At 37.4% G+C, this 60578-nt stretch overlaps 2 protein-coding genes across 2 annotated transcripts; one reads left to right on the forward strand and one right to left on the reverse strand.

The window, feature by feature from the left end:
• Positions 1-1747: 1747 nt before the first annotated feature.
• Positions 1748-28414, reverse strand: SPATA48 (spermatogenesis associated 48). The gene is made up of 9 exons (XM_054193172.1): positions 27901-28414; positions 21347-21429; positions 19868-19941; positions 19090-19228; positions 18559-18626; positions 17396-17437; positions 16744-16851; positions 5483-5590; positions 1748-1871 (listed from the first exon to the last, which is right to left on the reverse strand). Exons 1-9 carry the CDS (start codon positions 28412-28414, stop codon positions 1748-1750), a joined length of 1260 nt encoding a protein of 419 aa, XP_054049147.1.
• Positions 28415-30635: 2221 nt separating this feature from the next.
• Positions 30636-60150, forward strand: ZPBP (zona pellucida binding protein). The gene is made up of 8 exons (XM_054190568.1): positions 30636-30693; positions 36744-36824; positions 39943-40068; positions 48499-48642; positions 50536-50754; positions 52529-52605; positions 54240-54417; positions 59940-60150. Exons 1-8 carry the CDS (start codon positions 30636-30638, stop codon positions 60029-60031), a joined length of 975 nt encoding a protein of 324 aa, XP_054046543.1. The 3' UTR covers positions 60032-60150.
• Positions 60151-60578: the final 428 nt, after the last annotated feature.

A 60578-nucleotide genomic window follows, 5' to 3' on the forward strand; every position in this document is an offset into this window, starting at 1 on the left:
CTTACCCAAAGTCAGATCACTCTCTCTGCACTGCAGAGTTGGGGCTCTGAAAAATTTAATTGGAATCCTTCTCAAGCATATAAAAACAAAGCCTTTGTAACCAGTAACAAATTTGCAATTTTTTTTATGTGGTACATAATAATTCAATAGGACATAAGAAGCCAAATTTGCAAAAGAGATTATGTTTTCACCTAAAATAGTCACTGACTTCTATACACGTGCAGGTCCAAAATGGACACGCAAAGGCAGGTTGCATCCGTCCTGTACCTTTAATTTTGCGCATGTACAGGTAAGTTCTAATTCAATGCGTACAGAGAAACCGATTAGATGAGAGCATCTCTCTTTTAAAAAATCAGGTATCGGTGTTTTGTGCATGATGAAAATACAGAGAGCTAAAGGCAATATAATTTCTGTTTTAGTTCAGACATTTCAAGAACTGGAGTGTTTCTGCTCCACTTTAGGATAAACAATCTGCTACAGTCTTATTAGGTGAAATGGTATACCCTGGTGTCAGTGCTTGTCTTGCTCAGCTGTCATCTCACATTCCCTAGGGGCTTGTATATCCTCTGAGACTGAGATTTGCACAGCAACGTCAGGGATTTGGATGCTCAGTTCCCATTATTGTTGCTGAGGATCGAACCCCTTTGTTGGGGGATGTTAGTTCTTTCTGTGGATTTGCTATCTTCTGGCTCCTTGGCTTATATTCCCTGCCTTTCAGTACTTCTAGTGAGTCTTCAGCCTGCTCTTTGAAAGGCCTTTTGCCACTGGTGCATTTTATAACCCTTCACAGAAAGCCCCGAACAGGCAATGGGAAAGCTATTTCTTATAAACGTGTTACACATATATGTGCCTCAAAAGCCTACTGGAGAAAAGCAAGCAGGAGAGGTAAGAGCAGCAATATAGATGATTTGGGTAAAACAACACACCAGAGAACTCAAGACAGAAACTTCTGAGCATGCTGCCAGGCTGTCCAAATTAGAATAAACCATTTGGACTATTTTGGTCCCTGGAGCACAGTAGAATGCCCTGAATTACAAATTTCTGTTTAGTCTTCTCTTTCTCAGGGATGCAACTTCCTCGTGATGTCTACACCAACACCAGAAAATAAAACAGTGCTGAGACAAAGGCTTAAGTACTGGCCCTCTATCTTCCCTATTTAACTGTTTTCAGTTTAAGCATAAAAGAATTTAAGCATGGGTGAAAGCCACACAGTCTTAATTAGCCTCCAGACCACAAAACCTAACCTGGTCCCCTTTATTCGCTACACACAGAGCCAGCACAGGCAAAGATTAAAATCTCCCTCTGTGACATTTAACCACCTTTGCAAGGCACACTTAGGACAGCTGGTGAGAAGAGATGCTGCTCTGTAATGATTTCTTAGTTAATAATACATTTACATATGTGTGTCTGCATGTGTATGTATATATACACACAAAATGTTTATGCCAATGGATGGAACAGCTACAGCATAATTTTCTACCTTAGTTAATGAGGCAATCCAGTACAGAGAGCAAGTTTCAAGCCTTTGACTTACGACTCCTGTTGTTTTTAATATGGTTTTAACTGTCAACGCTAGTAAGTCATAAATATGAGAATAATGTAATAAGGACTACCACAAACACCCATTTCTATGTTATTTTATTTTTGTTCCGTATTTAAAGTATCCACACATCTTCACACATTTCCTTCCTCCTCCCTGTCAGACGCTGAGGCTCTCAGTCATGCAGGTAAAAAGGATTGACACTTTCTAAACTGTAATGGTTTCTTGTTCTCTCTTGTTGAAAGAATTCTGAGGACTAACTGGAGTCACCACTTGAGATAAAGGTCCCTGGTGATTATACTGAGATGAGCTTCCGTGTTTTGCTACGTATCTGCAGTCAGAAAAAAACAGAGAAAAAAAAGACTTTTAAAAGGTGTTCTTATATTGCTAAACATGCCCTCTTCTTCCCTCCCACTGCGTTCTTCATAAACAGTTATGCCCATCAGCCTCAGCGAATATTAAGAATTTGCAATATTCCATAGTATTAAAATCAGCCCCCTTATGAACAACGGTGGCAAATCTTCCTAAGAGTTTTACATCTTACTTTCTGGATATATGCAATGGACATACAGATACATATGGATCTTTCAGCATCTGTGCTGAAAGACAGATCCCTCCAGCAGCTGTAAGAAAGGCATGTTATGCCTGTTGCCTCTTTTCAGCCTTTCTTGGCCACACACCGTTGCTTCACAACTAACCTGCGCACTGTGGAGAAGTGCCATGAGCATACTGAATGCGTTCAAGCGCATAAGGCTCTGTGGTGCCTGGAGGGCTAACACTGGTGATGCTGGAGGTTTGCCTTTCAAGCCTAGGAAAAATGCTTTGCTGGCACCATGACATGCCTGCTTTACATGCCCAGTCCTAGTGGTACAGAATACTGGGACGGGACTTAGAAAATACGCTGGGGACTGTCTGGGAGAGAACAATTTGTGCTAGACTACTGATATTCTTCTAATCTTTTACGGGAAGAGGCACTATAAATAATCTTATACCTACAACCTAAGTTGGTGTAGCCCCTCTGCTGCAAAACACCTAATCAAAAGCAGGGCTGACACGGAACTGATCACAGAGTATTATGTTCACTCACTCTCCAAACAACAAATATTTCCTTCTGACCTAAAGATCCTTTTTGAAATCTCCAAAGCAACTTGCTGAAAAAGTGCAATCCGTCTCTCTAAAATCAAACTAAATCCAGCTCTGCCTTATATTAACTATGGCAAGGCAAACACATTTCCATACAACTCATGGTGCAAATGGATTTGTGTTTTCTGGGTAGCAATGGACAGTTCATTTAAACACAAAACAAAACACACAACAATACATAAAACATTTCTTCCTATGCAAAAGCTAAACAGTGCTGCCAGAATTTAACTGCACTAAAGGACTTTGAAATCTAATTTTCTGACTTCACCTTGGGATTACCTGGAAATAAAAATACAATAAAAATACACCAATAAAGCTTGACGTATAAAAATACTATTCATATTTGAAGATGAAGAAACAATATTTCTTCTGTTCTATATCCTATACAATCCTGTTGAGTTCATAATGCTTAAAACAGGTATAAAGGATTTTGCCCCACATACTGTGGAAGCTCCATGCAATAGAAATACAGCACAGAAGTGGTTGCATGCTGCCTGGTCTATCTGATACTGCTGATACTTCTGACAGGAACATTTATTAGACCATGTTAGCAGTAGACAAGAGACTCCCTCTGATACCCATAATTGTCTTCAGGAGACTGACCATATATTGTAGACATGTCAAATAAAGCAGCTATAAAAACATCCACCACATGCAATCACTTGCTACTTTCTGATAAATTATTACAGTCATGGCTTGAGAATGATCAAAGAGGGAAAAAAGGGGCCACCATTTTAAAACCAGTAAGAATGAGATCATGTCCTACATGAAAAGCATGTGGAGGTGAATTGGGGTAGTCTGTTCCCGTATTCCAGGAATAATCTCTCTTCTCTTCACTTCTCCACTACACTCTAGCTTGACCTGTGACCACTGAAATCAGCAGGACTTTTATCATTTATTTTACAAAGGGAAGGAATCAAATGTTAAACATCTCTCTTTTATGGGCATCACTAACAAATGTCGGGGGCAGATTTCCAGCATCCCTAATAGTTTTACACAGCCATTTCACAGAGGGCTACGATCCTCCATCTCAAGCCAGTGAACACTATCTTACTCCACAAGTAGCCCCACAGGAAGTAAAATAGGACTGCTACAATTTTGCAACCAGTGGTTCTACCCTCAGGGGAATGTACCACTCCGCTCAGAAAAAGTGTGGTAAAACGTGGTCTCTAATGTCTGGGTATGATGCGATGCTTGCTATCGGTTTCCTACACACCCTTCTTCAACAAAGTTGGGGATTCTGACCTGGTTCTGGAAAGTCACCATTAGCACAGAATAAGAGCTCCGTTCTTGCTATCCACTAAAAACTAAGAAAACTCATCCACTGTGAACTATACCCACAGTAACACCTGTAGAAAGTAAAAGGAAGTATCAGATGTGTTTTCCTTTCTTAGATCGCAGTGGTGCCTGACTTTCTGCTCTTGAAATCTGGTATCTATCTGAAGGCTGTCAATGATCTTTGCTAAGATGCATTTGCCTTTTTATTTGTCTGTGACATTTACAAGCAAGTTAGTCTTGCATCAAGCTGCTCAGAGTTCAGCTTTATTAGTTTATAGAGACTCAGGACTCTGTTGCGCATCTTCATTCCCTGTCAACAGCAAACTACAACTACAGGTGACTGCCCATTTTCTATGTATGACCACAAGCGAAAAAGAGCAGAGGTGAACAGGTGGAGGGCAGCAGAAATGGAAGTCAGTGCATTTTCCACAATGATGAAACACTTGACAAGGCGAGTTCTATAAAAGCCAGGCAGCTCTCTAAAGCTCCTCAAGCCTTTTCTGCATACTTTTCACTGACAGTGAAAAAGAAGTGTGACATGAACAGAATCTTAAGGCCAATTAAAATAGTTTAGTGGAGGAGAAATTCCTCAGGAAAACACAGAAACTTGGGATAGTGTCCTAGATCATTATGGATAACAAGAAATCAGAGTCTAAAGCACAAAATCATAAAGGAGGGGAAAGAAATAATTGTTAAGCTATTCTGAAGCTACTGGGAGAAAGGCTAGGTTGGTTCTTTGCCAATGTCAGAAGCCCTTTGTGCTAACAAAAGGAAAAGGATCTTTCAGCTGATCTGAAGTGTCCAGCTCTTTTGAAACCAACAAGTTGGACACCTAGATACTTAAAAAAATGTGGCTCATATTTTTAACAAGCCTTGTATGGAAAAGCAAGAGAGAATAAAGGCTATTAACTCACTTCATGAGGCAGTCACAATAGTGATGTGGGGCTATGATGATTTCATAGTCATAGGGTCCTGGGTTGCATCTGCGTGGGGCATGGCATGATTTTGCTTCGCACTGCCTTCTGAGTAAACACACCCATTTTTAACAACTATTTTTGTATAGCAAATACCCACTTAATAAGTCTGCCAACATCAGTTTGGAAACACACCACCACGCAGTTTTCTTTTGGGAATTTTTAGCTTTGACATTCATGGGCCTCTTTCAAAACACACACGTATCAATCAATTAAAAAAACCCCCTCACTTAAGCCATGACACCAAACGTAGCTAAAGAAAAAAATTCTCAGTGTACAAATAATCCACATTTAAAAATCATGATTTACATCAGTGTTAAAGTACCTTCCCAGTACATACATCATGATGGTCCAGAAAAATTCTAAAACCTCAAAAGGATTTCAGGTTAGCATGACAACGTGGTGGGATGCAACCCCAAATGTTCTGTATTTTTTAGGACAATGGAATGTCATGCTTAACATTTAATTGTTCTTTAACTAAATAAATGCAATTATGATTTTCCCTGTAATCTTTCTGAACAAGCTGAGAAATATACCTCATACCTACCCATGCAGTCGTGCAATTATTGATGGGGTTGTTGATGGAAGATTAGAATTTGCCGGGTGGGTTGCTGACCAATGAACCTTGCCAGTGTATCCAGGGATATTCGGAGTGCTAAAGGAAAAAGTTAAAGGGGGGATGGGGGATGGAGAAAGAGTAAATTAAATGACTATAGGGTTGAAATATGACTTATGGATCACTTCTAAAATAGCTACTGTATATCAAAGATGGATGGGGTAAAAACTCTTCATAATATAATGAGTAGTCCTTAGAATGTACAACCTGGCATAGCAAGATCAGCAAAACAACATGATGATCTAGCTGATGATCTGACCCAAAATCTTTGGTTAGACACGGCAAAAGTCAGTGCTTAGGTGACTTTTCCTTCCCCCCCTGCCCCCTCCCCCCCCCCCCCCCCCCGTTGTTTTGGTTAAAAATCTGTATGATATTCATGATTACAAGCAACATTTAATCTCAAATTAAGAATGGGGTCATGGGGTTTGCAAAGAGCACAAAAAGCAAGGAAATATTCTTTAAAAATGTGACACAGATTTAGCTCATACTTGGGTTCCAGCTTCAAACATGACATTTAGGTAGCAGGCATTAGCCAACAGGAGTAATTTTTCATGGCCTAAAACCAAATAATTTCCCAAATGATTCTAAAGTTCTCTAAATTTCCCCCACAATTTATTGAGAATGTATAAGATGTATATATAATATTATTAACACTGCTTAGACACATGAACTTATATTTTAGCTCAAGTACACCAGTGGAATGAGATGGTATGTGTCTAAAGCCTTTTGTTAATTCTGATACTAAGTTTTAATGTGAAATTCAAAAAGAAAGTTCCTTAAAGAGACGAAGGAAAGACTTCTACTTATCTGAGGTAGCACAACAGAAAATTTTGATAGCAATTGCTGCAAGATGAAGCAGAGGTGGACAAAATTAAAGAAAAAAAAAGCAGGAACTAATATGAATTCAGAGAGATAAACCATGAAGATTAAAAATAAAATACTCTATATGGCAGCTTTTTTTGCAGCACAAAGTTACTTAAAGTATCATCAGTACTGTTATATATTGACAGCTCAAAATAGGACACTGCTGAATTATACATATATCCAGACTGCCCATACACATGGATTTTAAGAGCTCATGACAAGCTGTTCCATCCACTAACTAAACTAAAAACTTGGGATTGTAAACCTTGCCTGCATTAGTCCTTTGTGGGTCTTCAGACCACATGAACGATAACAGTGCCTCCTTTAAAATTATCTCTGAGGTATTTTTTGGTTCCCCTGTACTCCGGGTAAAAATAAACAGTTCCTATAACTATAAACTGCATAGAGCTATTAGTTTCAGTACAGCTGATCAGCTCCTTCTCTGCAACTAGGTTCAGCACAAGATGCAAAGACATATGTGCGAGATGTGATTTATCAGAAAATTCTTTGACTTGTGTACTAGGAAACTTGGTTCTGAAATTCCTCATGAGAATAGCAGAGTTAATAACAAAATGCCGTATCTTCCTACCACAGTTGTAACAAAGGACTGTGGGTAAACTATACTTGCCACAGGAGCATTGGCGGTATATGCTGAAGTCTTTGTACCCATAGTTAGCAGAAAGAACATCTAGTTCTTTATTTTGGAGTAGCCTTACACTTATACATACATTCATATACTGCTATACTCCCTGTGCCATGCTCCAGTACATGACCATCCAGAGAAGATGGCTTTGTAGAATCGGTACAGCCGTTTTGCAGGGCTTGGGAAGCTGTTACCTACAGGGAATTGCCAAGCAGTTGGGCGAGCAAGTAACAAATCTGCTCTCTGTCTTGACAGCAGCCATGCAGAGGTAACAAGTAGGCCTGAAAATCTAGTATAACAGTGGAATGTATTTTCAGAATTGGCCAAAATGGCTTGCAGACAAATTTGCTTTTTTTCATGTCAAAGCAGACAATTGTTAGGTTACATGCAGATTAGGTAACTCTGTAGAAAATTTCATCTGCATATGCAAGGATCCCACTGAGGGACACAACGGTCATCGGGTGTGTGTGAGCATAAGCGCATCTAAACCTGAAAATGTGATAACACTTTGAAGGAATCAGTCAGACTGTGAACAGAGTTTTATTGCCCTGGTGACATGCTACATACCAAGATACATCTCTCATATGCAATAAAGACATTCCACTGACTTCCCTGAAATTGTATGAGTGTCAGAGAGGAAGGAGATCACAAGAAGCCCCATATTAACTTGCAACATTTTATAAGCCTATTTGGAGTTAACTCACATAATAACTATACAACTGTGGAGATATTAGAATACATTATGCACTGTTAGGCATCTGATTGATAAAATCTTCTGACCTTTAAAACTTGCGAAACTAGAATGAAAGAGAAAGCATCATAAATGGCTAAATGGGACTCAAAAATCAAGCCTGAGAGATTACCCAAGATGAAGACTTGTTCTGGACTGTTTGTTAGAAAGGATTGACAGAAGTTGGTATATTCATAACAGGTGGGAAGGATGTAGTTCTGAAAGAGAAGAGAGATGGGCAGAGAGAAGCTAAAAGTACCAGGATAGTAAAAGCTTACACTACAGTAAAGCAGCTGCTCTCCTGGGAACCTGCAAAGAAGACGCAAAAATGTGCTGCGGTTATGTATGTGATAAAGCAGAAGAAACTGAGGTTAAAAAAAAATACCCCTTTGGTTTTTTGTTTTTGGATTATACTGGTCTAGCTCTTGTGTGTTTTCTCTGATGAGCTGCTAAACCAGATTGTTGCTGCTAAAGAAAACAACCAAGTACCAGGCTACCACTGGGCAACATACAAAACTCCTCTGTGGTTATGCTGTCGTCATCAAGCTTGCTTTCTGTAACCATGACATCTCTCTTGTTCATACACTTCCTTGTTATCATGCTAGCAGCTCTTTGTCCCAACAGTAAGAAGAAACATACAGTGTTGACAGTTGAATCTGTGCAAGCTCTAATATTTTTCAAGTGGAATGTAGTGATTCTGAGTGCCTCTGCTTCGGTGTGCCTCTGTTTCGTATGTCCACCCTGGGTTGCCTTCGAAGATTCGAATCATAGAATCATAGAATGGTTTGGGTTGGAAGGGAGCTTTAAAGATCATCTAGTTCCAACCTCTCTGCCATGGGCAGGGACACCTCCCACTAGACCAGGTTGCTCAAAGCCCCATCCAGCCTGGCCTTGAACACTTCCAGGGATGGGGCATCCACAGCTTCCCTGGGCAACATGTTCCAGTTCCCCACCACCCTCACAGGAAAGAACTTCTTCCTAATATCTAATCTAAAGCTACGCTCTTTCACTTTAAAACCATTATCCCTCATCCTATCACTACACTCCCTGATAAAGAGTGCCTCCCCATCTTTTCTGTAGGCCCCCTTTAAGTACTGGAAGGCCACTGTAAGGTCTCCCCAGAGCCTTCTCCAGGCTGAACAACCTCAGCTCTCTCAGCCTGTCCTCATAGGAGAGGTTCTCCAGCCCTCTGATCATCTTTGTGGCTCTCCTCTGAACTCGCTCCAGCAGGTCCATGTGAGTTTACTTAATTTAGTTGGTCACCCATACTGGCATTTAGAGCTATTTGAGATGTCTTAAGGTATGTGAGAGAACACCCCATAGCACAGGACCCACAGAAGACCCATACTGTTCTGAAGCAGCAGCTGGGAGTGATGCTTTAGGGTGTCTCCAGGGCATGGAATGCCCAGGTTTGCCATGTAAATTCCATGTCAGCTGTTTTTATGGGAGCAAAATCAAAATTGCCCCAAAGAGCTTGTAATTCTTGAAAACCTTGTATCTAGCACTTCAGCTTCAATGACTAAGGTATCCAAGTTTTTTGTTCAAAAATTCTGTCTAGTGAAAGCAAACTGGTAGATTCTTACCTTCCACTTATGAACAAAGAATTCCTGTCAACTTACTCTTTCTTAGAAACACTGTTGTATAATCTCATAGAATTAAATCACAAGATCAAGCCATTAATGAGCTCTTCTGGTTATTGCAATTATAAAACAGGCCTCTCAGGTCTCACTCACAGTACATAAGACTCACAACTGGCTTCCACCTCAAATTCCCATCCAGGAAGACTGGTATGTCAGGCCCTTCTTTTACTCCACAATCCTATTGGCCAAGCAGAATAACCTGTGGTAAAAATGCTTCAAACATGATCCTATGTCAGAAAACTCAATGTATACAGCCTCTTGTGTTGGGAAAGAATATACCTGAGAGAATTTGTGCAATGAAAACAAGGTGCTCCATGCAGAGCAAAGCATGGGACTGGCAGGATTTTTGAACAGAGCATTCTCGGTTGCATTTCATAACCTCCTCCCTCAGCCATCAAAGCAGGACAGGGAAAGGATATTTACAAAAGGATTTGGGGTTTCTAAAAGGATAAAACCATCAAAATGCTAATTCCACAGAAATATTTTGAATCATGTTCAACTGGAACATTTTGTTTCCACAATTTCAAACAGTTTTATTCTGCTTTCAACTTTTTCAACCCCCCTTTTTAATAGGGGGTAATATTTTTCAGAAACAAGATTGCATTTCAAGCCAGCAATAAAATCTGATTTGGAAAATGCCAAAGTAGGGTATTTCAGCATACCCCACCCTCAACCCCCTGGATGACTCAAACTGGAAAATCACTAAAAATGCTGGTGGACAAGCTGTCAGTTTCTGAAGAAAAGATACATTGTGGGAAAGCTCTTAGGCAGTCCTTGAAAATGACTATGCAAGGTGCAAGGCAGCAGAGGGTCCTGGCCCCAGCTAATTGTGGCCTGTGAGGTTTCTGTGGTAACTTGAAATGATAAGGGATGCATGCCCAGAGTCAGTTGGAAGCTGACTACACTGAAGAAATACGACTGAAGTCACTACAGATATACTGATGTGATAGTAGCATTTTGCCCAATGAGCTTGAGAAAACAAGAAAAAGGGTAGTAGTTTCAGAGAATAGCTTTGTGTAAGAACTGCAGGACTTGAAACGCTTAGGACTTTGTCTTCCTAGAAACTGTATGTATTAAGTTCCCATTTCAATGAACTGCTTCCAGACATGGATTTTGGTCAGATCCTGTCCTCTCTCTGACACAGACAACTTCTGTGGCCTTGGACGAGTCAGTTCAGCCTCCTCGGTCTTCATCTTTCAAAACCGAAGACTATAATCTACTTTACCAATGCTACAGCAATGAACTGGTTGGTGCTTCAAAAGTGCTGCCAAGTAACACACCGTTATAATGCACATGCTTGTGTAAGCACTGCCCTCTTGTGGGTATTATGAGAGCTGATTAATTATGAGTAGCAAGTTTTAAAATGCTAACGACTCCCACATTTTTACTTAGTTCTGCAGGCAGAGGCTTTTAATACGGAACAAGAAAACATAATCTCTGTCCTAACTCCTTTTGCCAAATTTCAAGAGGTAGGCTGCAATAAGTATCACAGTGCTGTAATATAAAAGACACACAAAAGAGAAAAGCACAAGGCAGATATAACATTTGATTGATACGAACTGTTGCTGTCTATGTTGGAATGCACTAAGTGTGCTACACCATCACTACACTAAGTACTGTTAACTCACTGAGGGTGTAAGGGAGTTCTAACAATGCCAAGGAGGAGAGTTATTTGTGTCTGTCAGACTGAGCGTTTACCGGAGCCCTGCCCATGAATGCTACAGAGGAAATCCCCATCACCAGCGTAGGAGGCTTTTTTTCCATTGACCCTTAAAACACCTGCAGAACTAAAATACCACATAGGCATAACCTTGTTTCAGCAGCTGATTGGGGAAGAGGTCAACAAAGGAAAAAGCTGGTAACTAGGGGTGGAGGAGAACTATATAAAATTACATGCCTATAAAGATGTTTAAGAAAAAGAGAACAGCAGATGATTATGGTGGGAATCCATATGATGCAGTAAAAATCAGTTTATGTATGGTTTTCAAAATTATTAGGTTTAAAATACACTTCTGAATAAGAAAGATATTTTTTCAAAGTAGTTGTTAATAACAAGAAAGAATGAATTGGGTCATTACTTATTTTCATTTATTAATAACCTAGAGCCTCTCAAAAGTGACCAGAGAATTTAGCAGTCTGAGCCTTTCTGGAAGTCACTGTAGCTGTGCTGCAAAGTTTCCTCCTCTGTGTAGCTTGCCCAGGGAAGCTGACAATACAGTGTTTCCTTAGAATACAGACCATCCTCTTCTTCCTTGATATACATGCGGGTCGGAACAGCGGTTACACATAGGGGATCAGATTTTTAAAAGTGCTCAGCACCTATAAGTTTCATTGTGGTGTTTGTGGCCAGATTTTCACAGGAGCTTAGCAATCAATGTGCACCCAGAATGTGAGCTCTTTCAGAATTCCAGTTTTCATATGTGGTTGCTAAGCTATTTTTGAAAGCCTGGCTGGCTGCACAAAACATACTCTTTAGCTCTTAGTTGCTTCCCTACCTAGTATATGGTTAGCTATGTGACATATAAAACCAAATGCAGTATTCATCTTCCACAAATAAATAAATATTATAAGCAAATAATTAATAATCAAGTCAGTAAGAAACAAATTAAAAATAACCATGGATAACAGACATAATCAATTCAGAGTCCAAAATCTTCTAAAACAAATCATAGACGTCTCGGCTCTGCAAAATATATGAACAGATACTCAATTCTATTCCTGTTCAGGAAATCTTATTAAGCAGAGACCTTTAACTCACTGATTACGATGGAATTTACACTTCACGTGTCTAAAAGTAAAGCAAGCAAATACAACAAAAGAGTATAAAGTAGGGAGACAAGTAGAGAAAGTAGGAAAAAAAAACAAAACACAAGAAAAAGAAACTATGCACAAAAAATCATTAAATTTAAAAATACAATGAAAGCCACTTAAGCCACTGGACAGCTGTTGTCCAGTATACCTAACAAAACTACACAAGCATATAATGAAAATACAAAAAAAGGTATTAAAACATTCAATCTGGAACTTTGCTAGTCAGTGGCATAAAAAGATGAGATTCAATCCTACAACTTCTGTGCTCTGACAATGCAGTCCACTCGATGGAGCACTGAGCTGTAAAACGAGATCATGATAAGTTTTATAAAAGATTTTTGGAGATCTGTTTGTGAAAAAAGACTGCATTAGAAAGAGATTTTCAGAGTGCTCTTTCACAACAACTTCCTATTTTTTGACTGGCTTTTTTTCAAAAAAGATTTGTATGTTGCCCTTGGCAAAGAAATGATAGAAGACTCCAGCTTTTAGGCATACATTGCAACATTACCAAAGATGAAAAAGAGGAACAAGTTCATCCTAAAGCAAATTCAGGAGTGCATACACAAACCAAGGATATTAAGAATGATGCTACATTCCAGGGCTGGAACAGACCTCAAGAGATGATGCAGTTGATCCCTTTCCACCAAGACAAGCTTTAATGAAAGCCTGGAAGAGAATGAGGGGAACTGAATTACCATCCAGGATCTTTGGTCAAATGTGAAGATGAGGAGTCTAAACCGAGAAAAGCACTGCCACAGCTCCATCATGGAAATGCCTACTGATCACCCTAGACCACCACCAGATCACAAACATAGTCTGGATTAGTAAGTTCAGATTCATAAATTTAGCACTTCTAGATGAGTCACAACACTTATGACATGGCTTTTTACAGCCATGTGGCGTAGGCTCCCACAGCTATTCCATGTCTGAACCACAGAGAAAAACTGGATAAAAAATGACTTATATTCCTAAGTCTTCACTTTAAAGTGAACTTTTAAGAACTATGGCCATCATTTTGTGCTCATTACTGTTTTTTTGAAACCAAGTTTCAACAAAGCTTCATTTCAATAGCTGAAAGCTTGGAGTTTGGTTAAAAAAAAAAAAAAAAGGCACAGGCTAGTGCTCAGGATACATGAAGTTTCATTCCTGACTATGCTACAAATTCCCAGTGGGATTTGGCAAACCACTTAATCACACTGCACCTGGATTCCCATCTGAAAAACTTCCAAATTGCATGGTAAGGACTTCAGAGTATTACCTACAGTGCTGGGTATATACACAGCAGCTTTTCACAACACTGATCTTATCCTAGGGGCTTTTAGGCTCAACTGCAGCGTAAACCTTAATTCCTTAAGACAAAAGAAGAAAAACAGAAGACAGTTTCCTGTTCTGCCAAAAGGAAGAGAGGGTGGGCACAACGGTAACATACAAAACATGCCCAGGTTCACCAGTCTTCCTGTTTGTCTCTGCAAAATTACATGACAGATGACTCTTAGCTAGTTTCAGCTTTGCTAATAATTTGAATGGCAAACATTTTCTTGCATGGTCTGGGGAAGACCAGTGTCTCACTCTGGAGTAATGCCTGAGCACCAATGCTGTTGCCCAAGTGCTAGAGGCAGGAAGTTCAACTGCGAGTCCACTGAAGAGTGAAAATAACTATCTACAAAGAGATTTTTACATTTTACAGACTTACAAAGCTTATTTTGGCTTCTAAATCCAAAGCATATATCTAAATTCTCAAGGATTTTGGTGGGAGTCTAGCAGTCTTTACACATCCTTCCAGAACTACGGGCAAGCACATAAAGTTGAAAAAAAAAAAATAGGGATCACTTTTATGTCTTCTTTCTGACTTTCTTCTTTCTTCTGCTTAAAATCATAGCAACCTTGATGTCTGACAATCATAGACAGAGAATAAATATACTTCATGGAGAACTTAATAGAATTTTTCAGGTGGAATTGAGTTTCTCACAATTTTGAGATGTCAGAATCTTTCAGGTCTCAGAGATCTTGGTCTCCTGGTTGCCAGAAATCAATGAAACCCGTAGCCTCACTCACTAAAAGACAGGAAAATGACATGGAGAATCTGGAGAAGATAGACCTGTTGCTCAAATTTATAAATCCACCATGACACCATGATGCTGCAAATAGCTCCAGACAAGATATCTGTCTGTTTGCAGCTTCTATTCTTCAAAGCTCTACAGCAACAGCAGCATGACATGGCAGAACTAAGGGGTAATAGCTCTCCTAACTTTCCTACAAACTCAGAAATCTCTGTTCAGCACTATGTTGTATTCTACGTGTGTAATTTTAAAGCACATTTCTCAATAATAAATTTATATTCTAATTCAAGCAAAAGTTAAGTCAGATGAAGGCTGTGAGAAATCAGATGCCTTGTGCAGGAGGTGAGATAAAACAATCAGAATGGTGCATTATGTACATAAAAGACTGGTACTAATAGGTTCGGTTGCAGTAATATGGGTCAAATTTGACCATCTTAAAAAACTTAGCACCTTACTTTGCCTGTGAACCTACCGCTGTAATGAGTAAGACTGTGTAAAGAATGATGTACCATTCCCCACAAGTGTGACGTATGATGCATTGCAAAAGGATATGCTTTCTCCCTGAAACTGATGTGAGAAACAGACATGAACAGACCTAAGGTTGAGCTCAGAAATTCCAGCTACTTCCAAGGCAGCTCGCAGAGACTAGGAATGTTTAGCACATACTCTCCCATGTGTCAGTAAGACCCAGCATTATGCCTTTTCTTCAGAACAGAGAGGGCAATATTTTTACAGCTTCTCTCCCTCTGCTTCCCCCAGTGAAGTATCCCTTATGTAGTTTCCTCACAAATGTGGACTGTGCAAGACCACTGAAAGGACAGAAAGGAAAGGCCTATGCAAAGAGAAAATTTGATTAAGTAAACAGAACAATCTCTTTCCTCTTTTGTTTTATTGTTTTTAGTTCTTACCATTATGTTGTTACTTTTACCATTTTACTTCCTCAAAAGTTTGCAAATAAATGCTTAATACCAGCTCAAGCTACTAAAGACAACCTTAGGAAAGGCTTAAAATGAAGAATTTTGGATTTCAAAGTTCGTGACTAGCTAAAAGTAAGCTGTTCCTAATAGCATTCAGGGAGCTTCTGCAAACTCAAAGGCCATCTAGTGGCTAACGTTAAAAATCACACATTTTTAACATGGTAATATTCAAGTCATACTACCCATCTACCGTACTACCCATGGCACATACACTTCTACCCAACAGACCTGTTCATTAATACTAAAGAACAGGAAACATTTGAAGTATGAAAGTTACGGCATATTCTGAAAATAAGCATAGTTTTTTTGGATACTCTACTGGGTACTCTGAATAGAGTAAGGACTCTAATCAGAATGGCATCAGCAGAAATTCCTGGTGCAGGCTAAACTCAAAACCTTCTCTTCCATGTCCTCCCCACTTGAGCCTTGAATGTAATACAAATTCATTTCCTGCTGCTGGGCATTTGCAGGAATGCCTGTGTTAGGTAGTCTCAGCATCATTAGGAACCACGAGTCAGATGTTTTGGGATATGATCCAGCAGATGTGCTCTGACTAGCTTCACATGCAAACTTTCTCAATAGAGGAAAACCGAATGGCGCCTGCTGAGTTCTTAAAACTTGGTTGTGCAATTAGTCTAGAAAGATTAACAGTAGGAGAGAGAGTATACTCTGATGTCCATCCCCGCCTAGGTCAGAGTCTGCTGATCGTGAAGAGTTCATTAAACCAAGACAGCATATTGCACTGGTGTTACCACAGGCAACCTTTACTTCCCAGTCCATTACAACCATTCTGTACTAGATGGATGGCAGGGTCACTTGGGCCACACTGCAACTCCTGGATGGAAAAAATCCCTAATGTACATTTCTGGTTGAAAAGCATGATGCATAGTGTTAGGAGCATAATTTCCCTGAAACTATGATACTAATGTGATACAATAAAGAATCAGGCCCTAATGACCTATGACAAATTCATACCTAGTCAAAACAGGTTGCATTTAAGTTTACCATAATACAAATAGATGGATAAAATCTGTTACATCATCATTTCAGCAGACATCTCTCTGCTCATTTTGTATCAGCATGCTTGAGTCATTTTGTATATCTAGGCTGAATGGTCCCTTAGATTTATACAGACCTACACTGAACACTGTAGGCAGTTACCACTGCAGGTCATTTACTACTGACTCAGTTATTAAAAAGGACTCTTAAAGTTCAACCTTGAATCGGAAATCCCACTGTACTTCTTGTGTTATCAGATCTCATTCAAGTTATTAAAAAGAATAGGGAGCGTCCCACCCAATTTTTTTCATTCTTTTGTCCCCAGACCAGATCTATAACTGTTTTTTTCCCTTTCCCAAATAAGAATTCAAGACACCGTATCAAAATCATGCTAATACAAGAAACATACTGTGCAGTGCTTGTGTCTCAAGACACAGTATCAAAATCATGCTAATACAAGAAACATACTGTGCAGTGCTTGTGTAGCGAGGCTTTGGAGTTCTCACGTGATTAAGTGGGATTAAGTCTACATCAGCATTGTCAATGTCTTCAAAATTTACTGCACCAACACAGCCACTGTTTGAATAGAAAGGAAATCACAGATATGTACATTATTCATAAAACAGCTGGTGGAGGCAGCTGAACCATACACTAGATGCTCCAAAATTCTAGTTATTTATTAAAGCGGTCCACAAGAAAAAACATGGAGATCAACCGCCCTGTGTGCTTGGCATGTCCCAAGATGAAAACAATCATCTGCTGAACTTGCAGCACATAAAAAATGATAGCTCTCGTACATATGTGCAGAAAGGAAGCTTGGAAAAAATGGAAATAAGATAGAAATGTGTCATTTCTTGTCCTTTTGACTATGCCTATGAACAGACTGAGATATTCTTCCAAAGAGGACATAATGGATCCTGATTTCTAGTTTACAGGTAAAGGCTGAAGCCACCCACAAGCAGAGAAGACTCAGCACACACTCTCCCTTGGCACCAGAAAACACCTTAAGATTAGGTAACATAGTCCATCTACAACTCTTGCTTCAGAAAATGAGAGATGGATTACTTGGGCTTAATCAAAAATGTAGAAAGTAGAAACAACCCAGGAACATTGTACTTACGTATACAGAGGGATATGACAGGTTCGAGAGCTTCGGCTTACACTGTTAAAGACAAAATAAATCAATCACCTTTTTTTTGCTACACAGAATATTCTGATAGAATATTTATGAGGTCCCAAAAGAGAGGTGGTGACAAGCCAAAGTTCTGCTCTTGGAATGATGCAATGCTCATTTGAATTTGGTAAAAGACCATGGTAAATGATTAGGTTGGCATATATGCTAAATGACCCTGTTCAGCAGGCAGAATCTTGTCTTTATACCTTTATATCTTACCTATATCTTTATACTCAGATACTGGGACTTCAGTCAATTTCCTAGGATAGTATAAGCAAGTTTTCTTTAAAAATGAACTACTTCTCTACTTGTAATACTTCTCTCATTCAGTTCTTGAGAACACGGGAAAATTTAACATCAGGTCTGAATTTCTCTCTTGGTCTGTCCCTGCAAACTGCTCTCACTATCCACATCTGTATTCCTTTGAAAGAGTAACATTCAAGAAACCATGATGATAGTGTTTTCTGTATCCCTTCCACCTTGCAGAGCTACCTGTCTCTCCCACTGTATGCCTGACCATGCCCAGTAGCAGACCTGTCCATTGAGTTTGCCCCAGCAAATCTGCTGGACCATGGCCCAGGAAGGAGGCAAGTTATCATTTTCCTATCTTGCTTTGACCAACCTTTCCTTCCCCATCTCTTCTTGGCTCTTATCTGAATCCTTTCAACCTCCTGTCACCCTTTACTGGTCTCATCTAAAATGCTCCACTCTGAGACAGAATAGAATAAGTGAAATACAGAGTGAAAAAAGACACAGAAACGCACAGGTGATTGTTTTTGATTCTACAGACAGCAGATAAAGCCTTGAGTTTGTACATATATATGACTACCATGGTGTTTTCATAAATGTTATGTCTTAATGAAAACATCAGATGTATGAAGTCATGACAATCATTCATTTACAGATTTCTTCTGTTCTGCTTTTTATATTTAATGCTGACAGGAGAAGCATGTTAGAGTATACTTCTGATATATTTATTGATTGACTATCTTAATTTCTCTAGTCATAGAACACTGCTGAATTTAGTCTTTTGAAATAATTAACTGTACGCAGACTTCATAAAGAAAGTGTTCACAGGACCCCGATACTCACAAAAAAATTAAACTTACAAATTAACAGGTCTCTGTGGAGAGGTAAAAGATCTTGTTTGAAATCTGTCCCAGAGGACTCCAACAACCTAAAATCATAATTAGATGCTTCTTGTAAGGCAACATTACCTAATTTATTTAGCTTAATAGATTTTCATGCAGCAATCAGAACCAATTGCAGGACTGAATTTTAGTTTAGTAAAAATAATAATTATTACAGTTAATAATCACAAGTAAACTAACTTAACGTGAGATTTGTTATGTTACAGCATCATTCCTATCAAAAAATTTTTCATCAATATCCTTTTCCTCTCCTTTGGTAGCGTACATGCATATCTTCTTCTGTACAAATTGACAGGGGAGGGGGAGGGAAAAGTTATGAAATCATTTGAGGCAATTACTGGAGTGTGCTGATGACCTTAAATGCACACTTGAGACTGTTTTTATTTGAAAACATTGCCGTGGGTTTATGCTGTGTATGACCTACACAAAATTTAGGCTACATTTCATTAGCAAAACCTAAAACCTGTAGGCAAGAAATTGTTCACTGACTTGGCTTATTTCAGGTTCAGGATTGTATCTCCTTTTTGTGAAACATTGGGAAACAGGATCAGCCAACACCTCCACTGTTGATTCTGGAGGCTGGACTTTGGAAGGTAAGATATTATCCCAAGGAACTTCTTCATAAGCTCTAAATCAACAATAAAAAAGATAAATAAGTTCCTGCATAATCATTAGTGAATGACAGTGGTAGCTAGAAAATAAGGAATTATGTGACAAAGAAGGATGCAGAAAATAACAAAGGCGTATATTTCTAGTTTAAAGGAAAATAAAAAGCTTGGAATATGTTGCTTGTTGGGGAACAAGTATTATGGTAAAGTTTCACAGGCTTATCTTCTTTAAAACTTTCTCACTCACTAATTGAAAGAGAGGTAGTTTATCTTCCAAGAAGCTTACAGTGGTGATGGGATTTATTTTTTCTAAATTTGAATAATCAATTAAATGAGACAAGATATAAATAGAGATTAGGTACCAGTCATATCATGCCTGTGACAGATGTACAGAATGTGTTTTTGGAAACTCCAGTTTCTCTTCACTGCCTGTAGAGGAAGTTGAGATGAAAGGCACAGATTGGACACAAGCTTTTAGATAACTAAAGTTCATGAGATAAATCCCGCTGAATGCTGTTAAAACACCAGAAGTGCCAAGTCATAGAAAAACTGTTTGTAGTCTTATATGTCTACTGCTACCTAAAGGTTCACAGTAACAAAAAGAAGATGAAAAAATGAAGCAAAGCACAAAACTGTTTTCAAAAGAAATTGTATCTCACTTTTGAGTAGTTGACTTGTAGAAATAGTCCCTTGCTTTTTCTTCTCTCCACCTTGCAGAAGGATCACTTGATTCCTAAGAGAAATCAAATATATGGCAGAAAGCAATGCTATCAACATATATGATACTATGATTGCTTATTTAAAGAGTGAACTGTATGTACTGCATTTTCTTAGTTTACTATCTTCTTTTTCATCAGGATGTGAAACATACAATTTCATTCACATGCTTAACCAGCCATCACTGGAGATCAAGAATGGATCTATTTCTGAGTTTTACTCAGGAAGGAAAATTTAATATGGTAAGTACAAGTTTAAAAACTAACAGAATGTCCTTGCCTCTCTACTCGTCAGGAAGGTAGCCTTCCATTTGTTATATTATTTATAAAATGGTATAGCAAACACATTTTGCAGTTCCTCACATATGCCTGATGTATTTTTATAATGTGCAATTGTGACGAATTGTGTTCCTCAGGGTTCAATTCTAGGGCCAGTTCTGTTCAACGTATTTATCAACAATCTGGATGCAGGAGTTGAATGCACCATTAGCAAGTTTGCTGATTATACCAAACTAGGAGGTGCCGTTGGCTCACTTGAAGGACAAGAGGCCTTGGAGGGGGATCTAGATAGATTGGAGTATTGGACTGTGATTAATGGGATGAAATTTAACAAGTCCAAATGCTGGATTCTGCACCTAGGACTGAGTAACGCTGGGCACTATAAATTGGAAGATGAATGGCTGGAGAGTCACCCTTGCTCTTTACCAAGGGGGTGGTCACACATTGGAACAGGCTTCCTAGAGAGGTGGTCAATGCCCCAAACCTGTCAGTATTTAAGAGGCATTTGGACAATGCCCTTAATAGCATGCTCTAACTTGCTCAGCCCTGAATTGGTCAGGCAGTTGGACTAGATGATCGTTGTAGGTTCCTTCCAACTGAAATAGTCTATTTAATTCTAATATTCTAACTATTTAAGCACGTGCAACACTTTAAGGATTATGAATAATCTTATCAGTGTAAAAGGATGAAGGATACCATTACATTTTCAATATGGGAAAGACTTAGTTAGATGTGCACTATGGAATAAGGCAGTGCCTAAGTATTAAATATATGAGTATTTATACCAAGTATGAGGTTTTGGTATCTTTTGTACATTCTGGTATTTTCAGTCTGTCTCCAGTTACACGTAACTGACATTGGTTGTATCAGTCTCACATTACAGTCTAAATGTCTTAAGCGGAGTAATAGTACAAAAAATGAAAATTATTGGAGTGATGGCCACCATTAAAATCTGGTCATGCTAGCATACAGCTACCTGAAATATAGCCCTTATTTCAATGTAATTAGATGAAGAAATGACAAAGTCCGATTTCACTACATTACTGCAATCATTGCCAAAAGAATGTTAAATGGAAAACAGACTAGAAACAAGATGATTTAAGCATGTTTTCTGTCATTATGAGAAGAGTACCAGGCACTTGCCTTGAGATTGGGATCCGTATAAAATGCAAAAATATGGTTTTGGTCAGGTAAAGCAGGAGCAACTTTCACTGGAGTTCTCCAATCTGAAAGAAAGGGCTTCCTATTGTGTTAATCAATTTGCAGCAATCATTATTGTTTTAAACTGGATGAAAACAACTCATGGCTTCCCACAAAAATCGATGCACCAATGCTCAGTTAACTGTTACCACGCTGAATTACAAACTTCCAAAAAAATACAATAAACTACATGGAAGATGAAAGTAAGTGATAAATAATACCGCAACATACATTGCTATGGTTTGGTCTACTTCACATGTTGTCGTGTACAGTACTAACTGCATAAAGGACAGTATTAAAATTAGCAAACATAACAGTAAAAGCTTCTTAATGCAACCCAGTAATTGCATATTGCATTTCTACAGCTACATAATCTTTGACAACCCTGAGAGCAATAAACAAGCTATTCCATGAGCAGTAGGTTACTGATTTCCTAAAGATATTTCTCTCTCTCCTTCATCCTCCCAACTTCATATTCCAATAATTTGAGCTCTCCCTGACCAGGTCCTGTAAATCAGGCTTACCCACCAAGATGTCATATCCTGCAGTTACTGTAGAGTCACATATGTGCTGATTGGTAAGCCAGTACACACAGGCTGATAAGCACATGAGCTGCTGCCAAATAGAAGGATGTTATAATGCCCGAGTCTCAGCTCCCTAAAGAGAACACTCATTTATGTCTTTCCTGTTGCCAGACTTCAACCTTCAAAAATCTTGCAGGGATGCAATTATCCTTGTGATGTTTATACCCACTTCAAATTTGGCAGATATTCACCAATGGGGTTAAAAGTTATTAGGGGAGAAGCAAGAGATAAATAAGACAAACGGAAACAACCTGTCTCCTTAGGGCATCAGCAAAAAATCCACAAAATAATCCTAAAAATAAGATAAGGGATATGTCTGAGAGTATCATTCAAACTGTTGCGCCATTAACTAGCATAATGCTTTTCATGACTTTGGGAAAAGTGTGTTTCTAAATATAGTTTGTTATAATATACTAAAAGAGGTAGGCAGCCAAACAGCCATCACACCACTCTCTCTATGAACACTGGAAACTATTATTTAGTATCAGAAATGTACCACTTAGGTAGTTTTCAACTTGCTTTTTACTTCCAGACCCCTAAAAAATTCCAATCCATATGAAGACCTTTATGCAGCAAATTTAAGCTAATTCATAATAGAGCTACTTTTCCTAGTTATTTGTAGAAAATTTAGGTATACTTTGGATAAAATAGTTCAAAGACTAAAAGCTGAAAACCACCGTGCAGAATATGAAATTAGTTCTTGCGGAACTAATCACTCTGACAAAGCTTAAAAGAAAATCACAGCTTTCAGTAAAAGAAATACAGTTTAGTATCCTAATGGTATATGTAGGTACTGAAATAATATGACCTGGTTTTTAAAAGAGCTTTTTGCACGGAGTGCTATAACTTTAAGTTGCTGCTTTTGAAAAGCTTGACAGAATTTGTGGATCTTTGCACTGTGAAAAGCTTTCAAACTGAATCATTCTCCAATTAAAACAATTCTTTCAGAAAAAATTCTCTTAAACAGGTAATGTGCATTCAGTAAAGATGGTGGCTGCATCTTCATTGCCTCAGCTTTGTGTAAACTTTAAGCTCCATCTACAAATATACAACTTGTACTCATATGGGAATTAAGTTTTATGGCTGAGATGTTGTAATTACTTAATAGCTATGCATGTACTAGTGCCCTCTACAGTAAAGAGGTAGATGGCTCAAATAATATCCATCCATATGTCCTAGTAGTTCTACAAAAATAGTTTTCCTCTGGTCCATTGATTAAAGAGCTAAAGGTTACAACTGTTATTCCTTGTGCTGTATGTGTAAAACACTTATGTCAGCTACAATGTCCTTAGGAGGACATGTATATAATTTTACATTTGCTTTCATAATTGTACATATGCATCTCTAGAGACCTCTGCTCTTGCACCGTATACTGTAATTTGCCACCTTGACACTACTGACCTACTGCTGGCATGATTAATCTTCTAACATTTACTTCTCCTTTTGCTTTCAGTAGAAAAGATCTAGCGTAAAACTGCAATGATTTTGTCTTTAAGTCAACTTTCTGGAGGTTTCAATGCCCCTAATGATTTGCTCAGTCCACAGGATTAAAAATGGCATGATCTGTTCTTGTCCAAGTTGGGAACTCAGCGTCTTGGCTTTGTCACTTTTAACTAATGACAAGCTTAATGAACCTGTCAGTTGCAGTTTATTACTTAAAATAATCTCCTAATCTGACAAAGCAGGATTCAATCATGGATAATTAAGTTGGGGAATTTCTGGTTTGGATTCTGAGTCAGAAACTGAAGATGTACTCCTTCACATTTCTAAGCTGTTTCCCAGAAACCATGAAAGCCATAACATCTTTTTGTTTTCATAGGAAAAAGTGAGATTCTTATGTCACCACATAAACACATATGCAGAGAGGTTTCACAAAACCAGAAGTCTCACAAGCTTCACTCCACCTCACTGTCGTTCGACAACTGTGCACTGTTTTTGACCTCTTATATTTTAAAATTAGGAGTATTGATTTCAGTGGGCCCCGCAAGAGATAATAATGCCAATTGAAGGATTTGCAGATAACTCTTCCAGATTATTTTGATTAGTTATTTGGTTAATTATTCTACTTCTCTTTATATATGAAAAATAAATATAACCTATTAACACCACTACTTCTCTCTCTTCTGCTCCTTGGAAAGAAAAGGCTACAGATCACCTCCTGAAAACTAATTATAAATAAGCATAAAACCCATCAGTTTATATTGGAAAGACATGCATGGCAAAATAAGCTACAGAGATAGAACAAAACCGTTGAATAAACAAAACGCCACTCTGCTGTTGGGCAAGTGAAAAACAGATGCATGGTGAAATACCTAACTGTAGGGACGATAAATAATCAAATCCTTAGTGAAACCACAGTTGTTTTATTCAATGGCACTCAGCCCTCAAGACGTTATTCTGAGTTTTTATGTATTATTTCCAGATGACAAATTGGGGCTGCACCAGCATTGCCTACAGTCATTTTCTATCATTATTTGAAAGGTAGGAGAGGCTGGAAACCTACTTTGATATGCCTTACATTCAACGTGCTGCTTAGTCCTGGATTACTCCAGGATATTTCTTCTCCAGAGTAATGGTTATTCTGGAGAAAATGCTTCTTACTTCAGGAGAGTAAGCACAAGGAAGGGAACTCTTCCTATACGAAAGCCATTGGGATGTGGGATGTGTTTAATGTGACCACAATTATTTCAACAAGATCTGCATAAAATTCTTCAACAGAGCCTCTTAAAGTAACAATGGAATAAAGATTAGATCTTCACACAGATAAATAATTGATTAGAAGATCAGAGAAGGAGGGAAGGGGTAAATGATCAAGTTTCCAGGGTGATGAAGGTCATCTGTAGAGAGACCTGGAGGTAGCCCATGTAGTCTTAGGACTTTGTTGCTTAACATATTCACAAATTTCATGGAAATAGAGGGTTGGAAGTTAAGTGATGGGTTCAAAAAGCAAGCGGATATATTAATGAAGGCAAATCTATGAATCCATGACTACAAACTACAAACACATCATCTCCTGGTCACAAATCTGTGGTCCACAAATCATCACATGATAGCGAAATATGCGGAGGAAGTATGATGACATTTTTTGTTAATTATCCAGTCTTGGATGGAATACTGAACTAATTGGGCTTTTGGGCAAATCCAAATATGGCTTCTCTAGCAGCAGCATGTGTTAACTGCTTATTTCTTATAAAAAAGGGTTACTATCAAATCTATAGGTAAACTCCATAGTGTTTCCCATTTCCCAGTTTTTGAAGAAAATGCTATCTACAGATGTGTCAGCTTCCAGTAGGGGCAAGAAGTCATCTCTCTTCCTTATCACACTTATCAAACACCCTGGTTCTTTCTACAATACCCATGCCCATCTCTGTTTTAAGCCACACAAAACAGAATAATAATTACAAACTGGATATGAGGGCTTCGTCACCAGGTTTCCAGGTACAAATATACTTGCGTGGTCAAATTCTGAGGTCCTCCAAAACACTGCAAAGAAACTTGAGACCACAGGGAAAAGGTTACAAAATCCTGTTGTCATATGAGTGAGAGAAGGGGACTCTACAGGCAAACACTGTCAGCTTCCCAAAGACCTTGTCATCTAGCACTGAGCACTGTCGCTATACTGATCGAGTATACATGAAGAATAGCTCTTCAGCTATTCTCTGCCTTCTCTGGCAGGCTCTGATTCTCCAGTCTTAGATCAACCTTCTTTGTCAGCTTCTCACCTTCGCTTTGCTATCACAGAGCCTCACTGTTCAATAAACTTGCTTTGCTCAGTAGATGCAAAAGGCTGCTGGGGAAGTTCAAAGTAGCACTCTTGACTGCCAAAGCCATAGCACTACATCTTCTCCCAAGAGACCCTCCTGTCCATTGCAGATGTTTTATATACTTCAGCTCATCTGTCTCAAAGGCTGCTTCTGTCTATGTTTTTTTTTCCGTTCACCCCCCACAGTGGAGAAAGTGACCATAGAATTGGCTTGCAAAATGCCTGGCTGATCTTTTTTTCAGCACAACTTCCCCAAACAACTTAGCTGTGGAATGTCTGGGGTCCGATATCTAGAAGAATGAGCAACTTTCATCACATCATGTGCCTGGGGGTTGGTAGCTGGGCTCTCTGAATCACATAGCTGAAATCTGGAATTTGTTTATGCAGTCTCATTAAAAATAGTAGCTTAAAACTCAACTACTAATTATGTCTATATTTACATATTTGTAGTTAATATCTCAGCATCACAAGAAAACTTGTAAATGAATACTAAGTTTGGAAAAACATTTCCACAGCTTTCCTTAAGAATTTTATGCTGGACTGTATCTGTTTCTAGGTTTTGTCCCTGAGTTGAGTTTGACTTTTTCCAACAGCTTCAGTGGAGTCAGTATTTCACCCTAATACTGAATTTTACACAATGAAAAACCACCAGAAAGCCACCAGAGAGCTTCTATCTGCTTTCTGGAACTACTCTCCATTTCAGACCACTTTCTGGACTGCAACCTGGGTTACCAACCTGATGACCTTCAGTTTCAGATTTTGTCTGTGTTCATTTCAGGTGTGTCTCTATATGCCAGAGTAACTCTGTCTCAGTCTTTGTCTGCTTTTCTCTGCATTGGAAAAATTAATAGTCAGATAGAATTTCATATCTCAAATCTTTCCCCTTCACTTTTCCAGAGGCTTGCAGAAAAAAAAAGCTGATAAGTTCTGATTGGTGTCTGAGGTCTAATTTCATAGGTAAATGGACAACACAATATCTGAGAAATAAGAGTGAAACTTATATGGGATGAGCAAGAAAATAAAAAGGAAAATTATAGAGTCTATTTTTTTTATCCCATGTGGTTTCTTGTGTTCTTTTGGATTCTGTTACATGACTGCAGTAAACTTAAAGTGATTTAAGATGCAAAGTTCAAAGACAGAAACAAGGAACCAAAAACACTGCCTGAATTTATAGCATGTAGAGACTTTATGATGACAATAACATGGATTAAAGTATAGCTAACTGTGAAGTGAGAGTTTTATCTCTGTATAGTAAAATGGAACAAGGAGCTTCTTTACATTTCTTTACTGTGTTCTAAGAAATGCTTCTCCCCATCTATGAACACGTTGCCTGAGTTCTCATAAAATTTTCTTCTAGCTGTAATGAGCAGTTCTCTATGAAAATAACTGGAATTGTCTTAATCTTTATAAAAATTCAACCATATTGCTTACTGCTAACTATGTCTGCCTTTAGAAGCCCTGGGTAAATATTTCTGCTTTGCAGAATTTTCATCAGAAAATTCTGAATATTAACAACCAACCCAATTTTGTTTCATGTTAAAAAGAGTGAATTTCCATTTTGATGCTGTAATCAAGATGAAACAATCAGATCTAACTTTATGGGTAACACATTGATATAAAATAAGAGGACAATATGTACTTAGACCAACATGGGATGGCAGTCCTAAAGAACTTCTGTTCTCTGATCAACTAGACACTGGAATAGGTCTTTAAATGCCCTGCTCTGCAACTTGTCAGGAATACTAAGAGACACAGGAATATCCAGGGGATTTCCTGATGCTGGAATGATTTATTATTTTAGTTTACATTAAAACAGGTGCTCATTAGGACTATTGTATATAACTTCACAATTTACCTAAATAGATTTTTTAAAACATTATTTACCTTCAAAGATTTTAATTTATTTTTTTAGCATGAGAATGCTTGGTAGAATTTGCTGACTGGTACCTCTTTTCTACAGCAGGGAAATGAATCATACAAACACTCCACTGCAGTTGTTATATTCAGTTCAAATATCCAAGGCAAATATATTTTATAAGGTTGTTCTTTCAGGACCTTGGGGGATGGAGTTCAGAAACTAATTGTATTTATTTTTTAAGCATCAGCAATCTCTTTGGTGATTGAAAAATAAAAATAGTAGTTTGCTTTACCTCTGAGTCGTGCCCTCACAGAAGCAGCTGACACAGCCCTAGAGTTCCACCTTCCGTTCTGGCTGGTTTCCTCCAGGAGGATCATCTGCCTCCTGTGGGCAGTCTGGCCTCTCTTTTCTGTGATGGGGATCCGCTGGTGAGGTTTCACGTCACTGTAGTCCACCAGGGATTCAATAGCTCTTCCAACATTGGGCTGCAGGTCAGCATCTGCTCCTGGACTCACGAAACCTGAGCAGGGATCCGCTAAAGGCACATCATCCCGGTGTGGGAATAAAGGGTAATTTGGCCCTACTGGAGGAGTGAATGGATTGAATTTAAGGAAAGAGTTACTGGTTTTCTCTTCAAAGCTGGCAAAATCATGTCTGTTCTCAGGACCTCTCATAACAGGCATGCACATCTTCTTTAACAGACTTCGATACTGTTGGCGATCCACCTTGTGAACTGGTTCAACTAGCAAGGTGGACATTTTAAAGGCACTCACCTGCCTTTCAGCTCCATGGGAAGCCATGGTCATTCTCTTCTATTGTCATTATGTGGCAGTAAACTTAAAAGACTCCACTTGCTGCTGTTTCTCCAAGTTTCTGTAGCAGTAGCCAACAGACCGCAGTAAAACTAGAGGTCATCCTCCAGAAGATCAGTACATAGAAATGACAAAGAGCAAGGCAGTGGTTTAAGTAGTGAATTCTTTCCTGAAAAGAGATTTATCAAGTATGGTACAGAAGAACACAGCCATTGAATAAACAGAGGTTTTTGTTGCTCGGTAACGGTGGAAACCACCTCACAATGAAATGTCTGCTGGTGTGAAACATGGTTCATGCATACCAGAGTAATTGAGTCCTTCAAGTGGGCACACATAGCAACTTGAAATGGCACTACCAGTTACTTATTCATCTAGTAGAGGCAAAAATCAAGAAGTTTTCAGTCTTACTGAGAATTATATGGTGCTTCCACTGAAGTAATTTAAAATAAGCTATTCTGTTGCTATCACAAATATGAATTGAAACACAGATTTAACACAAACAAAATTTATCAAACAACCGCCGCTAAATGCAAATACAGAAAACTTACAATCGTTACTTGGAATGAGTAAATCACATTGACATCAGAGTTTTCCATGCAGCTTAATTTCCTCCAGCATTTTGCCATTTGTTCTATCAGGCTGGCAAATCCATTAATGTCTCAGGTCAGAATATGCAGTGCTCATTTCCGAATCCCAAAGTTGACGGTCTTCATTTAGCAATCTAAACAAAAGCAGTCTGATTTATAGAGGTCCTCTCTGCATGAATTCAGTGCCATCTGCAAACACCTGACACTTCAGAAAAATCAAACTATGTTTATCTGGAAAGCTCAATTCACATTATGGGGCCTTCACTTTGTGCCCTTGTCAGGAAAAATTAGGGCACAGTGTCTGATCATTCTCTCATTTATGTTAGCCTCACACAGATGTATCTTCCCTGAATTCCTAACTTGCTCTTCCTTAACACAAAATAAGAAATGGGGATAACATGTATTACAGAACAGATTTATAGTAATAAAAAGTTGCGTTCCACGATGCAGAACCATGGCAATTTTTCTTTGGAGTAGTTTGCTGATGAAGCAGAAAACACAAATAAAGCAAGCTTCCTTCTTTATTAAGACAGCTTTCATCTATAGGTCACAAGAACTAAAATGGGTAAAAAGTGACAGCTGAGAACACTATATATATATGCAATACCAGCATTGTAAGGCTAAGCCAACATTATGAAAAAACAGAATTCTGTCTGAAACAACTTGTGTCCACTTTCTATCACACTTGTACATTAAAGTTAATGAAAAGATACTTCCAAATTTGACTTCTGCCTGTAGCAACCCTTTAAAATGCTATAGTGCTGTTTATAATCACTGATACTCAGTAATCTCCATTCCAAACATACTCAGTTTTACACTAGAAATAACATCCAGTGTTGCAGACTGACCTTTCTCTCCACTGCTTACCCTCTCCTGGAAAGCTTTACAAAGAGGAGAGGCAAAGACATGGGAGACAGGCAAGGCATAGGATGGAAGACATTGCAAGGATGACTCATGTTTTGTTGCGTTCATTTTGCAGGATGAAATGCAATTAAAGCTTTATCTTGGATTTCACTGACAGAGGTTCTGTCCAGATTATCTTGGGAAGTAAATTTGCCACGTAAGGCTGAATTATTTCTACTGTCAATTTTCAGAAGTGATCTGTGCTTTAAAGAAGAACATTGATGAGCTGGTCATATGTATAAGCTAGTCCTCTTTACTAGATGTCTGCCTTTTACTTTGCTGCTGGATTCCTGTAGGGCAGTCTTTTTGGTTCTTTGATGCCAACAGCTATTCTTCTTCTCTGGCACAGTAACAACATTCCAAATTTTCCAATACAGTGAAATTTTCTTGCCAGACTTTATTTGCTTCCCAGATAATTCATTTTTCCCTCCTTCATCCTTTCAAAACATCCTTTCTCTAACCTACTACAAATTAAATCTTCTTGCGCCACAGGAATATGCAAACGTCCTGGGATTCCAGGCACTTTCCTAATTGCATTTTTGTAGTAGCGCAGTGAAGACTCAGCAGCACAGCTGTAAATGCTCATGACAGCGACTAGATCAGCCCGTTCTTTGGTTTTGCAATGGAATCTTCCTTGCTCTCTATTTTTTTTAGGAAAAACCGCAGCAAGCATGAAGCCAGCTGACTGTACCTTTAGGCCACCTCCAGGTGCAGCCTGCACCACCATGGCAGGCCTCGCTGTTTCAAAGGAGCAGCCCCTGGAGTGGAGGCGCGGGCGTACTGGTGCGTTAATAAATTGGGATTAATTATGTATAACCCGGCAGCTGGACGACTGCGGATGGAGCTGCCGCGGCGGCAGATGTTTCCCTGGGGTTTGAGGATGTGAAAGCCTTTACCCCACACCCGCCCACCGTCCCCTCTTTCGCCAGAGACGCAAGTGCAGAGCTTGGCATTGCGGCTGGGAAAGCACCGCCGTTGACTTCCCCGCGGCAGGGAAGGCCCGAGGGCGGCGACGCCACCTCCGTCCGCGTCGCTGGCCCTCACCGCCCGCGCGCCCCTCGCCTCACGGCGCCGCGCCCACCCCGCGCGCCGCGCCCTGCGGCCGTTGTGGGGCGGCTAACGGCTGCCGCGCGCGCGAGCGGTCGGCAGAGGCGCTGGGGGCCAGTGGGCGATGTGGCGTGGGGCGCGGGGCTGCCGCCGGGCAACGGCCGCCGCCGGCCGCCTCACGGTCCGCCTCCTCCTCCTCTTCCTTTTCCTCCTCCTGCTGCCGACACCCCCCGCAGGTACCCTCCCGCGCGGTGGGGTGGCGGCGCCCGGCGGCTGTCGCCTGAGGCCTGCGAGACACGGCGCCTCCGGCGGGTGCCGGGACGGCGGGGTCGAGCCACCACCAGCGCCTTCCCCGCAGGGCCTGGTCGCGCACCTCGGGGATCGCGGCGGTGGCAGCGCCGAAACTTCGGTCTGCCGTCCCTGCCCTGCCTGGAGCGTCCGGTGTGAATTTTACAGGTTTTCCCAAGGTCGCTCCCTGCCTGTGCCTTTGTCCTTACCCTCGTGTTTATTTACTCCATTCTCCAAAAGCAGATGCGTGTGTCGAAGCATCTGTGACCCTCTTTGCAGCATGATAGTTTTGTGTTGCTGTGGGGGTGTGCTGTTCCATAATACAGGAGCTGCACCTTTTAACATCCAGCTTTCCCCCTGTGGCTTTTATTTTACACCTGCCAGTGCTTTTCACATCTACACCCACCATATCAACCAAGATTAAACTTCCTTTCCATATGTGGAGGTGGATGCAGGAAAGCTAAAGGATTATCTATGTAATCTTTTTCTTCCTCTCAAAAATGAAAAGTGAGTGCTGGGGAGAGGGGTGTCTCTCCTTCCTATGTACCAAAGGAGCTGCATGCCTGAGGGGGTTGAACACAGGTGTGTTGCATAGACAGCGAGTAGCTGGTAACGTTGGTACTCAGCTAAAAGAGCTGCATCACTTTGTTGAAGGCTCTGAGGTACAGAAATAGTTATGTGGTAGAATACCAAGACACTATATTTTTGGTGTACTAGTGCTGATCTTGTATCCGCTGTGTGCATAATTGTGGCTGTCACTGACTAGGAAATTCAATTGTATGGCCTTTCAACTCTCAGACTAGGAATGGCCTGAAAGTCTCTGTTTTGTAGTGAGGTTTTGAAATTTGGACACAGTAAATCACTTAGGCTTTCTGATAGTATTAAATTGGATTATTTAACTTGTACATTAGTGTGCATACATACCAGGTCTTATTCCGTGGTCTGGTTATGATCAAGCTTCCCCAATTCCTTTATTCTTTTCCACATATTAGAAGTGAAGTTCAAAGTTCTACTCTTAACAAAAAAGGGAAAACCATGTGCAGTATTTTAGTATATGTTCACTAATATGTTGCTGTCATAGTATTTCTTCCATCTTAGGTTTTAGTAGGCATAATAGACATTGTCAATTTCAAAAAAAGACATTTATTTCAATTATATTGCATTGGGAGATTAATTACATAGTTTAGATTGGTGTAAAGAATATGAACATTTTTCTTTAAAGATTTTTCTTTGGTTCTGTTTAATAATGCTAATAGTTTTGGTTTATGTGATTTTCCTTTAGCGAATACTTAAACTTTTTGAGGACAATATGGAACATTTTTCTTAAAATGTCTTAATTGCATTTGACTTCTCTGAGCCATCTGAGGGGAGTTTCCATCTTATTGACAATATGGAAACATTTTAACTTTAGCTTGTTACATGATAAAGCGAAAGTCTCCTTATTAACTAAATTTATGAAACGTGTTAGTGGTGTAATTGTCAAAGGAAATATGAAGGCCTACTTCAAAAACATAATATAGTTGATAGATATTTCAGGCTTTTTTTTTTTTAAAGGGTTAAATTTAACTGAGGCAGATTAGAAACTGAAGTTTGATTTCTCCTATATGACTTTCATATGACTAGTAATTGCAATGTTCATATTTCTGCACAGCACTTACCATCAATAGGCAGCTTAGAAATGCCAGCTGTAATTAAAATACTTGGATATAGGAAAACACTTGACTATTAGCACGATTGAGCAAAAATAACTTAAGTAAGTACCATTGCTATTTATATAATCTTTTGGTGCAGAAATCTCTTTACAAAAATTATCTCAAAACATAATTACTTTGAAAAAACTTGTAGCAGTTACCATAACTTAAATAAACCTTTTCCTATCACTTCATAGAATTTTCATTTCTAAATAAATGAATTGAAACTATGCCAATTGAACATTCCAGTAATACAGTATTAATTAATAAATTGTTTGTTTAATTATTTAGGGCTCATTTTAAACTAACTCTTCTGCCACTGCAATTTTGAGACCAAATTTAATTTTCTGATTAATTATTTTGAAGATGATTAATTTTGCAATGGTAATGTTCATTTTAAGACTAAAAGATTGAGAATAAAATATTTTATGACATAGTAGAATATACTTGATGTGAAACTTAAAGTTGGTGAATGGAGTTCCCTTTCAACTCAATGGGCATAGAAATGAGCTCTGATTCAGTTCAGTACTAATCTACCCGGATTCCTCCTTTGGGCTGGGAGTGGGAAGGAACCCCTCTTTACGTGTCACTGTTGTAACTCCCTTGGATTGGGGAGGAGGAGGAGGTGTTGTTTGTCTGTGCAGGTACAACCCACCCGCTATTTTTGATCTGGAATTGAGACTCTTTCCCATATAGGCAGAACCCTTTAGACATACATGACCTCAATTTCTCTCTTAGTGTTTGGGCAGAATTTTTACATCTCCCAAGTAGATTTTAAATGCATCAAACAGGGTGTTAGCATTGTATCCTGAAATTTAATTCTCTGCAGAATCTTTGCTCTGTTGCAGTGGCATAATTTAGTAGTAAAGCTGTTGAATTTAACTCCATCAGATTTTATAGTCACCCGATGAATCCTCAGGTTACATAAATACTTTATATGGCAAATGTACCCTTGAATTCCAGTCTTTGGGAATGGCTCTTCAGGCAGTTGGGAAGTTTGAATGACCTGGGACTGAGGGGTGAATTATCCCAAACTTCCATGTGTCTGATAGTGATGTAAAACTATTTTTCTTCATCTGTGTTTTTCTGCAAAAGGAACTGTTGCTCACACATTGTATTATGCCTGTAAGAAGTACAAGACAATGACCCTATATATTTCTAGTGTATTGAGCTGCTTAAAAAAAACCTTAATTTGGGGATTAATTCAGAAATCTCATTTATTTTTCTTAGAAATGAGTGAAACAGCTTTTCCTACTGCTTGTTAAGTGCAGGTTCAAATTGAAGGGATGGAATAATATATTAAATGGCTTGAAAAAGCAGCTTAGGCACTTCTCTTGTCCTTTTGTTGTTGTTCTTTCTGTGACTTAATGACCTCCTGATACTTTTTTTTTTTTCCTATGAAAACCATCTTTTTAACCTGATCACATGCACTCTTAAAATAGAGAATGAGAATGGGAAGATCATTTGTGCTAGAGACTGCTGAAGGAAGTGCCATTTAAATTCCAGGTGATGAGGAGGATAGCAAAGGAATTCAAGTAGAAAACAAGGAAACAGCTTGAAAAAAATGTAAAAGGCAGTGTAGAAAACAAGGGAAAGAATGTACGAGAGTTGGGATTCATACGCAGACAGAAACATTTACTGACTGAAATGGTTGCTATGCAAATTAAACGTGTATACACATGAAAGAGCACGTAAGCTGACTTTCTCAAAATCTAGCATGCAATGTCATTGAAGATACCAAAAAAGTAATACCAGAAGTTTTATATTGTGTTCTTTCAGTAACAATAGTGCTTCCACTTTTTCTAGTTCTTTTTTAAATAAACAGTTCAAGAGCTCCACCTTCGGGTTTAAATTATTATTGTAAAAAAATACTACTTTCCTTCTGCATTGATTAAGTAGTGCCTGAACATCCCACAAAGTTATGTATATCTCCTCCTACCTTGTCAGTTTGCAATGCTTAACTTTTCTAGATGCATTTGTTCAGTTGCCTTTTCATAAACTTGGAATACTTTCCTTTCTGTGTAAAATAATTTTCAGTTTTTCTCTCATTAATTTATTTGGTTTTGGTGGATTATTGTAAGTTATAATAATATATTTTATAATAATATAATAATATATTATAATATTGTAATATACGCTATAATAACACAATATAACTTCTAATAATATAATATAACTATAAATTATATCATAATAATATAATAATGTATTATAATATTATCATAATATAATGTATTATCGTTTCCAACTATAATATATAAATCAACTTGACAGTTCATAAAATATTTATGGATCATGTGGACAGATAATAGTGACAGAAAAAAATTTAAAACAGGCTAGTTTTCAGGTAGGATTTTAATTTGCTATAAATTAGTGTACTTCTGTTAAAATCAAAGCATATGCTGATTTCTGTTAATAGAGAATCTAATCGTGTTATTTTGGGGAGCTGAATTTTAATGAAGAATTGGCTGTGTTTCTGCCAGTGCAACAGAACTCTTGAAAGACTCAACGTAAATATTACAGTGAGAAAATTTTAATCCATTTTGTTTTTCAGTAAAACCCCTCCAGTCCTTCTAGGAGGTCTTTGGGGAGAATGAAGTTATTTGAAACATTTTGCTTCTCAAAGTTGTGGAAGTGGTACATAGTGAAGAGATACGGCAAAGTAGATTAAACTGTTAATCACAGAAATCCCTCATGTATGAGACTACTCATGATTATCTTCTCTCATTTTTGCATTGATGATTTCCCATTGTTACTTAAATCAAGATAAATCAAAACAAAGCTGATACTTGACCCCATCTCATTGTTCCAAACGCATGCCTTAATCTATTACCAGTTTACCGTAGTATTTATTGTTGCTTTTACTTTTTGAGTATTGGACCTAAATTAGCAACAAGCACTGATCTGGAGCCACGTAATTATTTAGCCCATCTTCATAAAATAATTGGTGCTGAAGCTATGTTCAGTATTTTATTCCTGTCTTTTGTATTCAAGGCTTTTTGTGCCTTTGTTATTTACTTTCTTTCCCAGATTTCCCAAAAGAATTAGAAATTGCAAACATACCTTAACTCACAGTAGCCCACATTCTTTCCAAGCAGAAGGTGGAGACAAAGAACACAAAATACTGAGAAGTCTAATAGCCATTATCTTTCTGCTGGTGTCAGTTCTGTATCTCTGGAAACTCTGTAAAAGAAAGTCACATCTGACTTGTACTAGAAAAGATACTTATTTTCTTTCAGAAGCCTCGTATGTCTTGCAAAACTTTGCAATCTTTATGAGCTTGTTTTTAATTTCTATTTAAAATAGAACAAATGCAAATTAAAATAACCATAAAATACCATCTGTTTCATCTCATGGGGAAATTAAGAAAATCACAGTCATGACAGAACCCAACCTTATTACTTCAATAATGGTCAATATACACACTGATTGACATCCCAACTGAGGGTATCAAAACAATGCAGCTAAATTTTATCCTCATTTTGGACAGCACCTATCCTCATTATCCCCATTTTGGACAGTCTGAATTTAAAATTTACAGTTATTTTGTAAAACATGAATATATTAAAAATTAAATCTAAACTTAATTGCCATTTAGAATAAGTATGTTTTTTCTGTATCAGTCCGTTGTCATTGTTTTTTGTTGCCTTAATGAGAGTTGTGCATTGTATAAGACATTAAAGTATTAACTTAATATCCATTGAAAAACAAGTCTATTAAAGGGTGTAGGTTAACCTAAAGTGTGATGCTTTCTTTTTCAGATAAATTACATAGTTGTATTAATGCCATCGTTTTATCTTTTAACAGTTCAGCCCTCAAAGAGATTTTTAAGAAGAGCAGCGCTAAGACAAAATAGCTTAAAAATAGTGGGATCTGTTGTATTTCCAGGTATTTTTCTTTAAACATAATGTATCAAATTTTAGTGAAAATATTGTTTTTACCAAGAAAAGGCTTTTCTTTATCATATCCCTTGTTGTTGAATTCTTTTAAATGGTTTTAAGTGGTTTAATTAATTACAATTCTGTACTGACTTATGTATACATTATGATATCGCTGTCTGACAGCATATATTTCTGTCATTGGAATTTAATTTTAATTTTTTTTTTATTCTTACTCATACTTTTTATGAATCCAAGATAATTATTTTCTGTAATCGTTATAAAAGTAACAACATTCAGTGTACTCTTTCACCTGGCTCTATGACTCTTGCTCCGAAATACTGCTTTCTTGCGCTGTAGGTATTCTGACTTCATCTTACTTGTTATGTACACAGAACCCGAGACATGAAGTTTATGTTATAGTCTACAACAAAAACTAAGAAGACTTAAGAATTACTTGCTTTCTAAGTTAAATCATGTAACTCCAGAACATAATATTATCAGTTTCCTTTCTTATTAAACAAAACAAATACTGGAAACTCTGAAAATTAAATTAAAGACCAGGCTGTTCCTCATTGCCATGTATTTACTTATGATGCTTTTTCTCTAAATGCACATTGCCAGCTTGGTTTTGGTAGTACTTTTCCCCATAGTTTACTCCATGTGTGTTTTCCAGTTACTGCTTTACTAGTACCATAACTAGAAGTGATACTTCTGTTGTTTGGGGGAATGCTAAAAGACAACATTTTTTGACCTTTTTTGGGGTACAGATTCTTAGTCATATCAATTTTTGTCCAAAGGTGAAACAATTCTGGGAAATTTTTTCAATTCAATTGCTTTAAAACAATTTGTTTTTAAAGGTTTCTCTTAGGTGTTTAACTTATGATACTGCTTAGCATTAATGTTAAATAATGGCTCTGAGTGGTCTCAATGTTCCTCACATTAGTGTACTTTTTCGCTCTTCTTATTCTGACTCATGTCTGCAAACAGGGCTACTACTTGAATGGCACAGGACAATTTGAAAGTTAGAAGGCACGATTATAATGTTTTATCCCAACTCTGTTTCTAAACAATTTAGTATTAATAATGAATGTTTCCACCTTCTATGGGACAGGCCATTGTGAGTATACTAGACTTGGCTCCAGTCTTCTTCTGAGATGCTGGACAACATCTCTATTTTGAGGGTTTTTTTCACCAAAATCGGGTTAAATACAATGGTACACTATTGAAATCCTACACTTTTAAAATACTGGACAGAAATGTTCTTTTTTTGGATCACCATCTAAGGTAAGTATTTTTATGATAGAGAGAATATGAAAAAATAAGAAAAATAGCAAAGAACTTTAATTAAAGAGCAATACTTTATTTTGAAAGTAATAAGAATAAGGTTATACCTGGTAGATATTTTTTCAGCCATTATTTTCTATCAGATGCCCTTCTGTTATATTATTCCTATGATACGTGTTTACAAAACTGTCATGGAAATTTATAGTGGTGATACAGAATTTGCCATCTTTGCAGGTTATGATAATGACACTATATTTTTCTTACTTTTTATTAGGGATATGTACTTTTTTTTAATATTGCTATAAGACCAGACAAGGTGACCTTGAGGAAATAAAAACCAAAATGTGAAATCGGAGAGATATGCAATGTATCCAATTTTAGACTATCACTAAAGTCAGTTGGTTAGTAAATTTTGAGAAAAAGCATTAAAGATTTGCAATGGAAAAAGACTAATCATATTGGCAGTTGCATTAACATGTAGAATTTGTGTTATTTTTCATGCTTTGGGATTAAAAATTGAAACACCACCTGTTAATGGCATTTATTTCCATGTTATACTATTGTAAAATTGAAAATATATACTTTGCAGTTTTCAGCAATATAAGCTACTGTAAAAAACTGATTATTAGCTGGGATGGACATACCTCCTGATTTTAAGACTATAAAAATTCTGAAGTTATTTTTATGTATTAAATGTTATATCTAAGCACACTGTAATGTGAATGTAAGTGGCTTTTCATTTTTTAATGAAACAATCATACTTGGAGAAGAGAGAAGACTGTGGTGACATTACTGCCAGTTGCCATAATGGAAAAGTGAAAACTGTTTTTCTGAGCATTAATCCCTTCCTGCAACAAATACTTAAACTGTTTTCCAATTGCAGGGAATCTGAAATAGTCAATGATAAGATAACTTTGTGGTAATTTGCTTATTTTATCCAGTTTTAATTATTAGTCAGATTCTCCAAATGTAGTAGCTGTAATGTTTTATACTAGTTGTAGCTTTTCAGTGGCATTAGGGTACCCTGATACAGAGCATGGTATATTCAAGTTCAGACCTCACTAAAGCATAAATGTGTAGCATGCTGGGCTTCTGAAGAGGACAGATGCTTTGCAGAATGTCAGTGGGAAGGGAAATAAAACAAATTGTGCACATTGAAATACTGCATATTATGAAAGTGATTATGACTACACCAATCATAGTTTTTAGAAACAACTGAAGATCTAGAAGCACCTGTATGCTCCAAATTGCATACAAGACACGTACATTTGCTTTACCATGGGAAAAGACTAAGTAAATCATTGTCTTACTCAGTTTGTTTCCTATCTCATTATGTCTGAATTAAACAATAGGCAGCTCGCCATTTAGTGACTACATTACAACACTAACCCCTTTTTAAGCAAATACATAGTGCAGTGGTAGAAGGCAATTTCTAAGAGGATGGAAACAGCAAGCTTTCAAGTCTGAGTATCCTGGACTAACATACTGCAGCTTTACTGTCTCCATGTGTGTGTTGGACACCAATTGAGACAAGAACGCTGCAGAAGGCCATGCTTGTGAGAACCTAGTAAGTGACATACTCCGTTAAGGAGGATGTTACAGTGCACTGTCGTTCTTGTTTACACAACCAGATAAACCTAGAACTACAAAGAATTATCTTAATTTTATTTTCCAGAGAAAACAAACCTTCTCTCCATTTTGTATTTCATTTTGATGGTAGAGATAATAGAACCAGTCCCAAAATTAGAACTCTGTTCAAGATCATTGTCTTGAAATTTATATAGCTTACTGTTAGAATAGCATTGATAAATAGTTAATGCTAATGATAGATTTTTTTTCAGTCAAAGTTTATGTCAAGCTGAATCACAACAGTCCACGTATTTTATGTCTTACAAATCATCTGAGAAACTTAGAACTCATTGATCCAAAATTCCAGTGGAATGCACCAGGTGGTGGTCTTTCTTCAGGTAAGGATTTATTTTCTTACGTGTCCCCCGGCATCCTCTCCCCTTCCCCTGGCTCCTCCCTCAAAGCAGCATGAGGATTTAAAGGTGGGGAAGTAACTGAGGGTGGGGAAGTAACTGAGGATGGAGAAGTAACTGAGGCTACTTTGCAAGTGTTTGTATGTATACTATTAAATGAACTTTCACTTTTCAGAAAGAAAGGGGTGAGATAACCAAACTAAAAGATGTTTTCAGATCTTTGTAAAGAATGGTGCCATCTCTAAAGAGTACTAAATGGAGCAGGGTGTGTTGCATGCAACAGAAGATGAGGATGACATTTTTTGCTGCACTGAGAGCTGGGAATGTTCTGCAAGGACAGAGTAATAAGATGATGGGTGGTGTGATCTAGCCTAACTGCCTGGTCAATGACAGGCTATCTTCAGGTATGAAGTTGCTCAGGGCCTTGACCACTTGAGTTTGGGGAATCTCTGTCCTTGCAAATTTTCTGTCTTTTCTGTGCAACCTGTTCTTTTTTTCTTATTTTCAAACATAATTTCCCTTATTGCAACTTGTCATTGTTGCTGTTTGTTGTTTTGTCTTAAAAAGTATGGATTATTCTTCACTGTATCTCCTCTTTGGTAGTCAAGGGCTGCAGTTCCAACCTTAGACTTCTGTAGGATAAAAATCCCAGTTTCCTCTGCCTCTTGTCCTATGCTCCAACTCCCTAATCATCTCAGAAGCCTTCTTGTTGACTTGCTCCAGTTTGTTAATATCTGTTTTGTACTGAGGTGTCAGAACTGGAGCGCCCAGAGTGTCCAAATGACTTCTGAGTAGGGACAGAACAATCACTTTGACCTGCTGGATATACTGTTGCTAATGCAGCCCAGTATGCAGTTAGCCTTCACTGTGGCAAAAGTGTGTTTCTGATTTGTATTCAGTTTAAAATCCACCAGGACTCCCAGGTACTTTTTTGCAGGGCTGCTTCCAAGTCATCTGGTCCCCATCCATATATGTTGCTGCTCTTATTCTGTTTCGCGTGCAGGACTTTGCATTTATCACTGTCGAAGCTCATGAGCTTTCTGGCAGATGGTCTCTCTAGTCGTGCAAGATTCCACTGAATGGCAGCAACGTCCTGTAGTGTATCAGCCACCAGCCAATTTGATGTCTTTTGCATATGGGACAAGAAGGCGTTCAGTCCTGTGGTACAGGCCACTGGTAAAGATGTTAATAAGTGGCTGCTAGGTAGACCATCTTCAAAATGATGATGCAGACAGTTTTTCATCCATCTTGTATTCCACTCATGTAGTCCATGTGTCCATAGTTGAGCTACAAAGTTGTGATGAAGAACCACACTGAAATCCTGGCTAAAGGCTTTCAGCATATATGACATCTGCTGCATTCCCCTCATCCTCGGAGGCAGTCATTTAATTCCAGAAGACAACTCAGGCTGGTCAGCCATGATTTGCCAATGGCAAATTGATACTGCCTGTTCTCAATCACTGTCTTGTCATTCATGCATCTGGAAATGACTTCCAGCAGTTCTCTCATCTTTGCAGGGCCTGGGGTGAGGATGGCTGACCTGTGATTCCCTGGATCTTCTTCCTTGCCTGTTTTTACGCTGGATGTGTTTTTTTGGTCTTTCTGGTCATTGGGGACCTCATCCCTATCAAAATAGACAACAGTCATTAATTAGTCAGCTCTCTCAGCATCCTCAGATATATCTCATTCTGGTCTATAAACTTGTATGTGTCCAACTCAAGTAAGTCAGTCAGTCCCTAACACCACACTCCCTGGAGGATCTCCCCTAAACTCCAGTAGAGCCTGTTGCAGGGCTGTAAAGCAGCCCTTGCTAGGAATGGGCGAAACAAATGCAGCATTGTGTACCTCAATGTTTTCTGTGTCATATGTTCATCCCCATTCAGCCTCAGGCCAGCATTTTTATTGCTCTTCCTTTATTGCACGTATTTCTGTTGTCCCTACATATCCCTTACCAATTTCAACTTCTGGTTAATTTGCTCATAGAGAATTTAAACATTCATTTTCAGAAAGACGCCTGTAATGAAATCACTGTACTAATCTGCTATTAGGTCATGAAAACCCAAAATGACTGTTTCTGTGTGGAGTATGTTGGGCTACTTATACATATGTTATTTTTCTCAGATAATAGGGATTGCTTAGAGATCATGACTGGCTCAGCAGCAGTATCTTTCCAAGTCTGAGCGGGGAACCAGAGTTCTGTTTTTTTTGTTTCCTTCCACATATATCTCATTTACCCTTTAGTGCAATTTAATTTTTAAAAAGAACAATAAGCATTGTGACAAATTTATACACCTGTTTAATCTCTTATTTTAGTTTACAATTTAGGTTATGAACCATTAATCTTTTTCCAGTGGCAGTCTTTCCAAATAGTATTTGCTTTCCCCTTAGTCTATACTAATGCCTATCAGAACTCTGTCATTGGTCTTGTATTTTCCTGTTACACAATCTGAAATATCATTTACACCATAGCGATTCTTCATTCTTAATCCTTTACATGCTAACCTTCACACTTATATGGTATCTAACACTGAACTGTGTTTTTGCTCTGACTCTGGTAACAGACTTCACCCTCTGAAAGAATTTTTAGCATTCTTTGCCGAAAAGTAGTATAGGTGATTTTGCTTATACTTAAGCCTGTGGGCTATGTCATTTTACATGAAAGTGCTAATCTCCCGTGGGATGGATGTATTCTGGTTAGCTGAGTGTCCTGCATTATAACTGATATATTTTGATGCCCAGTCTGTGATGCATGACAGACATGGTATAAGGTATATTGTCATGTATTTAAGTATTGAGCTAAATCTGATCAGACAGAAGACAACCTCCTGATCTGCAGTTAACAAAAGTTGCCCACTTCACTACTGTGGTTTCTGTTTACTCAAACTGCAGTTTTGGCATTGTAGAATAGGAAACCATGGAGACCTCAGACTTCTTCCACTTGACAGGTTTAAATCTCTTCAGGCAGATTGCTTCAGTAGTATCCTAAGTTGCTATGTCAACCTTGGTTCGCTAGCAAAAAAGCTATGGTGGCAGGGGCTCTTGGCTCTGTGGCAACTTCAGGTGTACTAGAACCAGCAGCTGGTGGGCAAAAAACTTTTCAGTGGGAGAAGAAAACTTGTGTTGTCCTGATATAACTTTCTATAGGGATGAGAGGTTTTAGAAAATATATTTTTAAAAAAGTGGTAATGAGAGAACTTCAGCTTCAGTCACCACAGTTTTGGGTAAATAGCTCTTAGGGCTGTTGTCACATTCCTTTTTTTTTTTTACTCAGAGAAGATAAAGTATAAACGGACAAAGAGCTATTTAAAGTTCCTAGCTTATGAAATGTTTGCTGTAAAAGAATTTGATCACTTGGCCTCCTTTTAGAATGGGTGTAATCCTCTCTAAATGGTAAAATTATCCATGGATATGGAGATAATGGTAAAAAAAAATGGTGTGACGATTTAGTCTTCTTGTATCTATCATAGCGAATCTCCATAACAGTGGGAAATTAGGATTCATAAACCTTGCTTGATACACTATTTCATACTTTTTCAGTGTGGTTGTAGGAAAGAAAAGAATTCTTTCAGTGGAAATGTAGAATTGTGAATCAACTTTTAGGAAAGACTAACAAAATATTGCTTTTTGCAACACTTCAAAATAAATGCAATTCTTTAAGCATAAAATCTGCAGGAAGAGAGCCCATATTTCATAGTACTATCTGTCATAGTTAGAAAAATCAGATTCTCTTTCAGGCACACCAGCCTTTGACACACACCCTAAAGAAGTGTTTTGTGCCCCAAAAGTCTGTCTAGCTGTATACATCTAATATCATGACTATAGTAAAAGCTTACAAAGAGCATCTGTAGCCATTAAAAAACAGTTTTGTTTTTTGAACAAGCAGCTTTGTTCACACATAGTTCCAGTCCACTTATGTGCAGTTGAAAGAGTAGTAAAAAATTAAATACTGCACAAAATGTAATATAAAATCATTACAACTTTAAAATTAGCAAGTCATTTTTCTTCACTTAGAATAGTGACTCTTTTGTACTAAGACCTGGAAATTTTACTTTGAAGTTTTTAAACAGCTGATGGGCTGGTTGAGAATAAGAGTTTTTCAAAATATACTTTAGGTGGAGGAGAAATCTTTAAAATAATTGCTTCTTATGTTCTAGATCTTAAAAGTTTTACTGCACAAACCAGCATTTTTGATGGTGTTCTGAATGGCTAAATAGAACAGAAAAGAGAAAGCATTTCAATCTTTATGTCTGAATGCAAACGTTGGAATAGGCCTGTTCTAGTTCAGTGAAAGTAAACTTAGGAATTTGGATTTACAGGAAAGTTACTGCTTTTCGTATACACTGCCACCTAGTATATGCAAAGAAGGAATATTTGTGTTGGAAGACTGTGACTGTCCTTTCATAGGACTGAAAAAAGTGTGTACTATAGTTTTGTAAAACAAAGCAACTGACAAATTAAATACCTGCACTCAGACTCTCAACTCGAAGTTAAACACCAGATGTTCTAAAACCTACTATTGGTGTATCAAACAGTTCTTCTGTGTAGAGGGAAGGAAAGAGAATCAGAAGAAATACAAAGCTGCTTTTAGCAGATGTGTGTATCTGCGTACTCGTGCTATCTGCATAACTGATGCATGACTTAGACATGTTTCCTAAGAGACTGTCAGAGTCCTGTCTGGACAACAAAACAGAGTATGTTTTATTCCTAACAAGCTTTTCATGTGAACTCAAGTTTATTATATACCGCGTTAGCTTTTGATTCTCTACATGTATAATTTGTCACTGAATTTACCTATTTGGACATCTTTAGATATTGCGTATTTAAGTTTGAACATGGTCATTAGCTTAATCTGAAGATTAGAATATATGATCTGGATTGATAGCTGTTTCTAAGTGTCTGAAGAATCTGTTTCTGAAAAGCCCATTGGCGTGATTCTGCTGTCATTTACCTTTGTTTTTAATGTATGATTTCAAAATACAGAAATCGCTCCACCATAAAACTGGTCTGAATAAGAGATGGGGTGGGAGAATGGGGACTAACTTGATTTTTTTCACTGAAAGAACTGGAAGAAGAATCAATCTGTTGGTTCCATGTTTAGTAAACATGGAAACTAAAATACAGGAACACTTAGTTTCCTACAGTACTGTGACTGGTGCTGTTTAACTAATCTTTGTTGATGACATGGGCAGTGGGATTGAGCGCACCCTCAGCATGTTTGCCAATGACATCAATCTGCGTGGTCCAGTGGATGCACTGGAGGGAAGGGATGCCACCCTAGACAGGCATCCCTTTTAGGGTGCCTAGAAGCAAGGGGACCTAGACATCTGCTTGAGGGTGTCTAGGTCCCCCTAGACCCCTCAAGGGTGGGATCTAGAGGGGCTTGAGGGACCTAGACAGGCTTGAGAGGTGGGCCTGTGTGAACCTCATGAAGTTTAACAAGGCTAAGTGCAAGGTCCTGCACCTGAGTTGGGGCAGTCCCAATTACAAATACAGGCTGGGCAGAGAATGGATTAAGAGCAGCCCTGAGGAGAAGGACTTGGGGGTGTTGGTGGATGAGAAACTCAACATGAGCTGGCAATGTGCGCTCGCAGCCCAGAAAGCCAACTGCATGCTGGGCTGCATCAAAAGAAGCATGGCCAGCAGTTCAAGGGAGGTGATTCTGCCCCTTTGCTATGCTCTGGTGAGACCCCACCTGGAGTTCTGCGTCCAGCTCTGGAGTCCCCAACATAGGAAGGACATGAATGAATAGAACTTTTGTTCTATTTTAAGTCATGCCACTTTTTACTGACTCCAGGCAACCTCTGAACTTGATCACATTGTTTTCTGTCTGTCATGCATGTGAAATGCCTCTTGAGTAATAGTGGCATATTAAATCATTTAACATAATTCACATCACAAAATGTGATGTAAAATCCTGCTCACCTCTCTTACTGGACCTGCTACAGAGAAATAACATGGAAAAAATATTAGATTTAAGAAAAGGGTGGATAGCTTAATCACTTTTAAAATTTCATTGTAAAGATATTTAAAGTCTGTTTTGCGAACCCAAACTCATCTGAGTAGGCAGTATTCTTACATATAATCCCATGGAGCAAGGCATTTTAAGTGTGGTTTCTTTTATAACTCTAGGGGAAAAAAAAACCCAAATTGATAACATAACAGGCTCTTTGACTTCATGATCCAAAAGGAGATTCTTTTCACACAGATGTACCATTAAAATAATTAATGTTTACTATGTAAAAATTCTGATCTTTTCTGGTATATGAAGCGTTCCTTGTTCAAGGTATGATAGTTCAGTAATGCATTTTATAAGTAGCATAGCTGCCTGTGATATATCTTAAAGGTGCTCCCGCTATCCAGGCAACTAATGGGGGTGTTGCTTTTGGCCTGCACAGGGCAGTTGCACATGCCAAAGATCAGAACTATAGTTCTTAAATCTATGCTGTTTTTCTGACAATATTAATCTCACAGCTATTCCAGCATACAGTAGCAAATGACATTCTAGTTTATAGACTTAGCATCCTGAGTAGTTCATCATCAGATTAAAAACCTCCTCATCATACAAAAAATGAAAGACAGTGTGCCATTAATGATAGAGCCTAAGCTGATACGGAATTCCAAACCATTTTTTGGTTCAAAGAATTTGCGTTTCCAGTCTTTTTAATGGTACTCTTTTTTACCAGCACTTGATTTTGTTTTTTTTTTAAACACAGTGATATATATGACAAAATTAATTAAAAGCTTAAATGATTTATTGAGGAACAAAGTTGTCCTACACCCTTCTGCCAAGTATGTAAAATGATGCACTTCAGTTAGGCTATTTTTTCCCAATATCTTTCTTAAAATCACATACCAGGAAAATCAGTGTGCACCTACAGTAGCATGTTAATTTTAATAATTTGTGGCTTTGAAGTAAAGTGCTTGATTTTACTCACCACATTTTTTTTTGATCATGGTCTGGTCTTTGAGCGCACAAACTGGATTCCTTTCGGATGAAGCTAATTGGAAAGGTTTTCTTTGAGCAATAATGTGTGCTCAATCTGTAAAACCAGATTAGGACTGGTTTGAAGTAAAAGCCCTAAGATCCGCGCAGTATAGATCTCATGTCCTTTGCATTGATTTTCAGTCTAAAAATATGCTGCTTTTGCACCACACTAATTGTCTAAGCTTCCATCATCTACATAATACGTATAAATCACTTACGATCACGGAATCACGGGATTTTTCAGAGTTGGAAGGGACCTCTAGAGATCATCTAGTCCAACTCCCCTGCTGAGGCAGGATTGCCTAGAGCACATTACTCAGGACTGCATCCAGGCGAGTCTTGAAAGTCTCCAGTGAAGGGGACTCCACAACCTCCCTGGGCAGCCTGTTCCAGTGCTCTGCCACCCTCACCGTAAAGAAGTTTTTTCTCATATTTGATCAGATGTTTAAAAGACTTTTTCTTGTCTCTGAAAATGGAACCAAAAATCCAATTTTACCTTAAAGTCTATTATAATTGACTCTAATCTAGTGGTTCCCAATGTTTTCTTTGACAGCTGCCAGCAAGATGGGCTGCATATTACTATTTGAGAAACCCATATCTATATTGTTACTGCCTCAGGACTTTGCAAGTCAGGAAAGGACTCATCAAGTGTCACCATATAACCCACATGCAGCCTACATGGGACAACTGTATGGCTCATTATCAGTGCCCAAATCTGACCTTAAATATTGCTTCCCTTTCTCTTAAAAAACTAGTTAGAGAGCCATGTGCATGATTTGTCCTTTGAAGTAGGATCCTACTTCCTCTCTCCCTTGAACTAAGGAGTTGTGTTAAGACTTTGGCCACCATAACAATGCATATCTTTCCATACAGAAGGATTATTTTACAATCTTAAAGATACATGATTCTCATTTTGGCATATACGTGTAATTTCTTTGGAAGGTCTGTTATGTAGTACTTGCTTAACTTAAGCTTCCTGTCGTGCCTACTTTGAAGTTTACTGCATGTTAAACATGACCAGCAGCTAATTCATGAGGCAGTTCCTGAAGACTGAAAGGTTAGTAGTCAGTTTGACTATATAGAGGTATAAAAAGAGATTAGTTGCCCTCTTTATCCTTTTTTTCTGGGAGTTTTTGACTCTTGGAAGTGGTTCTTGGAGAGAACAATAGATGTCTGAGATCAAATAAAAACAGGTTTCTAGGACTGCTTTCTCAACCAATACTTAAAACCACAGCAGTAATAAGGCATATATGTGTAATGCTGAACTGAGTGACACACAATCAGCTTCAGTTTCTTAGTGCTGTGTCTTCAGCTGAATCCATAATATTATTATTTTGTCCACAGCTTAATAGTAAATAACCATTTGGACCCTTACTTTCTGCATTTTCTCATGATGACAACTAAATTTATTTCATTATTGTGTTTACTAGAAAATAGCAGTGTGGAAATATCACCAACAGGAACTTTAATATTGAGAAACTTCAAACTGAGTGGAGTTTACACTTGTTCCATTTTTTATAAGCTAACAGCAATGCAACCTTATAAAAACCTCTCAATAAAATATCTTATTTATGGTAAGTTATCAATCCAGGTAAGTGTGTTGTTGCCTTGGAAAAGTTTTATTTTTAAAAATACATGTTACTATTTTTAAATAAATAAGCTTATTTATAATTTAATTTGCAGAGATAAAGACATTCTCTTTCTCTGGAAAATTGGTTTTAATGTTAGTTACCACCAGGCAGTTCATTTAATGTCATTTACAGAACTTTAAATGAAGCCAAGTGGCTGACTGAGAAACTTATGAATACAGTTCTTTTTAAAAAAGAAACATAAAACATAATGAAATGTAACAAATTGAATAGGCACTAATCCTTAATAACATTCAAGTAGTATAATTTTAAACTGAATTATTCTTTATGAGATTAATTTTAGCACAGCCATATGGATTTATTTCACACGTTAGTGCCTTTATTATTACCTGATTGTGTTTTTTAAGAACATATCATTTAATGATGTAATATTTGTAGCTTATTCTTTCCCGTTCTGATTACATTTCATTCTGTCAGCAGGTAAAAAGTCTTGATAAAGTGAAATATTGTAAAAGCAACGTCATTTATTCATTACTAGCTCCCTTTTTCTTCTTTAAAGGATATTTTATTCTTATGGAGATGTAGGCAAGAACTATGTCTGATTGTGAATTTAAAATGCATACCAGTGCTCATTTAGAAACATGGTAGAGCACAATAACCTAAATTAACCTCTGATGTAAATTAATTTTACTTTGGCACAGTAGCCTTCATACAGAATAACCATGACTTTCAGCAACCAGCTTGCTTTACAGAACTGGAAAGGAAGAAGTTTCTTTGAAACAGTTTTGATGGAAAAGGTTACAGTTTTCAGTAATGCAGACTTACATCCTTCAGTAAGGATCCAATCTGAATGTTAGCATACAAAATGCAAGTTTCGTACATATATACAAAAACATTCCGGAAAATGCAGAAGCAGGGGAAAGGAAATGGGGGAGGCAAAAGCCAGATAGAGGATCTAATGAGCTGTCTTAATTGAGTACCATATTTTGGATGTTCTGCTTCTTCTGTCAGCTGGTTTGGTATCTATTCCTTTGCTCTTTCTTCCCTGCTGCCCCATTCTCATTTCTGTGATTATACGCGTACCATGACCCCTGTTCTTCATTCTTTTACTCCTGTTTTCTCTATAACATTGTGCTCTGTTGATCTTCAGCTTTGGGTAAGTAGAGTGGTTATGAAGTAACTAGAAACATGCATTTTATGGTACATTGGCTTATTTGTAAAAGATGCCCAGGTGTGCATTTAGCTTCACAGTAAAGGTGAAATAGCTGATCCATCCATAAAAGTAAATTACATACCTATATGGAAGCTTTTTCAACTACTTCTGCTCACAGAGAAGGAATTCCTGTTCATCTTATTAGCTGCATCTACTATTGATCTCCGGGGAAGAGGATTCAGTTTTTAAGCCATTTAAAATACTTTTGTGGTAGTTGACTAAAAAATATGTAATATATTACTATAACTGGCTATAATGCGTGAGATGAAATATTGTGCCACATAATAAAGGGTATTTTGTATGCTTCTTAACCTTAGTATTCATATTCCTGATCCCTTTACTGTAATATCCTGTTGGTTAGTAGTCAGTTTGACTATATAGAGGTATAAAAAGAGATTAAAAATTAAATTAAAAAATTATAATAAGAAAGAGTAAGACTTACCTATGGATATAAGTAAGAATGTCAACTTGTCAAAATCTCTTAAGTGTTTCCAACTGGCCCAGCATACACTATTTCATCATTAAAAATTCTCTGGGGGTGCAAAATTAGTTTGGTTTATAAATTGAGGATTTAAATTGGTAATTTTATTTTCAAATACACCAGTTATTTTTCTTCTTTTTACTTCATATATGTTCCTCATAATCTTCCACATTTTTCCCCGCAGCTTATTCCGATCCTAAAGCTTACTATGAGTTCACAGCCCGGTATCACGCAGCCCCCTGCAACAATTATTATAATGCTTATTTTGAGAGAACATTGATTCAGATACTAAACAAACTTGTTGATGAACTTTCTTGCGAGGTTACATTAATTAAGGCTGAATGCCATCATGTAAAAATGCAGAGAGGGGGTCTACAGAATGAAATCTTCTTTACATTTTCAGGTAAAATTGGCCTTGCTTTTAAAGAATGGTTAGAATTTTTATAGTTAATGAAATGTATTTACTGCTTATATGCAGAAAGTATTGTAAGGGTTTAATAATGAAGTTTCTTGATTGTAAAAATGCTTTAAAGTATTGCACGTGAAATTCATGTCAATAGCAAAAAGACAGTGGATCTACTCAAAAGTGCCTATTTTACATTATTTCAAAAGAGCTTTAGAAGATTTTGTAGCTGTGGATGGGTCAATATTTTTTAAATTTTGTATCATAAAACATTGCCATGATGTCCCTTGTTGCACACTAACATAGGAAGGAAAGTTATACAGTGTATTCTGTAACTCCCCACATTACCTTCATCTAGCCATGTACAGCAGGTGTATAAATCACTCCATGGATGTGCCTTGTTTTTTACAAACAGCTTCCAAATGACAGACTAAGGCTGGATGTCTAATTTTCAAGAACTAAAGTTAAATGAGATGAATGTCGTTACTTTTCTTTGTTTAAGTGGCATCAGTAAAAGAAGGAGATTTTGTAATTTTCCATTTCTTTAAAACAAAAGGAGCCTAAAGGAGACCTGGTGTCGTGGTTTAACCTCAGCTGGCAGCTAGAACCACGCAGCCACTCACTCATTTTCCCCCCAGTTTGGCTGAGAAGAGAATTGGAAGAGTAAAAACAAGGAAAAAAACCCTCATGGTTTGAGATAAAGACAGTTTAATAATGAAAGCAAAAGCCTCACACACAAGCAACGCAAAACAGGAAATTCATTCACTACTTCCCATTGTCAGGCAGGTGTTCAGCCATCTCCAGGATAGCAGGGCTCCATCATGTCCTGCTGCCCCTTTGATACGACCCAGTGATAAACTGCACGTTCCTAATTACCTTGAAGTCTTATAAAGTACTTGTGATTTCTAAGTAGCTTTTGGTGTTTCAGAATTACTTCCATGACAGAGGTAGATAAAGCTTATAATATAAGGAGCTAGTTAAATTCACATATTAACAGAAAATTTTACTCTTAATATGGCAGCTTACTCTAATGTCAGTTTGTAGAGCAGTCCAGCAGCTTAGTTAACTATTGCCCAGGCTTTCACCATAACATGTCAATACTAGTCTGTTGACAAGGAATGTGGATCCATGCACATTACTAAAATATAACTACACTGTTTCTTCAGTTTGAACTTGAAGTCTTCATTCAGTTCCATGTGTCTTAGGCATTCCTACAAGAATGTGAACGGTTGAGTTTGTGAGGCTCAGGAACTGATATGTTTGTGCAGGCACGGGAGCAGGAAAGATCTTTAAAAGCGCTAGATATTGTCTTGATTGATTGTTCTTGAGAGAAAACTTGAGTCCATTGCAGAAACAGTCAGAAACTTGAAATGGTAGGGTTGCTGGATGGCTGTTTTAAAACCAGAGTCTTGATAAATCCACAACAGCAGGCAGGTAATTAGAGAGGGAGTAGCTTATTTCTTTTGAAAGGATTCATATATATATATAAATCTGGGAAGAGTCCAGAATTATACATTTCCTTGCCGTTAGAATTTACAAATGAATGACAGTTCCCATAAAATATTTAAGTATACCAAAAATTAGACATGTAATGTCTGTAAGAGGACAAGCTCTGTGATTTCTTTAAAATTTTGCAAGTTAGACATCTGAAATATGGTAAAAAATCCTAAATACTTGCATCAGAACTGACTAGAATCTTAAAGTAGTAAATCAAAAAATAAATGTTGATTTAATTGACTTTGTTCTTCTATAAACAGATTGTGTTTTGTTACAGTTGCTTCCTTAGACAGAGAAAAACACAACAGACTATGTCAGGAAAGTGCTTGCGATGCATTTCATAGACTAAACAAGGTACAGTAGATGGAGGAATAAAAAGGCAACTAACATCATAAGCTTCTCTCACAATAAAGTATAATAACATAGAATATGAAACATACTTTAGTAAATTAATAAACTGATAAAAAAGTTTTAGTGGATATAAATTGGTATCAGTTAAAATTTCTAATATTCCATTGCCATTATGAATAAGGCAGATCACACTACTAGTCTATATTAAAGACAGTATACTAAGAGTATGAAAAGTGGGAAGACAGTCGGAAAACTTTGAACATGTGCTATCTTACAAATATCAAATACGCTGTTTTGCAATGGGAGTGATGGAAATCATCACTTCAAAGTGATTTTATTATTGATCTGGCAGAATTTTAGCTGCTTGCAGGTGTTTGGTTTTACGATAGAAAACCAGAAGCCAGAGTCTTGTTTACTAGGTTAAGTGTTAATTCAGAGGTTCTTAAAGGGTAAAGGATAAGGCGGAAGGGAAGGACAGGAAGTATACTAAGAAATAGCAGGTATGCAAATCATGCTTTGGGATTCCAGCAGAGGGGTGAGGGAGTCTCAAATAATGTACTTATTGAGCAGCTTCCATCCTGGCCACTGAAAAAAACCCTAAATTTGTGGGGAAAGCTCATGGTCAAAGTTCATCTTTTTCATACAGACAAGAGAATCAAATTAAGAGAGCATGAATAAATCTGTTTTTGACAATTTTTGTGTGTACTGAACCTTGCAAACCTATTAGAGGTGTTTTTCTTGCTTTTTCTTTTTAGCTTTATACATAATTAAGCCCTGTATACAAATGAAACACTGGATATGAAGCATTGATACTTCTTACTGTTAGACTTTGTCAGATTGCCCATGAGTCTGGTTTTAGTTACATATTTTATATGTTTTAGCCAGTTAAAAGTCACATTTTTACTTTTAACTACTATGACTTAAAATCTTTACAATTCCAGTGGAAGACACTTCATAAGAAATGGTCCAAAAAGTCCAGAGAAATAAAAAATAAAGGATTTTTAAAAATAAACGTTGCCTTTAGCTAGGGAGATGGAGCAGATGAGATGGAATAGAGATCCCTTGTATCCTAATATTTCTATGATTGTGCTGCTGGTTCTGCACTGATTGAAAGGAACATTTTTCCTATCTAGGATTGTATTTGTGCAAATCTTCTGAGTAAAGGAATTAGTCTTCTGTGATTATATTTGACTGATATAATAAGCCCCTTATTTAACTTGGCTTCAGGACACCTTTGGCATTTTCTTTTTATGGAATAGAAATAGCTAATAAAGATGAAAAATATGTCTGAAATACAGGTGGACTTAAATAATAGTACCTATATAGATGGGAAAGCTGCAAGTCTGTTATGTCGGGCTACGTATGTCTAATGTAGGCAAAATTGCCAAAGATTAGCTTCTAAAGTTGTATTTGTACAATCCTGAACACTTTCAAAGACAGTAACTGATCAAGGTTTATCTAAATTGAAACCACCATATCCAAGAATATGATATCGTCCTACTGTTTCCATTCAGCTACAGATTTAGTGGTACATCCTTTAAACCTTAATCCTAACTCATACTCACATTCTTTTGTCTTCTCTTGTATTCTGACCTCTTTCCATCAAAGATTCTGAAAAAATATTTGTTTCAATTTAGGCAAAACACCTTATAGAGAGATTTTTTAAGCAACAAGTGGAAGTTAGCAGAAAAAGTTCTGAACCGTTGCCTGAAATATATTACATTGAAGGTACTCTGCAAATGGTACAGATTGATCGCTGCTATCCAGGGTATGGAATCAATGCTCTAATACATCCAGACTGTCCACAGTGTTGTGGTAAGTGAAAAATTCATTTATTGTACAAAGTATTAAATACTGTTACACTGTTTTTTGCTCTGATTGAACTCAGTACTTTGCTATTTAATTTTATAAAATTGTTACGCCATACTGTTTTGGGCTGTGATCCTGTCAAGTCTGTCAAGGTGACCAGTACTAGATCAGGTTAGTACTTGGGTAGAACTTTACTTAGACCTTGTTGATTTAGATTTTAAGCCAGACCCACAAGTTCTATGGACTGATTTAAATTAAAATCAATCAGATTAAGTTCAGACCTCTACATAGCAGTCAGGTTTTTTTGGAGTTAGCATAGGAAATGTGTAATCTGACATGGTATGTTTCAAGTGTTGTTTTACACTGAGACAAACAAGACAATAATGCTATGCTTTCATCTAATTACAAACTTAAATGTTACATTCCAGATCTGAGCCAAGTAAGAATAATAGATAAAATAATCACTCTCTATAGCTTTGAAAAATAAAGTTAAATTTGTAAATGTTTGTGATCCATTTGGAAAAATAAGGAAAGGGGGAGACTAAATTCTGGTAATTCTATTTTTGTCAATTGTCAGATTAAAACAAGGGATATTATCCTCCTTAGATGCTAAGGAGCAGAACGGTGTTTTAAAGAGTGGCTTTACCAAATTGCATTTTGCCCAAGAAAAGGTTATTCATATGATTCCCAAATATTAAGCCTGAAGTCTCAAAGGAACTTTCGAAGACAGACACATAGAGAATCAGTCTGTAGTCAAGCTTTTGACAGACATAATTTCCTACAGACCTAGAAATGGTGAAAGAAAACACTGGATTACATATTGAACAACAGTTTACAGAATGCAACACACTTCAAAAAGAAATAAGAATATGGAAGAAATAAGAGACGAGTCTAAAATTGCAGGACATGTGAAATGTTTCCATATGTCATCTTCTTTCCAATTTTGTCTTCCAGCAAAAAGTGACAAATATCTGTAAAGGATGTATATAAATACCAAATTTATTAAATTTATTGTAATACAGAATATTGTTGCACATGATTTCAAGGAAAGTTACATGAAAATCAAGTTTTGAAAAGCATGACTTCTTTAGGATCATTTGTTTTGTATAGACTGTAGTGTTGTTTTTTGGCTTTCCCCCAGAATATCTTACTGTATTCTAAACTAATTTGTATTCCTTTTTTCTTTAAAACACAACTTTCATCTTAGCTCTGATGGCTGTTTAACATACATGGTAAAAAATAATACTATTTTCATTGCTGCCATACTCCTTTACCTCCTGCACTAGACAGAAACACGACATACCACTACTCCAGTGTCAACCCAAGAAGCTGATCCCTGGTCAGCTGGGATAATAACAGACGTGCCTTTGGCAGATACAGGGACAAGCTTTCACATCTGAGGTACAAAAGAATCTGAAACAGTCAGCCCTGAAATTTGACTGTTTACTACTTCCCATAGTTGAGGATGTCATTCTGTCAGCATGCTCAAACATACACTCATTTCCTTAGTTGACCTCTTAGTAAAATTAGTAATTTCCTTTCCCAGAATCCCAAACACCGTATCATAGGCAGTAAAACTGCAAGGGTCCTCTGCTTACCACTCTACCTCAAAGCAAGAGATGAGCTTCAGTTATTCCTGACAGATATATCCTGCATAATCTTTAAAACCTCAGAACATAGACTACATAGACCACCAAGGAACTATAACTCGGTATGCTACATCCTCACCATTGGAAAGCATTTTTTCTAAGGTATTTATGTGATTTGCCTTGATGTAGTTTATACCTGTTACTTGTTGTTCAGTAAATCTGGAAACAATACTTTGTCTTTGCAATAGCTTTTGTATATCCTAGAAGACTCTAACTACTTTCTCTTTCTGATACTGTCTTCATTGAACTAGACCACCTCAAGTTCAGTCTTTTTGGTCATGTTTGATAGACCTCTCTATATTCAGACTGATTACTGTCCACTATAGGTTCTCTACATTTGCTTTCAATGCCTCAAACAGCTTCTTCTCAGGCGACCATGCTAACATGGGAGAATTAGTTGTGATTTGCTATGATCCCTAGATCTGTTACTTAAATAGAAAATAAAGTATTTTCCCTCTGTCTTTGTTAGTGGGGGAGCTTTTTTCCAAAGCATGCACTTACTCATAGAAACATTTTGGTAAACACATTTTCATGGAAGTACAGCAGAGTTCAACTTCTTGGGTTATCCAATAGTTTCCCTTCTAGCTGCGGGAACCAGGTCCTGTAATCCAGTTAAAACAGTTTTAAGGTCCATTTTAGAACTATTTGTGAGTTTCGATCTCTTTGGCGACTCTTGTTTTGCAGTTAGAAGATCAAGCTTTCAATCTAAATTAATTCATGGAAGGTTCATACTTACTTGCCCTGATGAGGAGAATGCCCTTTAGCTTGAGTGGATTTTTTTTGTCTCCTATTTTGTAATCAGAACAAGTCAACTAATTTCTATCATCTGCTTTTGGAAGAGTTTGCATTCAGCAAACCAGTATCTGACATGCCCTATTTTGAGTTTAATTTTCTTGCACAGGACTGACTAGAATTTAACACGGTATTTCAGATGAGGTCTTACCAGTGCCTTTATGTCATTAGTGCTTTTCTTTTGGTCCTAAGAACCTCTCTCTCATACGATGTAACAGTAGCACGCTTCCCCTTTTCATTGTGAATGATTGTGCTCACAGTTCTCTTCAATCAAACAAATATACAGGCCTTTCTCATTCTTTTATTTCTTCGTGCCTATTTAACTCTTGTCCTTATTGACACCGTCTTCCAGTTTTCTTGTCAGCATAGTTCATCGGGACTTTTTCTGATAATCTTGTTACTGGAAATATTTAGTGAAGTCGAAGAGCAAGCTCACGAGCTTTAGCAATTTCTCTCCAACTCTTTATTTCCCTTTTAAGCAGCATTCAGTACCCTTTTTTAAATTTCATTCTAATTGTAGTCTTCTGTAGTTTATTACATTTGTATGTGCTGCCATATCAGGTGCTTTCAAATTAATTGCGTGATTATCTTCATTGTAAAACAACATCAAATTGTATTATTTTCCGCTTACCTGCATGTTTCAGTGTTCATGAAATCTTTACATAGTATGGAAGTCTGATCAGCTGTTCTGTGTTTTCTTCTTTTGCATCATACTATATCCTTATTTGTTTCCCCCCCTCTGATTTTATAAATGGTATTAAATATTGAGCTATTGTCTCTCATTCTACTCCCATTTTCTAGGCTAAATCTCTTTCTGAATTAGTTAAAAATGTTAACCTGATTAGTCACTGTGTGATGTATATATCTTTAGAGAAATCTTTTTGGCAGAAAACATTAGTGGTAAAACATACCAAAATTTTGTTCATCAGGTACCAGATAAGCCTCAGACAGCACCATTTACTGAGTGATTTTGTAGAGGCAATGACTTAAAGACATGGAGTTACTGCTGAGTAATACTCAAGCAGTCTTGAATAAATAGAATTGATGAGTACAAACATCTTAGAAACGATTTAATAAGAATTGATCTTAATTTTAATGTTTTTCTGCTTTTAAAGCCCTGCTTTATGTTAAATAAAGCACATTATTCCAGGATAAGTTAATTAAACATTTTTGTAACAGCTACATTTTACTTAAAATAGGCAGCTGAGTCACTTTCACATCGTAAAAATTTCTAAGTGTAATTTTTCCACTTTTATAATTCTTTTTGTTTAGTTTTTTTGTGTTTGGTTTTTTTTTTTTTAAATCAGATGTAGCTGTGAGTTTAATACAGTACAAAACATCATCTGTTTCTTAGGGCTTCTCTGGAGACCCTGTACTAGCTTTATGAAATATTTTTTGTCCTGTATCATTACTCTGCAGAGCTTGATTTCTGTGGTATTTTTAGTAGACTAGATACTGAATAGTCAGTTCTAATTTGGTTTTCTTCAGTTCTTTCTCACAGTATGTTGATTATTTATATTACTGAAACATAGTAACTTGAAAGTTGAAAAGTAAATACATTATTCAAAAGAATACTGAAATAGTCCTAAAAATCAGAAGAGTGCAAAATGCTAGTTATCTTATAGGATAAAAGAACAAATTAAGATGTATGCATTTCAGTTTCTGAGGTCTGAAATGTCAAGTATGTAAAATACCCTGTTAAGACAGAATATTTTGCTGTTTATACTTTCAAACTGAACATATAACAATAGGAGTTTTCCATTAGTGAAAATATTGAAACAAGCGAAGTTTGCCAGTTCAAAGAAACTTTCCAGCATCTGGATAAATAAGCTGCAGGTCCCTACTTCAGATTCCTTTCTCCTTTTCATGCTTTCTGCTAGATAGCGAACAGATGGCACTTCTAAGAAATAAACTTTTTATCCCATTGTAAGAGAAGTCTACCTTGCTCCAACTGAAAATTCTGGACTTACTAGAATTGTGCCCATAGCCTTTAATAGAAAGAGTAGAATTATTCCTCTGGTACACAAGATGATTGATTTTCTGGACAGAAAGGTTGGAAAATGCCTTTAGTTACATATATTTGTAAAGCTTTCTCTTTCCCATGAAGCCATCTTGGGTCTGCCTACGCTAATGTAAAAAGAAGGCAAGGTTTTGACATCATCTGCAGAGGACTCCTCTCTTACATTTTATAAGACCTCTAAAACCCTCTTCAATGAGTAGCAGTGTCAAAAAATGCTAGGCAAGCTAATAACAGCCACTGGGGATCAAGTGAATCCTGCCAGCCTCAACAAATGAAGAAAAAACAAACCAAATACTGAAAATCCCGCTGCAGGTTTGTGCAGTGGTGACTAAAGAGTCATTAGTAAGCCAGGCAAAACCCAATAACCAGGTAAGCACCAACTCTGCAAAAGGAAGGAAGATCTTAACTACCTCTGCATACTAATTCTGTTAATTAACCATCTATCCTAAAGAAAGGCTGCCAGAATTGAAGTATGATTCAGGATTGTAATAACCAAATAGTTCAAATTCTGCTTTTTTTCTGACAAGAGCAAAAATATGAGTTAGTCTTTTGTGATGAAGTCATTCTGCAGGTGACTGTGCAGACTTCATCAAATGGCATAACGTGATCCAACAGGAAAAAAATCTTTCATTCAGAACACACGTTCTGCATCATACACTGATTTCTGGTTTTATGTACTATTTTTGCGCTACTTTTTAATAATTACCAAGCTTAGATTTAAAAATCTTAGAGCTTTATTTTGTCTTGTGTTTCTTATACAAGCAGCTATAGCTTTTTATTTAAAGCATTAATGGATATAGGCCATATTAAAATGTAATTGATGGACATATCCCCTGCAAGTAGATGGAGTGAAAAGTGATGAAGAGAAAAATATGGTGTAAGAAATAGATGATGTATAAAATATATACAGTTCTTTCATGATCAACTCACAGAGTGCTGGAAAAAATCTGATCTTTTTTCAAATAGATAAAGATGCATTTTAAACATTTCAAATGTAATTTTTTTTATTAATATCACTTAAATTACACATTTTTCCTTGTTTTTTTTTTATTTTTTTTGGTCTACAGTTGTATGCAGCCCAGGATCATATAATCCCAGTAATGGAATTCACTGTCTTCGGTGCGACAGCAGTTTGATATATGGAGCAACAAAGTGCTAACGGCTGAGGGACACGCACTCTTGCAATAGCTCTTATGTATTTTAACAAGTTAATATAAATAAATATTTTAAAAATGTTTACAGCTTGGTTTGGTTACATCGATAGAATACACTTGTTTTTAAGAAATAATGATCCATCAGCATATTGGTAAAATGTTTCAGGTCATACCACTTAGGACTACTTCATTTTTAAGGTCTTTATGATATATGCTAGGTTAATAGCAGTAGAGAAAACTAACTATTTAAATCACAAGAAGAAGATAAAAAAAGTATTTTGCATGCTTAGTCCTTTGCTGACAGACTCAGCTGCTCTCGACACGGACTGGTGTAAGGTGGCTGTCTATATTGTAGTTTATATCTACCCATCCATTCAGTCGTTGGTGAAGATGATTATAATGAACAACTCACTGTGTACAGCCAGCACTGAGAGGTCATGAATGTTGCAATGTAGCCTCAAATGCAAAAAAAAAAATCCTAAAAAGTTTTTTTCAAGGTGAATTATGGTATCACTACTGACCGGATGGTAACGTCTTCCCAAAGAGTGTAAA

This window comes from Rissa tridactyla, chromosome 2 (assembly GCF_028500815.1).
Source record: "Rissa tridactyla isolate bRisTri1 chromosome 2, bRisTri1.patW.cur.20221130, whole genome shotgun sequence".
In the NCBI taxonomy this organism is placed as follows: Eukaryota; Metazoa; Chordata; class Aves; order Charadriiformes; family Laridae; genus Rissa; species Rissa tridactyla.

Bases quoted from the DNA above. Each gene is read 5' to 3' on its own strand.
- ZPBP (XM_054190568.1), top strand. From the start codon at position 30,636: ATGGCAGGCCTCGCTGTTTCAAAGGAGCAGCCCCTGGAGTGGAGGCGC. The intron at 30,694-36,743 runs GTGCGTTAATAA...ATCTTTTAACAG, and splicing joins GTGGAGGCGCGGGCGTACTG to TTCAGCCCTCAAAGAGATTT. The intron at 40,069-48,498 runs GTAAGGATTTAT...TGTGTTTACTAG, and splicing joins AGGTGGTGGTCTTTCTTCAG to AAAATAGCAGTGTGGAAATA.
- SPATA48 (XM_054193172.1), bottom strand. From the start codon at position 28,414: ATGACCATGGCTTCCCATGGAGCTGAAAGGCAGGTGAGTGCCTTTAAA. The intron at 17,438-18,558 runs GTAAGTTTAATT...TGTCTTTAACAG, and splicing joins CCACAGAGACCTGTTAATTT to TGTAAGCCGAAGCTCTCGAA. The intron at 16,852-17,395 runs GTAAGTACAATG...CTATTCAAACAG, and splicing joins TGTCATATCCCTCTGTATAC to TGGCTGTGTTGGTGCAGTAA.